The sequence below is a fragment of the Miniopterus schreibersii genome, assembly GCF_964146895.1.
Source record: "Miniopterus schreibersii genome assembly, chromosome: 2".
NCBI lineage: Eukaryota > Metazoa > Chordata > Mammalia > Chiroptera > Miniopteridae > Miniopterus > Miniopterus schreibersii.
In genome coordinates this window covers 74,974,275-75,046,363 of record NC_138102.1, presented here as the reverse complement: position 1 = coordinate 75,046,363, position 72,089 = coordinate 74,974,275, and the positions used below count along the sequence as shown (strand labels likewise).

Sequence of the window (72,089 nt, the reverse complement as noted above, 5' to 3'; positions counted from 1 at the left end):
GTTAACATTATTTTATTCTAATTCAGAAACCAGGTAAAGATACTACAAAGAAAGAGAAGTATAGGTCAATATCCCTGGTGAACATAGATGCTAAAATTCTCAACAAAATATTAGCAAAATGGCTTTAGCAATACATTAAAAAGATCATACACCATGATTAAGTGGGATTTATTTAATCAATACAAGGGTTGGTAACAATATCCACAAATCAATAAATGTAATATACCACTTAAACAAATTGAAGGAAAAAGTCACATGATCATGTCAATAGATGCTGAAAAAGCATTTGATAAAATTCAGCACCCATTTATGATAAAACTTTCAGCAAAGTGGGAATAGAGGGAGCATACCTCAATGTAATAAAGACCATATATGACAAACCTACAGCCAAGATCATATTCAATGGGCAAACACTACAAGCATTTCCCTTAATTTTGGGAACAAGACAGGGATGCTCGCTTTTGCTACTCTTATTCAACATAGTACTGGAAGTCTTAGCAATAGCTTTCAGACAAGAGGAAAAAATAAAAGGCATCAAAATTGGAAAAGAAGAAGTAAAAACTGTCATTATTTACAGGTGGCATAATACTGTATGTAGAGAACCCTAAATATTCCACCAAAAAACTACTAGAACTGATAAATGAATTCTGTAAAGTAGCAGAATACAAAATATATATCCAGAAATCAGTTGTAGTTTTATACACCAATAATGAACTATTAGAAAGGGGAACTAAGAAAACAATCCCAATCCCAACTGCTTAAGAAAAAATACCTAGCAATAAATTTAGCCAAGGATGTAAAAGACCTGTACTTGTAAAATTATAAGATACTGAAGAAAGAAATTGAAGAAGATACCAATAAGTAGAAGCATATACTGTGTTCATGGATAGGCAGAATTAACATCATTACAATATTCACACTACCTAAAGCTATTTATAGATTCAACACAATTCCAATCAAGATACTAATAGTGAATTTCACAGAACTAAAACAAATATTCCAAAAATTTATAAGAAATCACAAAAGACCCTGATAGCCACAGCAATCTTGAGAAAGAAGAACAAAGTTGGAGATATCACACTACCTGATATCAAACTATACTACAAGGCCATAGTAATCAAAACAGCATGGTACAGCCATATAAAAGGACATATAGATCAATGGAACAGAACAGAGAACCCAGAAATTGACCCATGCCATTATAGTCAATGAATATTTGACAAAGGAGGCAAGAGTATCCAATAGGGTAAAGACAGTCTCTTCAATAAGTGGTGTTAAGAAAATTGTACAAATACATGCAAAAAAATGAAACTAGACCACCTTCTTACACAATACACAAAAATAAATTCAAAATAGATTAAAGACTTAAATGTTAGACTCAAAACCATAAAAATCCTAGGAGAAAATATAGGCAGTAAAATCTCGGATATTTCTCATAGCTATATTTTTTTGGATGTATCTCCTGGGTAAGGGGGGAAAAATAAACAAATGAGACTATACCAAACTAAAAATCTTTGCACAGCAAAGGAAAACACTTACAAAATGAAAAGACAGCTCACGAAATTGGAGAACATATTTGTCAATGATATATCTGATAAGGGGTTAATTCCAAAAATATATAAAGAACTTATAAAACTCAACACTAAGACGACAAAAAATCCAATTAAAAAATGAGTGCATGGAACAGACTGTGAAATCTCAGAGGGAAGGCGGGGGTAGGGGAGTAGGTGGGGAGAGATTAATCAAAGAACTTATATGCATATATGCATAACCCTTGGATACAGACAATATTATGGGAAGGTCTTGGGGGTGGTGGATGTGGGGTGGAGGGGATCAATGGGGGAAAAAAGAGGGACATCTGTAATACTTTCTATATAAAGATAAATTTTTTAAAATGGGCAAAAGACTTGAATAGACCCTTTATCAAAAGGACATACAGATGGCCAATAGACACATGAAAAGATGCTTAATGTCACTAATCATAAGATAAATGCAAATTAAAACCCCAATGAAATATCACCTCACTGTCAGAATGGTATCATCAATCAACAAACAACATGTTGACAAGGATGTGGAGAAAAGGGAACCCTCATGTACTGTTGGTGGAAATGTAGATTGGTATGAAGTTACCTTAAAAAATTAAATATAGAACTGCCTTATGACGCAGCAATTCCACTTCTAGGAATTTATCTGAAGAAACCTGAAACACCAATTCGAAAGAATATATGCACCCTTATGTTCATTGCAGCATTATTTACAATAGCCAAGAGTTGGAAGTAGCCCAAGTGTTCATAAGTAGATGAATGGATAGAAATGGTGGTACATTTTCACAATAGAATATCACTTAGCCATAATAAAGAAGGAAATCTTACCATTTGTGACAGCATGGATGGACCTGAAGAGTATTATGCTAAGTGAAATAAGCCACTCAGCTATAGACAAGTACCATAGGATTTCACTCATATGTGGAATGTTATGAACAAAATTAACAAGTTAAATAAGAGACAGACTCACAGACAGAGAGCAAGCTTACAGCTGTCGGGGGTTGGGAGATGTGGAGGGACAGAGCAAAAACCAAAATGAAAAAGAGGAAAATCTTCCAAATCAACATATAAAATGAGATACTTTTTCAAAGAAAATGGGGAGCCATTGATATTTTTAAGCAGAAGAGTGACATCATTTAATTAATTTGTTCCACAGAAAATCAATCTGGCACCCATGTGGAGAATGAATTGGAACTTGGAGATAAACAGAAGACAGGATCCAAGCTAAAAAGCTGGCACAGTAGTCCAGGCAGTGGCATGGGGAGGAGAGAGGAGGAGACAAATCTATGGAAGGTGGGTATCTCTAAATCTCATAAGCATGAGGGAAGACTTAGTCACACCAACAATTCTCTTCTAATCATCTAGCTCCAAGCCTCACCGGCTCAAGCAGGATTTCCCTTTCTCTGTACAATCTCTCCAAAATATTTGTGGGAGTTTACAATGGATTTCTTACATGTGCTCACTGAACAACAACAAACACAAAAACTTCAGGGTGCCACTTGCCACCAGCATCTTCTGCTCTGAAATCGAGAAATTTGCTCATTTTTCCTGGCCACCAGTACACTCAGTCTCAAAGAGCAGCAGAAGTTCAGCAATCTCTTATTAAGTGTGAAGACATGTCTACTCTACAGCCCCGACCCTTCTGTATTTAAGTTCAGGATGTCCAAAGCAGGGTAGATAGAGCAATAGAGCTTACTTAGGTCTTCAGGACATCTGCCATCCATTTTTCTCCAGAGAGCACAAATGCTACCAGGATAGCTAGATGGGCATTAGTTCACCTACCAGTCATTACCTTGAACTTGGTACCGCTCTACACTCAGTTCCTGATGCTGAATTGAAATGCTAGATAGCTTCTCTGCTTCATTCTGCATGTACTTTCTCCCTGGCTGAAATCTAACTCTGCATTTGGTAGTCCTGTCTTCACTCAAGCGAACTTATGCCTTTATATCCATCAGTATTTTCAGCACTCATGGAAATTAGGTAATCAGAACAAATAAATCAAGAAGATAAGGGGAAAGGGGAGGACTACCCACCAGCCACTTTAGAAATCTAGTTCTAAACTAGCAGAAATTCCTGTTACATTCTAGCTAACACAGTAAGCAATTAAATGTAGAATATAAGGGAAAGAGAACAAGCAAGGATGACTCCAATTTCTCTAACTGACTTACTTATCTAGAAGTTTCCATTCACACGAAAAGGAAAATATAGGAGGAAAAGCAGATATTTATGCAAAGAGGATGGAGTCAGTTTGGAACACATTTCATGGGGGTAATAAAACTTAAGTAAAGGTGTCCTAAGGACCAGAGGTCTTCCAACAATGATGGATATCAAAATCACTTGGGAAACTTTATTTTTCACCAGGTAAATTGTATTTATTACTGATTATGTTGATTTTTTTAAATGTTTTAATTTTTCTTTAATGTTGAAAGTATTACAAATGGCCTTCTTTTCCCCCTATTGATCCCCTTCACCCTCCAGGCCTTCACCACACTATTGTCTATGTCCATGGGTTATGCATATATGCATATAAGTTCTTAGGTTAATCTCTCCCCACCCACCCACCCACACCTGCCTTCCCTCTGAGATTCGTCAGTCTTCCACATATGAGTAAGATCATGTGATACTTGTATTTCTCTGACTGGCTTATTTCACTTAACATAATACTCACTAGGTCCCACCATGCTGTCTCAAAGGATAAGAGATCCTTCTTTTTTATACCTGCATAGTATTCCATGGTGTAAATGTCCTAGAATATGCTTGATATGATTTCAATCTTCTTGAACTTGTAGAGACTTGTTTTGTGTCCTAACATATGGTCTATCTTTGAGAATGTCCCATGTGCACTTAAGGAGAATGTATATTCTGCAGCTTTGGGTTGAAATATTCTGTAAATGTCGATTAAATCCATCTGATCTAGTGTGTCATTTAGAGTCATTGTTTCCTTGTTGATTTTTTTGGTCTGGGAGATCTATCCAATAAAGTCAGCGGGGTGTTAAAAGTCCCCTGCTATGGCTGTATTGCTGCTGATCTCTTCCTAAAGTCCTCCAGAAGTTTTTTGTTTTGTTTTGTTTTCAGCCTGTGTGAGTCTTTTGTTCATGGGTGGGTCTCCTGTAGACAGCATATATTTGGGTTTCATTTTCTTTCTTTCCTTCTTATTATTTTTTTATCCTCACCAGAGGATATTTTTTTGATTGTTTTTCAGAGAGTGGAAGGGATAGAGAGAAACATCAATGTGAGAGAGAGACACCAATTGGTTGCCTCCCAAACAGGGCCTGCAACAGATGTGCATGCCCTTGGCCGGAATCAAATCTGAGACCCTCCAGTCCGTGGGCCTATGCTCTAACCACTGAGCCAAACTGGCTAGGGCTGGATCTTGTTTTCTTATCCATTCAGCTACTCTATGTCTTTTGATTAGAGCATTTAATCAATTTATATTTAAGGTTATTATTGATAGGTACTTACCTACTGCCGTTTTCATTCTTTAAGCCTATGTTTCTCATTTTATTTCAACTTCTTTTACATTTAACAGCAGTCCCTTTAACATTTCTTGCAATGCTGATTTGGTGGTGATAAACTCCTTTAGCCTTTTTTTGTCTGGGAAGCTATTTCACTATCTATTTTGAATGATAGCCTTGCTGGATAGAGTACTCTTGGCTTCAGATACTTGCCTTTCATTACCTTGACTACTTCATGCTATAGAGATTTGGCATGAAGAAATTCTGATGAGAAATCAGCTGACAGCTTTATGGGAGCTCCTTCGTAGGTAACAGGTTGCTTTTCTCTTGCTACCTTTAAGAGTCTCTCTTTGTCTTGAATTTTTGGCATTTTAATTATGATGTGTCTGGGTGTGGGCCTCTTTGGGTTTCTTGCTTGGGACTCTCTGTGCCTCCTGAACTTGTGTGGCATGTTCCTTGACCAGGTTAGGAAAGTTTTCTGCCATTATTTCAAACAGGTCTCTAATCCTTGCTTACTTTCTACATCTTCTTGTATTCTTCTGATGTAAATATTGTTATGTTTCATGTTGTCCCAGAGCTTCTTTAGACTGTCCCATTTTTTAATTTTTTTTTTTCTTTTTGGTTCTCTGATTGAGTAATTTTTTCTACCCTGTTTTCTAATTCACTGATCCTATCATCAGCTTCCCCTAATCTGCTGTTTATTCCTTCCTATGCATTCTTTATTTCTGCCATGTCATCCTTCATAGTTTCCATATCTTTTCTCATGTTGTTGAGCATCCTTATGATCAGTATTCTGAACTCTATATCTGATAGATTTCTTATCTCCATTTCATTTAGCTCTTTTTCTGGAGACTTCTTTCATTTGGGTCTTGTTTTTTATCTCCCCATTTTGGCTGTCTATTTGGGTTTATTTTTATGTATTAGGTAGATCTGCTAGGACTCCAAGTCTTTTGGGTGGTCTCTGGTGCAGGCCAGTGTCAGACACTGTTTGTGACTGGCCTTGAGTACCCTGTTTGAAACTTTCCACACTCCATAGCTTGTGGCTCCTTCTGCTGGGGCTGAGTGCATTTGGAAAGGATCAAGATGCCCACCAAGGTCTGCTTTTCCAAATCCTGAGACAAGAAGCAAATCAGGCAAAGACTCAAAGCATCCAGAGGCTGATTGTTATTCAGTCTCTTAATGAGTCTCAGGCTGTAGAAACTCCACAGGGTAGAGAGGGACGCTATCCAGTAGGGTGGGGCAATTACTCCCCCCCCCCAGGCAAAAGCTGCTTGGAAGGTAAATGTCTGCAAGAGAATGATGTCCTCTGTCATATGGGGGAATACTCAGCACAGGAGTCCAGATGCTGCTCTCTGAGCTCTAGCCCAAGAGCCAGCATCCCTGGATTTTCCTCACACAGCTCTAGTCCAGTCTGCCCTCCCTCCACCAGAGCCCAAGGTCAGTGACTACACACAAACTTTGTGGATTGGTCCTTTAAGAGGGTGCCTGCATTTCCAGCCATCTCTTCCTGGTAGACAGAAACCCCACTGTTTTTCATAACCAGATGTTAAGTGTGCACCTTTCTCAGTTCTTGAACTCTGGGCTGGGAAGCTCAGCTTAGGCCCCAGAGTTCTCAATGGGAACTCCTCACAGCTGAGGGATCCTTCTGGAACTTTAGCTACTGCCTATGGGAGCTCAGCCAGCCCTCTCACACCTCCACACTTCCTACCAGTCTCTATGCAGTCTCCACTTTAAGTCCTTGGTTATGAGGGTGCTCTCCAGCTAGTCTTCAGTTGATGGTTTTTCTCTATTTTAGTTGTAATTCCAGTTTGGTTCTGGGAAAGTGTCGGTGTAGTTTCCACTCAATCACCACCATCTTGGAATCCCTGGGAAACTTTTAAAAATAAATCTGGGGAATGTATTGAGGCCTGGATATCTATCTTTTTAACAAATTTCCTCAGATGATTAGGAAGCCTAGAAAAGGCCTGGAATAAATATCTGTTAGGTCATGAGACCTTGTAAAAAGTCATTTAATGTATAACATAAGACTGACTCTGTTTATGCCAAGCTGCTGGGTGACTTGGTGATGTAATTTGGGGTTTCCAGAAGAGTTCATTACCTGCAAATATCTATCTCTTCATTAATTGGATTTCAAGAAAAAAATATTCCATTAATTATTTTAAGGATATTAATATTTAAAAGCCCCTTATAATTCACCAAAATAACAACAGCAGTTGTCTCTGGGTAACGGTGCTTCAGTAAAGATTTGTAGTTGCAAGCACTAGAAAAACAATCATGGTTGTTTTAAACATACAACAGATTTATTTCAAACACCCAAGATAGTTTACAAAATCTTAAGGCAGGGCGGGGTGGGGGGTGGGGGTTGGCATTAAGGAATGAATAGGCTAGCTCAAGAAGCCAGAAGAAATGTTCAAAATCATCCCAAAATCATCCCTGCCGGGCGTGGCTCAACGGTTGAGCATCGACCTAGGATCCAGGCGATCGGGGTTTGATTCCCGGTCAGGGCACATGCCTGGTTGCGGGCTCGATCAATGACTCTCTCATCATTGATGTTTCTAGCTCTCTTTCTCCCTCTCCATTCCTCTCTGAAATCAATAAAGATATATTTTTAAAAAAAAACCAAAAACCCAAAATCATCCCAAAATCAGTTCGGTGAAGTCCCCACTGCCCAGGCTTTGTCTGGAAACTTTCTCAATGTGATGAAAGACATCAATATACAGATTCGATAAACTCAATAAATTCCACTAAAAAATTAAAAATGTAAGGGATTTGGGACAATGGGTGCAAGCCATAGCCCTGCAGTGCCACATGGTTAAAGAAGACAAACAGCCTGAAAGTTAATTGTGAGTAAAACAAACCAACTTATTGCTGGGTTCCTTTCAGTAAGAACCCTCTAGCTATTATTGAGAACCAAAGGGAGATGGGGACCAGAGAGACTGCCCCTAATTCTTTGCTACAAATGGGGACCTCTAGTCAACTACCCAAGGGCTCTGAGGAAATTCCTGGGGTGACATTCCAGATTCCCTGTAATAGCCTCAGTGATATCTATCACATCCCAGACTATTGCTTTGTCTTGGAATGCATCTGAGACCTGGAACCCAGTACTGGGATATCATAGAGTCTGCTCCTGCTTTTAAATATGAACCAGTTTTATGGCCAAAGGTGTTTCACTCTCTAACCTGAGAATAAGCAGGTATTTAAGAATTTATTCATCTGGTAAACATTCTGAATGGTGTCTCTTTTTGTGCCAGACACTGGGGTGGACTGAGCAGCTGAGGATAAAGAAGAGCAGGTCTGGGCCCTCCGGGAGCTCATAGTCCAGTGCAAAGGGGCAGCAAATGGGTAAATGCAGTCAGACAAGTGGTCCAGTTCTAGTTGCTGCAGAATTCCCTAGGAGCAGAGAAGACAGCACATGGAACACTGGTGGTGGAAATGAGGTGCTGCAGAGTAAACAAGGTCTGAGCTGATGACAAGTGGCCAAGAGGACATGTGCAAAGCCTGGGTATGTGAGAAAGCATAGTGAACTCAGGGCCCTGCCATTGAAAGAAGGCAGATGGAGAAGAGAGATTGCTAACCCTTTCAGGGCAAGTATTTTAACAATCACAACCTGAAGCCTGTTTGGGCTGAAGATTTCTAAATTTGGAGGCTTTCACTTTGGAATAGTGAATGCCTTGTTTTGTACCTAGCCACGGATAAATATCTGTTTGCTAAAGCTGTTTATCCATTGGTCCCTTCCCCCTTCACTGTAACCTCTTATGATACCTCAGTTCCTGGAATGTCCAGCCAGACCAGAAAGCTGCTCTTCTGCAGGCAAATTAGCTTACCCAGAGGTCTGGCTACACCTGAGAGAAAAGGAGAAATAACTGCAGAGCATTCAAGAGTCCTGCCAAGCACCTCAGACTTCCTGTACACTCTGGAATCAGGATGCTGATATTTGAATCATGTCTCTGATTCTGTGTGCCTTGCCGCAAATTATTTAAGCTTCTGAGTCTTAGTTTGCTTATTTGTCAAGTGGGAATATTAATAATTTCCACCATAAGTGATGGTTGTAAAGACTAAATGAGATAAAGCATGTAAGTAAGGCAGATAGCATTGTGCATATTATGGATTTAATAAGCATTAATTATCATTACTGTTGTTAATATTATGTCATGTTTCTGATATCTTTAAAGATCCATGCCCTTTCAATGCTTTTTTACTCTTTTGCATATAGCCACTGGCTAGATTTCATCAATCTTTACTTTCTTGCATTTGTATTATGAAAAGTGTATTGGATGTGCTTTCAAAACCCATGACTGCTCCCCTGAAAGTCCTGACACCAGTCTCCTGCCCCCAACTACTACCACTGGTTGAGAAATGGGTTCATGGAAGGCTTTAAAGCAGGGAGGGGAGGCACCTGACTTGCTGCTGTTGCTTGCAATATCACTTAATTATCTTGGAACCAAATTTATAACGTGTAACTAAAATAGTTTATAAGCTCTTATGTCTTCATTTGTCAACCACCTTAATTTTTTATTTCTGGGGAGATGACACTCAAGCTTACCATATCTATTGTACTACTCTGGGCCCAGAGATGTTATATTTTACACACTGTTCAAACAAGCCCTTGCTATTTTCTGAGCTAACACTCCCCAGATGAGTCAGATGTTTGCCTCTGAGCAGCATGGCCTCTGCAAGAGGCCCTGCTTTCAATGGTCAGGCTGCTCTCTGAAGGACACCAGCTTGGCTGCCACCTAATGGCAAGTTTTGTCAGAAAAAAAAAGGATCTTAAGAAACACTTCAAACTCACCCTTGGAAATGAGACACTCACTGTGAGTCATTCCGGATGAAAGCATGATAGATATTAACTCATCTTTGTGAGAGATGAGTAAGTGCTTCTGGCTGACTAGAGGCTGTCTTTGAAAAACAATTCCATTTTGTTCTTTACAAATATGAATTTCAGGATTTTCTAAACATATTAATGATTTTTCTTTTCAAAACCCACCTCAGCAGGGGGAAAACCAAGCCAGCATTGGGGAAAGGGAGGGTGTCTTGCTAATATTTGTCAAGCCTTTAGAAGGTGCCAAGCTCTGTTGTAAGTACTAAGAATATCTCACATAATCCTCATTTCAATCCTGAGGTAGGTTCGATAATAAAAACAAAACTAATAATGATTCTTTATTGTCATTGTTGTGGTTGTTATTTTATAAATGAGGAAATTAAGATTTAGGTAGGTCTAATATCACTTACTTAGTACATGGCAGGACTGGAATTCTAACCCAGGCTTGTCTGACATCGGTAACTGTGCTCTTGACCACTCCACTCTTGAATGCTGCTTTCACTTCTCTACACCTGCTGAGTTCCAACATCAACTCCTCCTGCAAATGTCTGTCAAGGTCCAGAATGTGCACTCTATAAGTCAGCCATGATCCAGACACAGACCCTTCCCTCATAGAGCTTATAGGCTAGTAGGAAAAAAATAAATAAGAAATTGCAATATAGCTTGATAAATGCTATAGTGAGGTGAGCATGGGGTGCTAGGGGCCACTGATGTGGCTTGGGGCAGTCAGGGTAGACATCCTAGAGGAAGCGACCAAGGTAATCCCTGTGGTATGACTGGGAATAGACAGATCCAAAGAAGGGGGTTAGAGAAGGACATTTCAGGCAGAATAGACAATAGGCACAAGGGACCAGAGGTCCCAGGTGAGTACTGAGTACTGGGGAAACACTCTCAAGATTGGAGAGTTTCAGGGAGGGACCAAGGAATGGGCTCATTTGAGTGCTTACTTTTGTGTTCTGTGTCCAGCAGGGTGCTGGCCACATCATTCCAAAAATAACATAGCTTTGCAAGGAGAGGCTTTAATAAAATTTTTCTTCCTCCTTGTGGCTTGAAATGGATGTATCAATGCTGTCTTTGGCTTCAGTGAGAAGCCCTGAGAAGCTTGGTGATCGTGCTGTTTCTGAGCTCTAAGGTCAGCTATGGTAGATCAGGTGGACTGGAAGATGTTGTGTGGTCAAGACATCACAACACCACATGCTACATCCTGGTGCAATTTCAAAGCCAAAATTTGGGAAGATAAACCTTGGTTTCCTGTTAAACATAACTGCAGAGGAGAAGGAACCACTGTAATGGAATGGGCCCAAGAGAAGGCTCCCTTTTGTGAGCTGCTGGTACCTCCACAGATGGTGTGAAGGAACTCCAGGCTCTTCTTAAAAGGGTGAGACCTTGGGAAGGCCACGTTCCCCTTTGTTTCTCCATGGTACTGCCCCACTAATGGTCTTCAGCACAACTCTCTTAGTACACAGATGCTTGTTGGGCAAAGCTATTTCACCAAATTATGAGGAAGTAATGAAGCAAGTAATTTAGAGATATGCAAAGTATTCGGTCAGCCGGATTTGGTTTCACACGTGATTAGGCTGTTGCCTCACATTTTTGTCCCTTCAGTTTACTACCTGCCTAATTGGTCACTTCACCTGGGCCCTTGGAGACACTTTGGAATTTCTTGTTAGACTTTGCAGACTTAGCCCTTTGGTTCAGGTTGGAATGGTTGTTCCATAGCCTCCTGAATCCCAGCCTCATGTTTCTTCATTATTTTTCTGTCTCTTACCCAGATTTCTCCACCTAGGCCCTTTCTTTCCTCATGTAGAAATTCTCCCTTGGTGATTGCATTCCTTTATTTAATTCTTTGTAGAAGCAGTGGGAATCTCCCGGTCTCAGTGGTAGTGACCAAGTCTAAAATGGAAAATTGCTATGGCACATGAGAGGACTTGGCACCAATTTTCTATTTCTGTCTCATAGTTAGTATTCTGTTAAGCTGCTTTCATAGTGTAGTGGTTAAGAACATGGGTTCAAGTTTTGCTACTAACTTATATAATCTTGGGCAGTTAAATGAACCTCTTTGTACCTTAATTTCTTTATCTGTAAACTAGCATCATAAGAGTACTTAGTTCGTGGGGTTGTCCTGAGGATAATGACCCACAACTGTACAGCCCTGAGAACAGTGCTTGGCTCAGAGTTAGCACTATTGGTGTTTGCTTTCTTCTGGCCAGCTACTATTCTCTTTTCTCTCTACTTCCTGTGGTCCTTACAACCATTACCAAATCACATTTATGTCTTGTTTAGATAACATCTGCCTTCAGAAACGAGTTGCCAAGGATTTCAGGAAGTTTATTTGGGAAGTGGTATTCCTTCACAGTGACCTTCCCAGGACTCAAGAAAGCCCATATGGCGGTAAGAAAGACCCTGTGCATATAGACTCCCAGCTTACCCCTCCTACTCAACAAAACCACACTCTAGCTTTCTCTAGAGCCCCCTTCCAAATGCCCAACTGTGGACTGTTCTAGTTGTGCCCATTTCCTCTTCTAGTATCAGTTCTGAACCCTCTCAAGTAATCTCAGGTAGTAGGTGTAACTAATTTATATTAAATAGCTTTCTATAAAATTTTGTAATTTATGCTCATGGATACAGGGTTCTATTACATGCTATTTTACACTTTTTGGTCTTAGAATCAGATCCCTTTATTTGTGGGTTTCTGAATGGAGTTTGGATAAATGCCTACTTCGGTGTTTTCAATATATCTCGTAAGTCTGAACAAAAGTCTGACACAGTACTGCACACTCATCATTTCCCCCTCTTCAGGAATTGCTCTATGGAATAATAAAATGCTATTCCTTCTTAGTGATTTGCTTGTGATAAAAGAGTTAAAAATGATATTCTGCTGAAGAAAGATCATACTTGCCTTTAAAAACAAAATTCTATTTCTTTCAGGTATAATATAATTTGACTTGTCGTTGCTTCATGGATATTGCATTTTCATCTTTTTTTTGAATTCTAATATTCTAGTTTTCTCTATTCTATTTATAACAAAGAAGGTGAGAATTTAAGGCAAAAACTCTCAATACTTGAGCCAGTTATACTATTATTTTTGCAGAGGTGTAAGAGATAAAATGACCATTCCTAAGTTAGCTCCTTTGCCCTGTGGAAAGGACCACAATAGACTTAACTGGAAGCCATATCCTAGTGTTTTTGCAGTTGGTAATTGGTGAGGATAAGTAATGGCATCTTTATTCACTGCCATGACTATTTGGCAACAAGGAAAAACACTCTGAGCTATTAAGAAGAGTAGATTAGCACAGTGGGTGTGACACCTAAGTAGGTTACTGTATGTGCACTTTCTAGAATTGGGTCTCCTAGTCAGTGGGTGATTCCAAATTTATATACATTACCTGTTTATAGTTGGGTGGGAAACTAGGAATTTCATACAGGGCCTCCTCTGTGAAAGGAGACACGTGTTTCTTGCTTATAAGAGCACAGACCTCCATGCCTCACCCTGAGCTGGTGGTGGCTTTGGGTGTTTCTTGACAGCACTATAGAATAAGTGGAGGCCACCTGGGGTACCTCTCCTCATTCCTTTCAGGGACCCTGCATTTCGCTCTGGGCTCTCTTCTCCTGTGGCATCTCTGGCTGCCTAGAGCCTTTGCTGTTGGGCCTCACCCTTGACAACTCTAACTTCTTTTCTTTCTTTATTGCTACTTTTGAGAGAAAAGATAAATACATAACATTTGCTTTTTACACCTAGTTCCATTTCAAAACCCTCAACCTCTGTACTTATCATCTATATAAATGACTTAAAAATTACTTATTGAATTTTCCAAAATAATAAAACATGTATAAGATATGTATGCTGAAAACTACAAAATACTGTTGAAAGAAATCAAGAAAGATCTAAATAAATGGAGATATACCATGTTCATGGTTTGGAAGATTCAACATAAAAAAGATGTCAGTTCTACCCAAACTGATTCATAGGTTTAATGCAATTTCTATGAAAATCCAAGCAAGATTTTTGGTAGATATAGACACATTTATTCTAAAATTTATATGGAAAAACAAAAGAATTAGAACAGCTAAAATAATTTTGAAAACAAATAAAGAGGATGAAGTCACTCTATCTGATTTTAAGACTTACTACCTACTACAGTAATCAAGATAATGTGGCATTGGCAGAAGGATAGAAACATAGGTCAATGGAACAAAATAAAAATCAAGAAAAAGACCCATACAAAAATGCTCAACTGGTTTGTTACAAAGATGCAAAAGGAATTCAATGGAGAAATGGTACTGCAGCAATTAGACATCCATAGTCAAAAACAAACAGCCCCCCACCCCAAACAAACAAACAAACCTTGAACTAAATCTCAAACATTAAATTAAAATGATCTCAAAATAGATCATAGATTTAAATATAAAAATATAAAACATTTAGGAGAAAACATAGAAGGAAATCTTCAGGACCTAGGGATGGATTAGAAGGTCTTAGATGTGATACCAAAAGCATGATTCATTAAAAAAAAATCAATAAGTTAGACTTTATCAAAGTGAAAAGCTTTTATTCTGCAAAAGATCCTATTAAAATGATGAAAAGGAAGTTCCAGGCTAGAAGGAAACATTTGCAAACTACATATCTGAGAAGAGATTTACATTTAAAATATATAAAGAACTCTCAAAACTCAAGAATTTAAAAGATACAAAAAGAAAAAACAATTTAAAAATGGGCAGAAGACATGAACAGACATTTCACTAAAGTGGGTATACAGATGTCAAATAAGAATGAAAATTTGTTCACCATAATTAACCATTAGGAAAATGCAAATTAAATATTACTACACAACTATTAGAACAGCTAAAAGAAAAAAAATAGTAATAATTTCAAATGTTAGCAAGAATGCTGAGTAATTGGATCACCTATACATTGCTGGTAGAAATGTAAATGGTATAGTCACTCTGGAAAACAGTTGGCAGTTTCTTAAAAAAACTAAATGTATACTTACCTTATAACCCAGCAATCACAATTCTGGGCATTTATCCAAGAGAAATAAAAATTATGCCTACAGACAAACATGTACACAAAGGTTCATAGACATTTTATTTGTAATATCCCCAAACTGGAAACAACCCATATGTTTTTCAATGGGTGAATGGTTAAACAAATGGTGGGTACATCCATCCCATGGACTACTACTCAGCAGTAAGAATAAATGAACTACTGATACATGCAACAACTTGAATGGATCTCAAGGAAATTATGTTGAATGAAAAAAAAGCAGTTACATACTGTATAATTTCATTTATATAACATTCTTGAAATGACAAAATTATAGAAATGGAAAACAAATTTCTTGTTGCCAGTATCAGGGAGTAGGGAGAAGAGAAGGAGAATGGGTGTAACCATAATGGGGCAGCATGAGTGATCTTTGTGGTGATGAAACCATTGTGTATCTTGGCTGTGGTGGTGGTTACACAAATCTACATATGTGATAAAATTGCATAGAACTATATACTTTTACACACACAAGTGCATATAAAATTAGTAAGATCTGAATTATGTCTATGGATTGTGCTATTGTATTATTATTATTATATAAGATGTTACTGTGAGGGGAAAGTGGATGAATGGAACACAGGATTCTCTGCACTATTTTTGCAACTTCTGGTGAATCGATAGTTATTTTCAAATAAAAAGTATAATAGGAAAAACACAGACTCATAGTAACCACTTATACAATATAGAAGTGTCTCTAAAAAATGTGGTAATTTCCTACTCCCTTTCAATTCCAGTCCTCTAAGAAGTAAAAGTCTAGTGTGTAGGATTCCTTATCTTTCATGTAACACAAACAAAACCGTATAGATTTCTGTTTCTTTTTTTTATTTTTTATTTTTGCTTTTCACGTGTTTACAAGTATATGTACCACATGTATTATTCTGAAACTTGTTTCTGGCCCTTAATAATATACCACAAGGATTGCTCCAATGTCAGGTCAATTCACACATGTAGATCTAGCCAATTATGTTTAACAGTGTTTTTGGCACAATGACTATGCCACAGTTTATTCAATGCTCCTTTATTCATAGGCTTTCAGGTCATCTTCAGTTTTTTAGTCAATATTGATAACAATGCATTTGCTTTTACTCTGGTAGGTCAGATCCCCCAACAGTGATTTTCAAACTTTATTCAAATTAAACCCTGTCACAAAAATCAGTAAGTAAAACACAAAGGCCTGCTCAGGTTGAATGGGGGTGGGGGACTAGGAGTCTCTCTGCCCCTTTAGCAGCCCCTGAGGCAACTCTGAACTATTATGATTTAGAGAACAACAAAAAAACAAAACCATAGTCCTACACCAGGGCTGTCACCTGCTCTTCTTCTGACCTGAATTGTGATCCTGCCCAATTCTTCTGGGGGTCCTGTTTTAGTTGGATAGACTCTATGAAGCCAAGATCCTTGAAGTCTAGCCTTCTGACTCTTGCTCCCACCCTACCTGCTGGGACACCTCCATATCAATGTCAGCCAGACCCAATCTTGCATTTGTCAGGACTCTTAGACCATCTTTTTTAGGAAGCCAGCCTTACAGCCAAAATAGTTCTGCAGCCTACCTTTCTTTTCCTGACTTACTGTCCCCTCTTTCCTCACCCCACCCCATCCATCCTGCTGCTAAGGGCCTAGTGTGCCTTGCTATGGAGCACTCCTTTCCAGTGTAAATGCCTTGGCATGCTCTCTTCATCCCACCCTTTCTGGCTTTTCATCCCTGCTCCTTTAATTGTCATTGATCTTGCTTAAGACTCTCAGTCTCAAGACTGCCTCAATTTCTGTACATCTATGAATAGACCTCCCTTAATTCTTCATTTCCACATAGCTTCCCAGAACTTGCACATGCATTGATTTATCTCTTCCTTGTCACACTGTAAACAGTGACCAGGTGTATTTTCTCCATTTCAACACATTTGGTCTGTGCCCAGTGCTCTATTATAGGTTCCTGAGAGCAGGGACCACACCATGCATATATATTCACCAACATATACCTAGCACAGTCCTCTGCATATAGCCTAGTTCAGAACATAGCTCAGGCTCACTTATGTGCCTAAATGATAGACATTATCTAAAAGCAAACTGTTCCATTTTTTCTTAACCTTGAGTCCAAAGTGATAAGGACTATAATGAAACCACAAGAAATTGGATATGAAGTGACTGAGACTCATGCCAATGAGCCTCCCAGGCATTATTTAAACACTGTTCTCAGGAAGTGTTACGGTTTTGTCAAATGGGGTCCACATCCATCTGACTGAGATGCGGCAACCAGTATTCACAGAGCATTTGAAGGGAAGCAAAGTCTCTTGAGAAATCAAGTTGATAAAGACGCAGGACTTAAAAACTATACTTTCAGCACCTGTGTAAACAAAGGCTAAGAAGTCAACATTTCAAGCTCTGAAGCAGGAAGTGGACATTTCAGAAGAGGCAATGAAGGAAAATAGGACACAGGAGGGCTCCGAGGATGTGGCAGACAAATATTATGGTGTGGGCCTCTAAATGGCCTCACCACATGAGGGCTATCCCCTGCCCTAAGTGAGGATAGACAGGAGTTTGATGCCAGAATTCAGCAGAGATCACCACCCAGCAGTGTCTGGATTACTGTTCTTGTGAATACAGTAGGTTCAACCATCTTTACCAAATCCCTTTAAAGTCAAATTGAAGAACACGACTGGGTGGAATATCTGATCATGGTGGACCCAGGGGAGCCTTCCAGAGTGGACAGAGCCTGGGAAGGAGCCCCCAGAGCCTTTCTTCATGCACTTTTGCCTTCATGTCTGCTACAAATGCATACTTCTGAAAGTCAGGACAAGAAGGGAGGGTGGAAGAGGAAACGGGAGAGCTAAGGTTTACTGAATGTCTGTCTACTGTCTCCCAGGCCCTTTGTTAAGCATTTTATTAACATGATCTGCAATCCTTACAAGTATCCTGAAAGATGGAAATTGTTAACTTCATTACACAAACAAGAACACAACATTAGAGGTGCAGCCACCTTAGCAGACGGCAGACATCACAGCTGGGAGACTCTGAAGCTGGGCTCCACCTGCCTCCTGAAGCTGGACTCCAGATAATCTGCAGCTGCAGGCAGGCTTCCTTCTCTGTGTCATCAGCCTGTAGAATAAGAGCTGTCCCTGTGATTAGCAAAGCCGCTTCTTAACACAAACAACCGCCTTGCCATGTAAGGTAGCTTCTTGGTGAAGAGGTTTGGCAGCTCCTGCAGGAATCGGTGTGTGTATCAATGCAGCACAAGCTGTTGAGAAGGCAGCATGTGTTACTCGGAGTTGTCGCTCAGAGAAGGGTGACGGGAACCTTGACTCACTAGAGGAGAACACGTAAGAATAGCTTCCCTTACCTGGCAGGGCGTGGCTCAGCGGTTGAGGGGCGACCTAGGATCCAGGTGATCAGGGTTCGATTCCCGGTCAGGGCACATGCCCGGGTTGTGGGCTCAATCAATGGCTCTCTCATCATTGATGTTTCTATCTCTCTTCCTCTCTCTGAAATCCATAAAAATATATTTAAAAAAAAAAGGAAAAAGAATAACTTCCCTTTTTTTGCCTTGCAGCCCCCACATATTACCTAATTTAATCCCTGTTTTCCTAGAAAGGAAACAGAGTCCTCGAGATGAGGAAGTTACCAAGGCCATACAACACCTAAAAAGCAGGGCCACTCGGACTCAGGAGTTCTGCCTCTGGAACTCAGGATTTCTCTGCTGTGCTCCAGATGCGACACCTCCCAGAAGAGCCTGTTCGTGCTCCCAGACAGTTGAAATTGTACCACCTGCAGCCTTGGGCTGGCCAGCTCTGTGGTGTGATTTTCAGAGATATTAAGGGGGGTTGCCCACTGACCTTAGACTCTCCCTCCCATCTATTTCCTACAGTGTGGTATTTTTTTTAAACAGGGAACAAGTCCTTTCATTCCATAACTAGAGATGTTGCAAAATGCAAATACTGATGCAAAGATAGCAGCATTGATTTAAAGTGAAAATAGGTAACATAGTGCAAAAGAAAGAGCATGGACTTTGTTGAGTCAGAACTGATTTCAAACTTGGCTCTGCCAGTTGTGAGCTGTGTGTCCTTGGGGTTGTTGGTTCACCTCTCTGAACTCAGATTCCTCATCTGTAGAGTGAGAGTTATGCTACTACCTCTAGGATGAGCAGAAAAATTAGGTGAGGAGCACGCAGAAGTGCCCAACACGCTGCCTGGCATACAGTATAGGCTGAATCAATGATAGTTATTCTTTTTATGACCATCACAACTTCTCAGTATTTTTGAGAATGTGTAATCATACAGAAAAAATAGCAACTGTTATTTGCTGAATTCAGCTCCACCATTTGGTAGCTCAGTAATCTCAGGCACATCATTTACCCTCTTAGCCTTAGATTCCTCACTTTAAAACCAGACCGCTGTGAGTATCAAGTGAAATAATGTATGTGAAAGGGCTAGTAACATGGGAGAGTCTATGTTAATATGCAGTTGTGGATATTTGAAAGTGGAGGGTTATACCGAAGTATTATTAGTTTAGGATTATAACATTGACCAGAGTACTAATTACAAGTTATCGAATGTCGATGGCAGAATCTTGCCGAACTTGTAAAGAAATTTAACCTTAATGCTGTATCTCGACTAGTGTGTATATCTGTAAATAGACACACACTTTATAGACATGTATAATAATATGCTATGATGCTTTAGTTTAATAGTATCATAAACTAATATGATGATATTAGTTTAATTATGCATCACATAAATTCAGCAAGAAGTCAGTCCTTTCGTTTTGAAGCACTTTCTGGCATTACCCTGAGGCCAATCTGGGAATAAATGCTGCTTGTACATGTTGACTCACAAAAATAAAACATGACACTGCTAGTTGGGTCCCCAAACACTCAGATGGAACCCTGAGGTCACAAGTGGGCAACATACCCCTGAAGACAGCATACCCCTAAACAGGAGATCTGAATTTTCCCGACCTGGTGTGAAAGCATTCACAGATGTGGGCTTCCCCTGAGGTGATCGGAAAACAAATATGAAAAAGCTATTCACAAGGTTTCTCAGGCAAATAAGGTCAGAATAGGCTCCGCAGAGTGGAAAGCACTTTGAAGCTGTCTGTGGGCAGCTGCTGGTGGCTACTGTATCTGCTCTGGATTCTGGCAGCCCAGCTCCTCCTGAGAGGTGCTGCCTACTTCACAGTATGCCTTCTGTCTTCCACCCTCCTCCATCAGCCAAAACAGTATTCTTAGTGTTCATCTGCTTGCCACAAATTCTTGGGCTGCATTTTCCTAGAAAATTCTCTTCCCTCCAGAGAATTTGTCAATATGGCCTGGCATACAGAGCAGTTTAGGACGCAAATAAATGCAAGAGGGAAAAACAAAGATTGTTTTATGAAGCTGTTGGCCAACTGGATATAGTTAGCAGCTATCAAGCCCTTAAAATATGGAAACTAATTAAATTCAACTTGATGAATGAGAATAATCACTTCAAACAGGATAATGTGATAAATAACCCCTTACATAAGAAAAACAATAATTTCAATGCTACAGGTGCTTTATTTTGAGGATTGCTGAAATGCAAAAAATAAAAATAAAAACAAATAAATCCAAGTTTCTGAAGTGAATGGTACAAATGATAATTAAGTGCTGCCCCGAAGGCCCCACCAGTGAGGCTCAGCTTCTCACACTGCAGCCAAATGGGAGTGCTGTGATCACCCCGAGGTACACCCTTCCTCCAAGTATTCATTTCCTATTGCTGCTGCAACAAATTACCACAAACCTAGTGGCTTCAAACAACTTTTTGTTCTCTTTTGGTTCTGAACTTCAGAAGTCTGATATGGGTCTCACTGGACTACAGTCAAAGTGTCGGCAGGACTGTGTTACTTTTGGAGACCTTAGGGGACAATCCACTTCCTTGCCTTTTCTAGCTTCTAGAAGCCACCTGCATTCCTGCCTCATGACCCCCCTCCTGCATCTTCAAAACCAGTGACGTAGCAGCTTTAAATCTCTCACTCTGACCCCTGCTTCCAGTTTGACATACATGCACTTAGAGTACACACATTTGTCCAAATCCATAGAATGTACGCCAACAGTGAACCCTCAGGTGAGCTGTGGACTTGGGGGGATAATGATGTTTCATTGTAGGTTCATCTGTTGATAGTGGGGGAGGCTGTGCATATCTGGAGGAAGGAAGTACATGGGAAATTCTCTGTACTTTGGCTCAATTTTGCTGTGAACCTAAAATGGCTTTTAAAAATAAAATCTCTTTAAAAAGTCTTCTTAAGAGAAGAATTATCTGAGAATGTTCTTGAAAAAGTTGGGAACCACTGCACTAACCTGTAGGCTTTTTGAGAGAGGAGACTCTAACTTATTTCAACTTTATATCCTGAGAGTCACACAAATGCCTGCCTACGGTGGGAACTAAATCCATGACCAAAGATCAGAAGGAGACCAGGGTGTGGTGAGGACTCATGCAGCTCATGGTCACCCTAAGTGACAGTGTCTCCTATTGCAATGTGATGGCTCCTCCTAGAGCCCTGAGCAGAAGTGGAAACAGAAAACTAGCACTGTTCACCTCCATGCCAAGTCCTTCTGTATTGTCCCACTGCACTCTCACAATAACTCTAAAAGGTAAATATTCACAATTCCATTTTTAAATGAGAAGAATGGGCTCTGCAAGGCTAACTACCTTACTGAGCTACAGGCTAAGGGACCTCAAATCAAATCTAAGTTTTTGTGAATCCAAAGCTCATGCCAAGCTTCCTTCTCAAGTTCTCAAGTGACAAGAGTAGAGGAAGGCAGTTCTTTGTGTGTGTTCTGAGCTCTGGGTGTGGAAAAAAATACAGAAAAATAAGCCTGCAAACTAGGAGAGATTCAAAGGGAGGATTCACTGTTGAAGGCAGCCTCATAAACAAGGTGGAACAAAAGTAGGTTTATAGTTGTTCATATGAAAAATAATACAATCATTAATAAGTAATAATTCAAGAATAAACTATGTTTTGCATACTCACAACTGTGAGTATTCATATAAAAGACTGGTTGCCCCAGAAGGAATTTTCACCCTTCATAAGATGCCAGTGGTCCCTGCTCACAAAGAGGAGCCATCTCTAAGGCCACCAGATTCAACCAAGAAGTGCTGGAGGAAAGAGAGGCCAGTAGAGGGTGCTGTGTGGACGTGTTGGTTGGGCCTTTCCAAAGCCCCTGCCCAACACAAAAGCAGGACACCCAGATTAGGTGCCTAGTGCTAAGCCAGGGGTGGAGAAATGTCTTTTTGAACTAAATTGTTTTCCTTACCTTGAGAAAAAGTAACCCAGATAATATTTTTCAGAAAACATTGGGGAGTGAAGTTTGCCTCTTGCAAAATCATTAATTGTTGAGGTTTCTGTCTCTTACATAAAACTTCCTTTTGCCACAGTAGGTGTCAGAAGGCAGTGCAGAAAGTGAGTATAACAGCAAAAGTAAGCATATGCGGTCCTAGATCTGTCTCTTAGGAGAGGTATGGGTTTTCTCTGAGCCTCCTTTTTGTCTTCTGTAAGCTGGAGATCAAAGGTTTTATCTTACTAGAGAATAAAGAGAATGTACTGAAAAGGTAAGTAAGTACTTAATCTCACACAGTTTGCAATTATTTTGGTCTTGCGACCCCTTTACACTCTTAAAAATTGTTGAAGACTCAAAGAGCTTTTGTTTATGTGGGTTTTCTATCAATTAATATTTTCCACATTAAAAACTAAAATTTATTTTTCAATTAAATTTCTTATTAAAATATTTATTTCGTGGGGGGAAAAACCAACTAAACCCATTACATGCTAATTTTAAAAACATGTTTTTATGAAAAATAACTATATTTTCAAGGTAAAAAATATTTAGTTAGAAGAATGACAGTGTTTTTCATTTTGCAAACCTATTCTGTGTTCAGGCTGTTGTGACTTCATATTTTACGTGTCCTGTAAAAACTCTGCTGTACATTAGTGAAAGAATGGAAGTGAAAATGCAAATAACATCTTAGTGTCCTATGAAAACTGTTTTGATCTAGGCACTCAGTAAACAATAGTGATTACACTGTTCCCTGAGCAAGTTTATCCCAAATTTCTGGGTAGCAACTCAAGCCTGTAAGAAAGGATACTCTAGGAGGTAACCTGGGTCTTTGGAGGGAGTGTCTGACAAGAGAGTTACGAAAAGTTTTACTCAGCATGCAAAGAACTTGATGAGAAATCAAGTAATTGGTGAAATGACTCAGATATGCACAGCTAGAACAAGCCTGAGCTGGTGGACCCTCTAATATATGCCAAAGTAATACCTATCTTGAACATAAAAAGTCAAGTCACTCAGGCAGCAATTGGTTAACCAAATATTTTATTAAAAAGTAACATAAAATCTACCTTTCAATGACTTCCAAAATGTTTCATTTCCTTCCTGCTTTGGATGATGAGATGCATTTACTGTATTTCCATCTCCTCCCCAGCAGGCATCCAAGCCTGATGAATCCTGTGTTAAGGAACTTCTGCCTCCTGCTGAGACCTGTGCCATTTCCCTGGGCCTGAACTGGATGGCGTCAGCCCAGGAGGACATGAAACCTTCCCCAGGCCTTCTGCAGAGGGACACCGCTGGCCGGCAGAACCAGCACAGGTGGCTGTGTCCCCAGATTCCTCTTCCTTCTCCCTTCTCCGTCCTTCCATGCTGCTCATTCCTGGCCATCCCTTTACAAAGCACCCTCTCCCTGATCCTTTAGATTCTCTCGGACTTCTTTGTAGCCCTCATTTTCCCCCTAGTTTCCTCTGTCAGCCCAGCCTGAATCTTACTCTCCACAGACTCACTGCTCTCCCTGTGCCCAGGCCCACCTCTCCAGTTAGGCCCTTCTCCCTCCTCTCTCCTCTGTGCCTTGCAGTAGAACACCCATCATGTGCAGGGAGCCAGAGCCCCAGTCGTGAGGGGCTTATGAGCCATGGTAAGCTGTTAGGATTTGAAGCCATGACTTCTGATTCCAGGTATAGTGCTCTTTACATTGAATCATGTAATCCCTCCAAGGAGTCATCATAAAAGATTATACAGTTTTAAAGATTAGCAAAAATGATGGTTTGGACTCTCTTGACATTTGCTTTCCTTCAGTTTACTCGCAAACCAGTCAACAATCAGAGTGAAGGTAATGCACAGGATTAAAAATACAAGGGACAACACTTCCTAACACTTCCCTTATTCTTCCCAGAGAACCCAAGTTCTGAGTACATATAACTCATGAGGAGAGAGGAATCTGCTGTCAAGAGGAGCCCAGAACCACTGGGCTGAGGAGGATCATGTTGCTCTAAGGGGCTCTGCCTCAAAGATATCATTACACTCTTAAGGACTAAATGATGTCCCCCACCAAATTCTTGTGTTGAAGCCTTAACCCCCAATGTGATCATATTTGGATATAGGACTTTCATGGAGATACTTAAGTCATAAGGATGGGGCCCTAATCTAATAGGGCTGGCATCCTTATAAGAAGAGAAACTAATACCAGAGCACTCTCTGGGGAGCTTGCCTCTCCACCCCAACTCCATGTATACAAAGAAAGGCCATGTGAGGATATGGTGAGAAGACAACCATCTACAAGCCAGGAGGAGAGGCCTCGCCACAAACCAACCCTGATGGTACCTTGATCTTGGACTTCGAGACTCCAAAACTGTGAGAAAATAAGTGTCTGTGGTTTAACCCATCCCCCTGTATTTTATGGCAGCCTGAACAGACTAATATACACTTCAATGAGTTATTTCTGTGTTATTTCTTACTGCATCATTGGACTTCTATGAGGACAGGCCATGGCCTGCCTTACTCACAAACTGGGGAGGAGGGTCCCCTCTGACTTCTAGGAAGGATAATTTTGTTTGCAGGAGAGTTGAGCAGAGGGTGGTTTGGGATCCAGGATGTCTTAAATTGTTTATGCCTTTGTTTCTTCATCTATAAAATTAGAACGTGGAATCTAACGAACTTAATAAACTGATGAACAGAATAGATTCAATGACATGGAAGCATAGATGAGACTGATGAATGTCAGAGGGATGGAGGAAGGTGGGTGGGTGGAGGAGGAGAGAGTTACCAAGGAATTTATATGCATATATACACAACCCAAGGACATGGACAATGGTGGGGAGAGGGACTGGGGAGGGGGAAGGAACAGGGTGGAGCGGGTCATTGGGGAGAAAAAGGGACATCTGTAATATTTTAAACAATAATAAAATTAAAAAAAAAAAAAGAAAGTAGGGGACAAGTGGCAACTGACTTGACGAACTGAAGAAAAAAAGCTAAGTTTATAGTTTTTAGGTAAGTTGATAGAAATCAGCATAGTGGTAGAGTGGTTACCCCTTTGCAGAGGTGACTGGTGAGCAAGGAGCAAGAGGGAATTTTGGGGGCATTGGATGCATTCCATAACCAGGGGCACTGGTTACATAGAAGTTTATTTTTTACAAAACTCATGGACTCCATAAGTAAATTTTGTGCATTTTCCTAAATATAAATTTTACCTCAATTAAAAAGAAAGTCTAAATATTGAAGAAAAAAAATTAGAATGATAATACCAGTGCTTTGGGGGAAGTTCTAAATATAAAATTCAATTGAATAAATAGTTGCTGACATTATTTATGTATAAGGTGTTATACTGAGAAGGATATAAAGGTAAATGTATATGTATCCCTTATAGGAAAATTTTCTCAATAATAATGTATGTGTGTAAAATAGTTGTGAAAGCATTTTAGGGATGTGACATGTAGAAATGAGGAGGTTTTTAAATTCCAATACTAACAATCTTATTACTTGTTTAATGTAAATGTACTGATTTTCTAAGTATTGTCTCTTTTTTTAACTTTAAGGAAATGTCATTTTATTGAAAATTTTAGGGCTAAAAAGTTTAAATTAAATTTTTTTTTTTTAATTTTTCAATTACAATTGACATTCAATATTATTTTATATTATTTTCAGGTATATAGCTTAGTGGTTAGACATTTATATAATTTACAAAGTGATCCCACCTGGCACCCTACATAGTTATTATAATATTATTGACTATTTTTCCTATGCTGTACTTTATTTCCCCATGGCTATTCTGTAACTACCAATTTGTACTTCCTAATTTCTTTACCATTTCACCTAGCCCTCCAACCCTGCCTCCCGTCTGGCAACCATCATTTTATAATGTGAGTTTGTTTCTGTTTTATTTGCTCTTTTATTTTGTTTTTTAGATCCCACATATAAATTAAATAATATGGTATTTGTCTTTCTCTGTCTGACTTATTTCACTTAGCATAATATTCCCTAGGTCCATCCATGTTGACACACATGGTAAGATTTCATTCTTTTTCATGGCTGAGTAATATTCCATTGTAGATATGTACCACCTCTTCTTATTCAATTGTGCAGTGATGGGTACTTAGGTTGCTTCCATATCTTGGTTATTATAAATAATGCTGGCATGTGCACTTGAAAAGAATGTCTATTCTGCTGTTTTTGGGGGGAAATGGTCTGAAAATATCAGTTAAATCTACCTGTTCTAATTGAATCTATAAGGCTGCTATTTCCTTACTGATTTTCTGTCCCGAAGATATATCCGTTGATAACAATGGGGTGTTAAAGGCCTCTACTATGACTGCTTTACTGTCAATTTCTCCTTTTATGTTCATAAATATTTGCTTTATAGAGTTAGATGTTCCTATGTTGGGTGCATAAATGTTTACAAGGATTATATCCTCTTGTTGGATTGATCCCTTTATCATTATGAAATGTCCTTTGTCTCTTAGTATAGCCTTTGCTTTGAAGTCTATCTTGTCTGATATAAATATTGCTACCGAAGCTTTTTTGGTTTGTTTGTTTCTACTTATATAAAATCTCTTTTTCCATCCCTTTACTTTCAGTCTGTGTGTCTTTCAGTCTAAAGTGGGTCTCTTGTAGACAGCATATGTGTTTTCTTATCCATTTAGCTACCTTATGTCTTTTGATTGGAGCATTTAATCATTTACATTTAAAGTGATTATTGATAAGTATTTAGTTATTGCCATTTTATTAGTCATATTTAGGTTCTTTTTTCCCCCCTTCTTTTTCTTAAAGTAGTCCCTTTAGCATTTCTTGTAATAATGGTCTGATGGTGATGAGCTCATTTAGCTTTTTCTTATATGGTAAGCTCTTGAACGCTCCTTCAATATTAAATGATAGTCTTAAAAAAATAAAAACAAACAAATTAAAAATTAGATAATAGCCTTGCTGGGCAGAGTAGTCTTGGTTGTAGGTCATTGTTTTTCATCACTTTGAATATTTCATGCCAATCCTTATGGCTTGCAAAATTTCTGTTGAGAAATCAGCTGACAGTCTTATAAAAGCTCACTTGTAGGTAACTAACTGCCTTTCTCCTGCTGCTTTTAAGATTCTCTCTTTGTCTTTAACTTTTGGCATTTTATTTATGACATGTGTTGGTGTGAGCCTATTTGGGTTCATTTTGTTTGGGACTCTCTGCACTTCATCAACTTGCATGTCTATTTTCTTCATCTGGTTAGGGAAGTTTTCAGTCATTATTTCTTCATATAGGTTCTCAACCTCTTGGTCTCTTTCTTCTCCTTCTGGTACCTCTGTGATGCAAACGTTGTTACACTTGATGTCCTAGAGCTTTCTTAAACTATCTTCATTTTTTGGATCCTTTTTTCTTTTTATGTTCCCATTGGGTGTTTTCTGTTACTTTGTCTACCAAATGCTGATTTGATCCTCTGCTTTATTAAATCTGCTGTTAATTTCTTCTAGTGTATTCTTTTTAGCAGTTATTGTGTTCTTCACTTGTCATTAGTTCTTTTTATGGCTCCTGTGCTGTTTTTTATGCTTACTATTTCTTTGTCGACATTCTCATTAAGCATTCTTACACCCACTGTACTGGATTCTGTATCTGGTAGATTGCTTGTCTCCATTTTGTTTAGTTCTTTTCTTTCTTTTTTTAATCCTTACCCGAAGACATGTTTTCTATTTATTTTTATTTATTTCTTTATTATTATTTTTCAATCCTTATCCAAGGATATTTTTTGCATTGCTTTTCAGAGAGTGGAAGGGAGAGAAAGAGAGAGAGAAACATCAGTGTGATAGAGTCACATTGATTGGTTGCCTCCTGCACACACCACGACCAAGGCCAGGGATCGAGCCTGCAATCAAGGTGTGTGTCTTTGGCTGGAATCAAACCCACTACCCTTTAGTCCAAAGGTTGATGCTCTAATCACTGAGCCAAATTGGCAAAGGTAGGATATGTTTTTTACTGACTTTAGAGAGAGGAAGAAAGAGAGAGAGAGGGGGAGAGAGAGAAAGAGAGAGGGAGAAAGAGAGAGGGAGAGAGAAACATCAATCAGTTGCTTCTTGTATGCACCCTGACTGGGGATCAAACCTGCAACCTATGTATGTGCCTTGGCGGGGAAACAAACACACAACCATTTTGGTGTATGAGACAATGCTCCAAGCAACTGCGCCACCCAGCCAGAGCTCGTTTAGTTCTTTTTCCGAAGGTTTCTCCTGTTCTTTCATTTGGGAGATATTTCCTTGACTCCACATTTGGCTGCCTTTCTGTGTTTGTTTCTGTGTATTAAGTATATCTGCTACATCTCCCCGTCTTATCAGGTTGACCTTACATAGGAGGTGTCTTGTGGGGCCCAAGACACCTTGGAGTCTTCCTGTTCACCTGAGCCAGGTGCTCTAGAAGTGTCCTTTATGTGGGTTGTGTGTGCCCTCCTGTTATAGTTGAGCCTTGATTGCTGTTGGCATGTCAGTGGGTGGGGTTGACCCTCAGGCTGATTGGTTGTAAGTATTGGCCATGACCATAGCACATGAGCTACTGTATGGGGGCTGACCCTTCAGAATGAGATTTGCCCCAGTGGACTCTGCTGAGACCTGCTGAGACCACCCTTTGGGTATGCTACTTGTGGAGCTAATGGGGTGGTGTTCTGTTGTGGTCTGAAACTGGCTATCACTTGTAGTGTCTCTTAGGCTGGGCTCTGGGGCAAGCCAAAGTCACCTACTGCTTGTGACCAGCTCGACACTGCCTGGTAGAAACTAGAAAGTGATCCATGGTTGGTATATGCCTATGCTGGGTCTGAAGGCACATGGGGGAGGCCACGCTGCAAAATGAGGCATGCCACCAGTACTGGGCCTGGCACAAGCAAAAGAGCACCCGGAGGCCTGCTACTCCCTGCTAGCTACCTGCAAGGTTCCACCACTGAAAGCCACTTGGGCAGTACCCAAGTTCAGTATGGCAGGGTTTCATGGAGTCACCAGGTTAATGCAGATTTAAATTTTGCCCTGTAGAGGAGGGGTCTCATTTCAGGAAAGATTGTGCCAGACTACAAGCCACGTGGGAATAGGGCTCAACACAAGGACAATGGCTACTGTTCTTCCAACTCTCACCTTGAAGTTTTTCCCTGTCTGTCTCTGGCATCTTCCAAGCCACTGTTCCTCCAATGGAGTCCAGGTGAGTACCTGTGAGTGAATGAATCTGTGTGCAGGCCCTTTAAGAAGATGCCTTGGTTTCCAGCAGCCTTTTGTTTCACCCAGTCAGACTGAATCCCTGCTGAGTTTCACAGCCAGGTATTGTGGGGACCCTTCTTCCCAACACTGGTTCTCTAGGCTGGGGAGCCTAGTGTGGGCTTGGGACTCCTCATTCCACAGGGGGAACCTCTGCATTTGAGATACCCCTTCCGATTCTTAACCGCCACACCTGGGTGTGGGATCAGCCCTTTTCATGTCTCCACCCCTCCTACCAGTTTTGATGTGGCTTCTTTATACCTTTAACTCAATTCTGACATTATCTACCTGGAGATGGCATCAGATTCTGCAGGTTAAGGGCTCAGTCCTACAATACCACCCCTGCTCCTCCATGTCAGATGCCAACCACCAAGTCCAGGTTGTTACCTTGTGCTTCTGACCTATACATTGGAGGTTCCCATGGCCTCCTCCTTGGGTTCAATTAATTTGCTAGAGTGGCTCACAGATCTCAGAGAAACACTTACATATGTTTACCAGTTTATTATAAAAGACATTATAAAATATGCAGATGAATCGTCAGATGAAGTACATAATGTGTAGTCTGGAGGGTTCAAGTACAGAATCTTCTCTCCCCATGGAATTGAACTGGGGTACACTGCCTGAGCATGTGGATATGTTCACCAACCCAGAAGCTTATCAACACTTGTTCAAGAGTTTTTATAAAGCTTCACCTGTAGCCCCTGCTCTTTCCCAAAGGACAGTGGATAGGACTAAAAGTTCCAACCTTCTAACCACTTGGTCTTTCTAGTGCCCAGCTCCATTCTGACATGATCTAAGGGTCCTCTGAGTAATATCTTTAACATAAACTCAGATGTGCTTAGAAGAGGCACCTTATAAGTAACAAAAAACACTCCAATCATTCAGGAAATACCAAGGGTTTTAGGGGTTTTGTGTTAGGACCTGGGAACAAAGACCAAATATGTTTCTTATTTTTCCACATCTATCTTTGTCAGTTTAATTTTCAGACCCAGCCAAGGACCCTAAGATAATCAAGGAAAGGCTTTTCCATCCTTACAGGTTCTCCTTCTAAATAAGCAGGCTTTATTGAGTGCCTATCCTGTACCCTATACTTTGCCAGTTGCTTTTACATATGTTATGTCATGTAATCTTCACAGCACTATGAGGCAAATTTTAATATTTTCAGTTCTACAGATTAGAAAAATTGAAGCTTCGAGAGATTGTTTTCTTTGCCTAAGAACTCTGGAGTCAGAGTTCAAATGCAGGTCTCCCAGACTGCGAGCCCATGGCCTCAGCGCTACCTTAAACTGCTTCTGAGAAACTTAGCCTTGAGCCTTCTATGCCACCATAGCCTAGTCCTCACCATTCTGCAGCTTTCTCTTGTAGCCTTGCGGCAAAGTGAAAACAAACCAACACAAAATAAAACTTTAACCTTTGGTTTAAGGTTATAGATATCAACCATCCCTAAGGACAGGGGGTCAAGACTGAGTTTGACCAGGTTTGGATTACTCTTTTTTTTTTTTTTTTTAATATATCTTTATTGATTTCAGAAAGAGGAAAGGAGAGGGAGAGAGAGAGAGATAGAAACATTAATGATGAGTCACTGCTCGGCTGCCTCCCACACGCCCCCTGCTGTGGATAGAGCCCAAAACCCGGGCATGTGCCCTGACAGGGAATCTCCTGGATCCTAGGTCGATGCTCAACCGCTAAGCCATGCCTTGCTGGGCTGATTACTCTTGATTTCTAGCACACAACTTTGATAGTCTAACAGTTCTCTTTTGAGATTATGGTTTTATTCCCATATTTTTGGTAGTTACTAAATATATTATGTAAGAAGCTGTTTATAGATGTCTGCATTTGAGAGAAGGTTAAGGAGACCCAGAGTTGCTTTGAGTCATCAAGAATTTGGCTTTCATGACAACACTTCTTACAAAGGAGCTAAAAAGCTTTAATTTCTGACATGGAGATAGGCATTCCCTCAAATTCTGACTTGATAAAAATGATATAATTTTAATTTTTAAGTGAACTGCAGAGTGCAGAATAAAATCCAGAGAGGTCAAGACAAAGTAAAAGTGTGAACTTTGAGAAACAGAAGAGTGTCAAGAATTACTTTCACCCTGAGAGTATTTTCTAAACCCCAGGGAACTTTGTTGGTGTTTTGATGACTTCATGGAATGGAGGAAATTGATGATGAAGCTTAGATGGAAGTCTAACAGATGACCCCTTGTTGTATTAAAAACAAAACAAACAAAAAAACCCCCCCAAGATTTAGTAACCTAAAATAACAATGTATTATTACATGCTATCGATTGACTAGGCTCAGCTGGGAAGTTCTCTCTTTGAGGGTCTTCTGGGTTGCAGCCAGAGAGAGGTTTTAGTCATCTGAAGGCTTAACTGTCAACCCAGGAGGACTCAGTCACATGGCTGGCTGTTGTTTGGTCCCTTTTCACATTATCTCTCCAGTTATCTTGGTCTTCTCACAGAATGACAGTTGAGTTCCAAGAGGAAGCACCTCCAGAGCAATATTCCAAGAGGTACAGTCAGAAGTCACAAGGCTTGTTATGACTTAATGTTGGAAGTTCCAGAATGTCATCTCTGCTGTATCCTATTGGCTAAACAAGTCATTAAGCCCAGCTAAGGTTCAGGAGGAGGGGAATTAAATTTCACTTTCTGATTTGATGAACAGCATGCACATACATGTAGAGAAGGAATTGAATTTGACCATTTTTTGAGAAGATCTGCTATACCCCCAAATAAAGCCAGGTGCTTATCTAAGCTCCACTCTGAGTCTAAGGGAATATGAGAAACAAATGTATTATACAGAATGAAATGAGAAAGGACCTTTCTCTTCTAGATTCCTCTCTCAGGTGAAGGTGGAAAAATATCTCTACTGAAAGTCTTGAATCACAGTTGATTCTTAAGGAAGTTATGGCCAGAATTTTCACTATCTATGTGGTATAAAAAAATAGAATAAAATAGTGAATCTAGTTTAATGTGGTCCCAGAATTGTAATACATCCAAGAACCTGGCAGAGAGTTGCAAAACCTCTCTGAAGGAAAGTTAACATAAGCCTCGAAAAACAAAACAAAAAAACTCCCACTGATAAAGTTCCAAAAAACAGGGTCCAATAATCAAAAAACACAAATATACCAAGCAATAATAGGTGAGAGGCAGCAGAAATAATAGCAGAATCAGACTTGCAAAGGCTTCATGCTGGAATTATTAATTGCAGAGTATAAAATAAATGTATTTCAAGAAATGAAGATGAGGCTTGAAGAGATTAAGAACAGCAAGAAACTATAAATTACAAACATGCCACTTTTTAAAAAATTTATTTCTAGAAATGAAAAGTAAAACCATTGAAATTAATAATGCAAAACATGGGTTTAACACTCGATTAGACACAGCTATATCCAAGTCAGAATTAAAAAGAAATCTCTACCTCAATACATCATAGCAATTTTTCAGAACAGGAAAGACAAAGAGAAGATCTTAAGACCCACCAGGAGGAAAGTGAGCTCTTTTCTGAAGCAGCCTCACATCATAGTGTAATGCAGTAGATAAGACTGTAAGGCATTACAGTGGCATGTGTGGTTGGTAAGAGCGTGACCTCTGGAACTACCTGACTGAGTTTCAATACTGATTCTACCACTTGCAATTACCTTTTGACAAGTTACTTTTCCTCTCTATGACTCAGTTTATTCATTTACAAAATATGATTAATAACATTTTCAGTTTCTTATATTGTGAAAAATGCACGCACATTTCCCAGAAGAGTGTATAGCATTAATAAATGCTATTATTATCAAAGGAATTGGAAAGGGAATTTATCAGCAGCAATAACAAAAAAACAAAAGGTAGTCAACTTAGCTATCAACCTAGAATTTTTTATTTACTCATATATTTATCTGTATCTTTGTTCACTATTACTTCTTGCATTTCAGACTGTCCATCTGTTATCCTATTTCTTTTACCAAATGTACAACCTTTATAATTTCTTTTTGTGAAAAGTTATTGGTAGTTAACTCCCTCAGTTTAATATTTGAAAGTCACATGAAATATGAAAAACACAGTGAAAAGTCACTTGAAACCCAACAGGGTTTAACAGGTTAAAAGTCTGACCATCTCAAATGCTTTCAGGAGAATGAATTGGTAAAACCAGTATGGAAGAGAGTTGGGTATTACCTAGGAATGTTGATCATAAACACATTCCAAAGTATATAATCTGGAGAAGTTTTTACATGTGTACACGAAAAGTGTGTCTGAGAATATTCATAGGAGCACTGTTTCTAACAGCCAAAATCTGACAATCATCTAAGTCTTCACAGACTTATGGAAGTATGGATAATTAAATTTTGTTACACTCATACCGGTAGCAATATCATGACTGAATCTCAAAAGATAAAGCTGAATAGAAAAAAATAGTTACTACATTATTCAATTTGTAGAAAGGGAAAAAACATGGAAAAACTAAATAATATTTTGCTTGGGGATACATTGATATGCTAAAAGAATAATTAACACAAAATTAAGAGTAATGCCCCCCCCCCAGGATCAGGGGTACATAAAGGAGTGTGGAGGTACTAGTAATATTCTATTTCTCAGGCTAGTGAGTAAGAAGAGAGATAACACTTTTATTTTTCTTCTTTATTGCCCGCATTTTTGTTTGTGTGAAGGTCTCGTGAATACAAAAAACATCATGTAGACCTGGCCAGTGTGGTTTAGTTAGCTGGGTGTCGTCCTGTGCACTGAAAGGTTCCTGGTTCGATCCTCAGCCAGGGCACATGCTGGATTGCAGGCTAGATCTGTGTTTCTCTCTCACATCTATGTTTCTTTCTCTCTCCCTCTCCCTTCTGCTCTCTCTAAAAATCAATTAAAAAATCTAAATAAAAATTTAAAAAACATCATGTTTAATTTTAAGAAAATTAATTTACATTAGATTTAAAGTACACATTGCACAAGGCTAATGGGAAAATCAGCCTTGGTCATTGCAAGGGTTCTCCAATTTGAGTTATAAAACTTCCTCCCTAATTTGAGGTTTATGCAAAGGTCCTGAGGTCCTACATGAGCCAGCACATCAAGGAGGCCCCTCTGGTCATCAGCCATTGTCCACAATGATCCACTGACCAAAGCCTGCAGCTTTCTTTTTTTAAAAAATTTATCTTTATTGTTGAAAGTATTACCCATCAGGACCAGTTATTTCCACCCCACACATAGAATGCAGGGATCTTTGGGGACAAGGAACGGGGGAGAAGCTGGAGGTCCTCAGGCTTAGAATTCAATTTCCTCAGCACATCACACAGCTGACCCTTCTGAGACCTTCCCAGCTCCCCATGTAATTTAGCCTCTGTTTTCAAGCTGTGTTTCTTTGATCTCTCTGTGGATTTTTATGCCAGTGCCATACTTTTTATTTATGAGAGCTTCGAAATACACATTAACTTTTTAACAAGTCCTCCCTTGTTATATTTCTCCGTTTGGTTTTTATTAGTCTTAAGTAGTTGCCTCTGTCTACTTGGGGATGAAATGTCCTCAGAGGAAGAATCTCCAATCACCATATTCCCTGGATTACCCCCTTTTCACGCCCATTCTTCCCTGATATGACCTTGACTTTCAAGCTCTTTCTAAGAAGAAAGACGAGTTCTCTATAGAAAGTCATCACCTTGCCTACTTCCCCCTCTTTACCTGTTTTTGGCCAGTTTGACATCATTTCTACTTCAGAATAAATTGCAAATCAGCTTAATTAAATTTAAAATAGAGAACTGATCATTTAGAGCATAGTTCCAGTATCACAATTATACTAAAGTTTACACAACAAAAATCCTTTCTCCCAATTGAACAATTTATGTACTTGCTTGAGGGGATACCTACTCTCTCAAACAAAAAACCTCTATCTGAAACCCTGGATGCCCTTGGCTTTCACATTGGTAAATAAAAAGTTCCATTTTGTTTTCTTCCTCAATGACAGCATTCTTCTCCAAATGAAAAAATGAGATGCTTCACCCTGGCTGAAAAAAGTCTTGAAAAAAGAAATAGTAAGTCATTAAGCTCTTCCCCCACTCCATAGACTTAAAGACACTAATAAATCACAACCCCTGCATTTCTGCTCATTCCAAGGGACTTGGTTGCTCTGTTATTCCCAGCTTTATCTGGAGTATCTTATCCTTGGAGAGTTGTTGAGATTTCTAGTTGTCATTTGAAAATCCCTATGCCCTTTTCCTCGAGTACAACATCCTTCTACTCTCAGTGTGGGGCTTGCTGCTTAGGGACAAGCCATGCCTGGCAGAGATGCCTGGCTGGCTGGCAGTTCTCTTTCCACCTCATTGCAGTGCAGTACATGTGGCTTCTGCAAGCCCCATTTTACTTTTTTCCCAGTGAGTGTTCAATGATTTAATCCCAACCTCAACTCCAGTTGTAGACTCAGATCATCTTCACTCAAAGCAATCCTTTCTTTCCTGATTTAGTTTAGGAGCTGAGTGTGTGATCTGAGTAGGTCTTATTAAAAGAAAGCTCATGCCCTAGCCGGTTTTCCAAGTCGTTAGAGCATAGGGCCTGTGGCCTAAAGGGTTACGGGTTTGATTCCAGTCAAGGGCACATACCTCAGTTGCAGGCTTGATCACTGGCAGTGGAGGGAACCAGTCAATTCTCACATTGATGTTTCTGTCTCTCTGTCTCTCCCCCTCCTTTCCACTCCCTCTCTCAAAAAAGAAAAAAGAAAAAAAAAGAAAAGTAGCTCATGACTTTTGTTAGCTGATTTGGGCAAGAGATATCCTGTTTCTTCTCCTGGATACAAAGAAGTATGTAGCCTTGCCCAGCCAGCCAGCTTGGCTCAGAGGTTGAGCATCGACTTATGATCCAGGAGATCGAGGTTCAGTTTCCAGTCAGGGTCTGTGACTAGGTTTCGGGCTCAATCCCCAGTAGGGGGCGTGCAGGAGGCAACTGATCAATCAATAATTCTCTCATCATTGATGTTTCTATCTCTCTCTCCCCCTCTCCCTTCCTCTCTCTGAAATCAATGAAGACATATTGACAAACAAACAAACAAAAAGTATGTATGCTCAAGCTGTTTCAGTCACCTTTTCCTTAAACAGTATTTGGCCTTGGAACCAAGACAATACCTGGAGAGGGAGGCTCACAGAACCCTGGTTGAATAGAGCCTGAAGTCTAACTTCCTTTTGTTATGTTTCATTTATGTGAGATAATGATTATTTAAGCCACTTGGAGTTGGGTTTTCTGTAACTTGCAACTAAAAACTATTCAGACATATCAAATCACCTCTGATCCGAGGAAGTCACACCTCTCACCCCAAGAGTGGACTCCCTCCCATGGCAGAGGTGGGCGAGCATTCCTCAGGGTTCCAAACCCAAGCCTAGTCCCTGTCTGCTTTTCTTGCTCCGGTCAGCATTCAGTTTCCATTTCTGGTAGGCTTTCTTTTTTTCTTCCTCATGTTTTTTTAAAAAACAAAGAATTGATTTGAATATTAACATTTAATTTTAACTTAATTTTTATTTTATTTCAGCAATACACATTTGCAAGTTAAACAGTTAAATAATTCTTAAGAGGAAAAGAGACATTCCCACCCTATCCTCTCACCTGCATCTTCTCTCCAGAGGTAATCTCTGGCAATTCTTTCCACTGTTTCTTCTGGGCTTTAGCTCCTATTGCTAAATAATATTTTTATACAGTTAGTCATCAGTCTCTAGCTTTAGTTACTATGTATTCTCTGTGATGGGAGATAAGGACTTATATTTCTAACACCTCTTCTCACCCACATACAAATCCTCTCCCTTCATTTCTTGAAAAAAGGTTGTATCATAATATTTTGCTATTTACATTATTCTGTATGTAAACATTACTCACAGCTAAACCCTGTAGTATACTATTTCCTTTCTTTAAAAAAGTTTTTTTCCCTAGTATTTAATAATTGCATTGTTTTTTCACTTGCTATTTTTCTATGTATTTTCACTAGTTCATCCTAAGCTCTATAAGAAAAACATAAATCCCTCCAATGTGTGCAAACCAATTTATTTCTTGTTTTTCTGCTTCATACCAACATCCTGGGAATTCTTTGCATCTTTCCCCTGTGTTGGATTCCTTGTTTCCTACATTCCATGTTTTCCTCTATCTTGGTTTAATCTGCTATTTTGGAAGAGCACATCCTCCAGTAGGTTTCTGATCAAAAGTGCAAGGGTGATAAAAATTTTGAAACCTCTCATACTAAAAATATCTCTACCTACCCTCTCATTTATTTGTTGGTGTTTTCCACGCCTGGGCCTTTTTCGCCAACCTGTAGTAGTCATTGTTCATAATTAAGAGTGAGGCTTTAACATGTTAATAGATACTCTAGACAGTAGGGCAGGCCCTGACTTCTGTGTTGGGAAATCCCCAACAGTTTTTATATGTTGGTCTTTTTTCCTGAGGTGAGAAGTTTTTCCATAGGAAGATCCTCCAGGCTCCCATCTTGACAGGATATGAGTTTGTCATCATTCTGGCAGCTGAGTAAGGGAAGGGCTCTGGTGCTCTTGTTTACCGTAAAGGCTTTCACTTAGTCCCTCCCAAGCTGCAGAACACCACCGCCTTCCCACCCTCAATTCTGCTTGGAGGTCATAAATCAGAAAAGAAAACCTCCATCTTCAGTCTTCTTGTGAAAGTGAGGAGGGGTAGGTGCCTGATTAGAGAAGAGAACTGTTATTCTGACTTTCAATTAATCTTCCTAGAGGTTTTCAGGGGGAACAGTGCAGAAAGTATCCAGCCAATCATTCACAGAGGTTTTTAACTCTTATGAGCTATGTGAACTTGAACAAGTTTCTTGATTTCTCTGAACTTTAGTTTTTTCATCTGTAAAATGGAAACACAGGGCTTTGGTGTGAGTGTTAAATGGGATCAATGAATGTAAGTGCCTGTCACAGTCTGTCCAGCATAAAAAAGGCACTCAATTGTTGGACATACAGTGGCAGTGATGGTAGTAATTGCAATCTCTTTAGCCTTTCTACACTTTCAAAAGGAAAGCCATCCTACTTATGCTCTGCCAAAATTTTAATAGAATTTCAGGGATATCACACCTTTGTAACTTGTCCTCCACTCCATCCTGTTTCTGAGTACCCAACCAAATCCTCAGAGCCACCTCCTCCATTCTGGCTCCCATCCCAAAGGGTTAACATGCAAGACTGAGAACTGCCGTGAAGTCAGTCTGAACCCAAATCTCAAGAGTAAAGCTGATCACTCTTCTCCCTTATTCTACATAGTGCCCTCGGTCTTTCTCCTGGCAAAAGGAAACTTCTTGCCTTCAGTGGGCTAGATCGCTCTCCTACTGCCACGTGAAGTTCCTCCTGCCCACTCCTTCTCGCCAGCTCTCTCATGCCTTAGTTCTTCTTCCCCATTTTTCTCTCACTGTTCTTGTTTGGGACCCTAACTTTGCTTTGTTAGAGGACAGCTTGTCTCTTCACAGTCAAGGCCTTTTCCCTGAATCTTTAGGCTACTTATCTGCTCTGGGGTCTCCAGCAGCTTTGTTAATTGGCTATATTTCAGGGGTATTGAAGAAGGAAGAGGAATTGAAGCAGCTGGGGAAATTAAGGTTATCTTAAAGTTAAGAATTTAGACTGTTTGATGGGCCACCTGGCACAGAATCTGATGAAAGGTAACACCTACTGTGCTTGGAATTTTTTCTTTGTCTGACACTTTAGATTGCAACACTCTAGTAAAGAATGTTCCTGCTAGTTTCCTCATTTAGACTCAATCAGTGAAAACACACCTAATGAAAATTTCGAAGTAGCCCTTATTAACAAGTCATGGTGATGTCAATGTTGGGGATCGACCTTTGTTGGGAATGGTGTAAATACATGGTCATTGGAGACTATGTTGGAACAAAAGTGGACAGATGAATATGAGAACAGGCCTCACCTAATAATCTCTTACATTTTCGTTCCCTTTTTCAACCACACGCAACAGGAAAGCTGCACTTTGTTGTCTGTGAATGACTTTTTCTGAATGCAGACCTTAGTCTGTCCTTAAAATTCTCCCCAGCAAAATAATAAAGCACAGGGTTGAGGCAGCTGTTAGCAGCCGCCAAGGCCAGTGTGACGATCACAGCTTTATGCAGCCTGTCTGTGCACGTACCCACTTCCCACACAATCAGGTGGAAGGTTCTCAGTATGTGGTAGGGCAGGAAACACAGCAGGAAGATGATCAAGGCGATGATGATGGTGGTCAGCGCCTTCCTGTGAGAGGCCCGCAGCCCCGATTCTGGGACCTCCACCTTTAACAGGGCTCGGATAATCAGCAAGTAACAGATGCTGAGCGTGCAGAACGGCAGCAGGAAGCCCACCACTAAGGCGACGTAGTTCAGGGTCTGCAGTTTAACAATTTTATTGAAATTCAGCTCTAAGCATGTTGTGACATTACCCATCTGCTCAGAGCCATTCTTCAGAAGTGTTGCTGACGTAGCCATGATGAGGATCCATATGATCCCACACAGAACCCAGGCACTTCTGATGCTGGTGACGTGGAGCAGCCGGAAGGGGTGAACAGTCGCCAGGTAGCGCATAACGCTCAGCACAGTCAGGAAATAAATGCTGCTGTACATGTTGACATACATGGAATAAGACGCAATCCTGCAGGCCAGGTCCCCAAATATCCAATGGGAGCCTCTGAGGTAATAGTCAACCCTGAAGGGCAGTGTGGTTATGAACAAGAGATCGGAAATGGCGAGATTTAGCATGAAAATATTCACAGACGTGGACTTCTTATAAGGCTGCAGAAAAACATATATGGAAAAGCCATTTCCCAAGGCTCCCCAGACAAATATTATCAGGTACACAACAGGATAAAAATCCCTCTTGAAGCTTTCAGTTGTGCAGCTCCTGTGGCTGTTGTTATTGCCAAAGGTGCCATTGGGTTCCATTTCTGATATGGTGGTGGGTACAGGCAAGGACATAAGTTTCCTCTCCATGCTGGATTTAAAAAGACACAAAAAGTTACTTCCTGTTCACTGCTTACATTTTCCCAGGTTTTAATGAAATGGGGAGAAATACTAGCTTTTCTTTGAAAAGTGAATCAAAAAAATATTAGCTAATTATTTACTATATGCTCCATTATATTTCATGATAAAATTATAAGATGCAGAATATACATTAATTTATTTGATTGAAGCTGAAGCCTCAAACTTGGGAGACTTTTGGCCTAGTGTCCATGTTAACATGAATGCCCTGCAACACTGCAGTCTAAATCTACTGGACAGAAGATTTCTGATCAGAATCTATGGAAGACAGAAGGAAGTGGCACAACACTTTTTAAGTGCTGAAGGAAAGGATCTACCAACCCAGAATTTTATATCCAGCAAAATTATCCTTTAAGTCTGAAGGTGAAATCAAGAGATGGATAACTAAGAGGATTTGTTGCCAGTAGACCTACTTTAAAGAATGAAGGAAAAAAGTTCTCTAAACAGAAAGGAATCAATAAATGAAGGAGTCATGGAATATCATAAAAGAAGAAAGAATACAATAAGCAAAAACATGGGTAAATACAATAGGTTTTTCTTTTCTTTTTGAGTCTAAGTTATGTTCGATGATTGAAAGAAAATCCGTAACACTGTCTGATGTAGTTCTAAATCGGGTGGGGAACCTGATTTTTTTCTGCTAAGGGCCATTTGTATATTTATAACATCATTTGTCATACAAAACTATCAACTTAAAAAATGGGTGGGGGGAAGAGGGATATCTGTAATACTTTCAACAATAAAGATAAATATATAAAACAATTAGCCTGCTATATTTGGTCAAACATTTAATTAACTCACTCCTAATGTGATGGCTGGAACTGCTTGTCTTTGGTGAGGCCTTGGCAGGGCCAGACCAAATGGCTTCGAGGGCCATATATGTTCCATAGGCCAGACCTTCCCCACCCCTGTAAATGGATGTAGAGGAATTTTTAAAGATAATTATATTATAAACAGAGGAGGATGAAGGGACATAGAGGAGGTAAGGTTTACATACTTCGCTTAAACTGGTAAAATGATGATGCCAATAGACTGTGACAATGAAGTATAATGTAATACCTAAAGCAGTTGCTAAAAAGCTATACAAAAAGATACACTCAAAAACACTACAGATAGCCCTGGCTGGTGTTCTCAGTGGTTAGAGCATCCTGCCATATACTAAAGAGTTGTAGGTTCGATTCCCAGTTAGGGCACATACCTGGGTTGCACATACTTGATTGGGGAACATACAGGAGGCAACCAGTCAATGTTTGTCTCTCACATTGATGTTTCCCTCTTTCTCTCCCCCTCTCCCTTCTTCTCTCTCTAGAATCAATGAAAAAACCCATATCCTGTGTGAAGATTAAAAACAACAACACACAAGATAAATTAAAATAGAATTCTAAAAAATGTTCAGATAACCAAGAGAAAGGCACAGAAAAGTAGATAATAGGAAAATAAAAATAAAATAAAATGGCAGACTTATCCCTAACAAATCAATAATTACATTAAATACAGACAGTCTAAATATACCAATTAAAAGACAGTTTGGCAGACTGAAATATAAAAAACATATATGACCCAGTTATATGTTGTTTATAAGAAACTCACTTCAAATGATAGCATTGACAGTTTGAAAGTAAAAGGGTGAAAAACATATATGTCATGCAAACTTTATCAAAAAAATCAGGGGTGCCTGGCAGGGATGGCTCAGCGGTTGAGCTTCGACCTGGGATCCAGGCAACCGGGGTTCGATTCCGTCAGGGCACATGCCCAGGTTGTGGGCTTGATCAATGACTCTCTCATCATTGATGTTTCTATCTATCTCTCCCTCTCCTTTCCTCTCTCTGAAATCAATAAGGATATATTTAAAAAAAAAAAAAAATCAGGGGTGGCTACTAATATCAGATAAAGTAAACTTCAGAACAAAGAAAATTTCCAGGGACAGAGTTTATCCATCAAGAAGACATACCAATGTTTAAATGTATATGCACCAAATAATAGAGTTGCAAAATATATGAAGCAAGAACTGATATAATTAAAAGGAGAAATAGACAAACCCATTATAGTCGGTAACTTCAACGATTGATAAAGCAAATAGACAAACACTCAGCAAGGATATAGTAGAACTCAAAACATCATCAAGTAACAGGACCCAACAGACATTTATAGAACACATGATTCTATAACAGCAGAAGACACATTCTTTTCAAGTATCCACAGAACATATACCCAAATAAACCACATCCTGGGCCATAAAACAAACCTCAAGAGATTTAAAAGAAATGAAATCACACAGAGTGTGTTCTGTAACTATAAATCAACAGCAGAATCAAACTACAAATCAACAGCAGAGATATAACAAGAAAATTTGCAAACACTTGGAAACTAAAATCACACTTCTAAATAATCTGTAGCTCAAAGATGAAGTCTCAAAGGAAACCAAATAATATATTTAACTGAATGAAGATGAAAATACAACAAATAAAAATTTGTGGGAAATAGCAGAAGCAGTAGTGAGAGGGAACCGTATAACACTAAATGTATACATTACAAAAGAAAAAGTATTAAATCAGTCATCTAACCTCCCATCTCAGAAGCTAAAGAAAAATAGTGAAATAAACTCAAAGTAAGCAAAAGGAAGAAAATAATAAAGATAAGAGCAGAAATCAAGGAAATTAAAAAGAGAAAAAAATTTTAAAAATCAAGGAACTGGTTCTTTGAAAAGATCAATATAATTGACAAATCTATAGCAAGATGGACGAAAGAAAAATAGAGTAAACACAAGTTACTGGTATCAGGAATAAAACAGGGGACATCATTAGAAACACTGCAGACATCAAAAGGATAATAAGGGGATACTATGAACACCTCCCAAACATAACCTTGACAACTTCAGTGGAATGGACTAATTCTTAAAAAAATACAAACTATCCCAATTCACCCAATATGAAATAGATAATTTGACTATTAACAAAATTAAATTCTTAATTTAAAATTTTCAATAAAGAAATCAGCAGGTCCAGATAGTTTCACTGGAGAACTCTACCAAATATTTAAATAAGAATTAACACCAATTCTATACAATATTGTCCAGAAAATAAAAGAGGAAGATGCACATTCCAATTTATTTTGTGAAGTTAGTATTACCTTGATATCAAAGCCGGACAAAGGCAAACAAAAAACCCACAAAAGACTACAGACCAATATTCCTTATGAAAATATATGCAAAATCTCTTAGCAAATAGAATATAGTAATATACAAAAAAAGAAATTCAAACCATGACTAAGTAGGGTGTACTCCATGGGTTCAAGTTTGGTTCAATATTTAAAAAATAGTCAATGTAATTCATGTAAACAAGCTAAAGAAGAAAAATCACCTGGTCATATCAATCAATGTAGACAAAGCATTTGGCAAAATCCAATAGCTGTTCATAATCAAAACTCTCAGAAATAAAGGAATAAAGGGGAGTTCTCCAATTTTATAAAGATCATCTCAAAAAATCTTCAGCTAACCTACTTAATGGTGAAAGACTGAATGGCTTCGCCCTAAAATTGAGAACAATGCACGATGTCCACTCTCATTGCTATTATTCAATATATTGCTGTAAGTTCTAGAAAATAAGACGAAAAAGAAAATAAACATAATACAGATCAGAAAAGAAGAAATAAAATACTTCCCATTTGCAGTGACATGATTGCTTACATAGAAAATCACAAGGAATCTACACACAAAAAATGTCCTAGAAGTAGCAAGTAAATTCAGCAATGTGGTAAGATACAAGATAAACATTCAAAAATCAATTGTATTTCTATATACTAGCAATGAATATATGGACATATTGAAATTAAAAACACAATTTCATTTGAAATCATTCAAAAATAAAATGAGACTTAAGTGTAAATCTAACAAGACATTACAAGGTTTGTATGCTAAAAACTACGAAATGCTGATGAAATAAATCGAAGTTCTAAATAAATGGAGATAGGTTCCATGTTCATGGAATGGAAGGTGAACAGAATAAAGAGGTCAGTTTTCCTCAAATTGATATACAGGATCAATGTAATTCCTACCAAAATTTTTGTAAGATGTTTTTGTAGGTATAGACAAGATTATTCTAAAATTTATGTAGAAAGGAAAAGGAAGTAGAATATTTTTAAAAAGAATAAAGTGAAAGAACCAATCTACTCAATTTCAAGACTTATAGCTAAATTTATCAAGACTGTGTGTCATTGAAGGGATAGACACATAAATCAATGGAACAAAATAGAGAACCAAGAAACAGACTCACACAATATGCCCAACTAATTTTTGACAATCATTTTTGGCAAAAGTGATTCAACAGTGGAAAGACTGTTTTTCCTGAGGTGCTGGACCAATTAGATATCCATAGACAAAAGAATAGAACTGAATCTGAATTTCACACTTTATAGGTGTGAGATTAACTAAAATGGATCATGGACTAAATGAAAACGATAAAACTGTAAAACTTTTAGAAAAAAGCATAGGAGAAAATCTTTGGGATCTAGAGCTAGGGAGAGAATTCTTAGACTTGACATCAAAAACATGATCCATAGAAGGAAAAATTGATAAGTTGGACTTCATCAAGATGAAAAACTTCTGCTCTGCAAAATGCCCTGTTAATTAGGATGAAAAGGCAAGCTACAGACTGGTAGAAAATATTTACAAACCACATATCCCACAAAAAACAAATGTTCTAGAATATATAAAGAACTCTCAAAACTCAACAGTTAAAAAGCAACAACAAAAAAACAATCCAATTTGAAAATGGCAAAAGACATAAACAGAAATTTCTGACATTATATAAGTAACAAATAAGCACATGAAAAGTTGTTCAACAGCACTAGCCATTAGGGAAGTGCAAATTATAACTTCAATGAGATACAACTACATACTTATTAGAATGACTAAAATAAAAAAATAGTGACAACACCAAATACAGAGAAACTGGATCACTTGTATATTGCTAATGAGAATGCAAATGATACAGTCTTTCTGTAAAACAATCTGGCAGTTTCTTAAAAAACTAAACATGCAACTACCTCATAACCCAGTAATTTCACTCCTGGAAACTTATCCCATGGAAGTGAAAAATGTATGTTCACACAAAAACTTGTATATAAATGTTTACAGCAGCTTTATTTGTAATAGACAAAAAATGGAAGCAAGCCAGATGTCCTTCATTGATTAAATAACCTGTAATATATACATACCATGGAATACTATTCAGCAACGAAAAGGAGAGAACTATTGAAACATTCAATAACTTGGATAAATCTCCAGGGAATTATGCTATGAAAAAAAAGCCAATCTCAAAAGATTATATATAAAATATAATTTCATTTATATAAAATCTTTGAAATGACAAAAATATAGAAATGGAGAACATAGGTTAGTAGTTACCAGGGATTAAGGAAGTGATGGGAATAGGAGAGAAGTGGATGTGACTATCGAGAAGGGAAGCCTCAGGAATCCTTGTGATAGAAATGTTCTGTATCATAACTATATCAATGTCAATATGCTGGTTATGGTATTATCCTATAGTTTTGCAAAATGTTACCATTGGGAAAAAGATACAAACAAGTGATATCTCTATTATTTCTTACAACTGTGTGAGAAGCTGTAATTATCTAAAAATAAAAAGTTTAATTAAAAAGAGAAAGGTTAGGTGTAGTTTAAGCAGGATACCCCAGATGATTGTAAAATTCCATCTGGAAAGAACTGCTTGATGGTTTTGTATTTAGGGCCTTTTTAAAATTATTATGAAACATCCCTTTCCCCACACACAGCATCCCTCTCCATACCTGTGCACATTGTCCACCGGGAGAGGTCATCCTAAGGAAGATGGGAGAAGCCTTCCAAGCCCAACAAGTAATAAAGCCAACTTGTTCAATAACAGGTGTGTTTGTGGTGGTCTTTGGCTGGAGGACATTGACAAATTGGAGTTTCACTGAGATTCCTGCAAAGTTTTTCCTAACTTAAACAAGTACGTCAACTCAGTAATAGTTCACAAATCTGAGACCCTTACTCCTGGTTGGAGATAAGTTCATACTGCATTGAGTGCTGACATCGTTGAGAACCTTCAGCAGTGTGTATTTTGTTTTCCTATGAATAGGTCCTCTGAGATATTTTAGTCACTGATCAGATTTGTAAATCTGGTAAATTGTGACAATTGTTTTCTAGCTTTCTAACATCCATTCTATAGTCTGTCTATTGTCTTGAGTGTTGTTTGTCTGTCAGGGGAAAAGTGTGTAAGGACAGAACATGATCATTCCCCCTAAGCCTATCTTACAGCTGCCGCAGGGGCTGAGTTCAGAAGGACGCATTCCTTAAACAAACTTTCTCCTTTGGATAAATTGTGTCAGGCCATCATTTCAGAACTTAGAGGAACTTGCTCTAGCTTATCTTTGTGTCCCTGAAAACCATTTTTTCCAGCCCTAATTGGAAACAATTGACCTTGTTCACATTCCAAGACAAAAATTCATACAGGCACCACCCTTCCACCACTGCAGCTCTCATGGGGCTCCCTCAACCTAAAACTGTGCCTCTTCCAAGCCCAAGACCTGTTTCCTTCAGCTTTTCTCACTGTAACACAAACGTGTGTGCTTATCTCTACAACTGGCACAGTTTCACCTGGGACAGTTTGAAATTGTAATAGCCACTGTGGGGAACTTTTGACAAGACTGTTTACTTGAGAGGCACTTTAGAACAATAAGAAAGGTTCTTTTGTTTAATGTTGGCAATAACCTCCTCCTTTGCTTCCATACTTTGGGAATTAATAAGTGCTGGCTTTTTAATCAGCTACTGATAAAATTGTCAAGGACTTAAACCAATTTTAATGTAACTGTTTTATGGGCGTATATTTCCAAATCTGTTTTTCTATGTATAAACTTCATTTCCTCTCTTTTCAGAGGGGACATGATTATCCTTTTTCAGTGTTAATGTCATATTCATATGAAGCAGCCTCCTTTTCATTTTTTAAAATTCCTCTGCCTCTCTTTTCCCCTCTCTTAAGAAATTAATGATTACCTGATAGAAGAGTCATTCACTTTTTCTATGCATATTATAGGATGCTTTAGTCCAGACAAGCAGTCAAAATATCTGAAATAAAAAAAGAACAAATTATTAAGATGTGTTGTACTTTATGAACACTAAAAGTATATTTTCATAATGGGTTCTATTATTACTGTTGTGAGAAAAGGCGTTGTCTTCAAATTAAAAGAAGATAACATTTTTTGGCATGATCCACAGTCTTTAAAAATTTAGTTTAAAAAAATTAGTTTAATGTATAAACTAGCATCAACACAATATTTTGGTTTGTACAAGGCCAGGGTTAAGTTTTTTTGACTAAATTGAATTTTCTACATTGGTTTATGAGTCAAGCAACATTCCATTTCTTTAATAACTTGTTTAAAAATTTAAAATATACATATAAAATAGCATTCAACTAAAATAAGTGATAAAAATGAATGGCATCGTATTCAACTAAAATGAGTGATAGTGAATGCTTTTTTAAAGTTAAGATTTAAATTTATGAAATTCTTACATTGTTATACATCATAAAGATTTAATGTGGTGGTAACTAAAATTATAATTTCCTGATCTTTAACTAACTTAGACAAATGGTTAATTAATAAGTCTTTGGATGTCTAACAATTTCTAAATAAACAACAGATACAAGACAGTGGTCACTAAATATAATCTTTACCTTATTTGTTAGAATGGAAATAGGTAAACAAAATATGCAAATGCTTTTGGGTTATAGGTTTATACATCAAAATTGTTTAAATTGAATGACATAAATACTAATAGACCAAAAACTTCTAAATAATTTCTTATCTCCTATAACTTTTTTATGCCTGAAGAAAAGGAAGGTTGATTACTTTGGTTAAAGATGATAATTAATATAAATGGTTAATACAGAAAAATGCAAATATGTACATAAGACAATGAATATGATTTTCTACTTGTTTATTAGGAAAACTGAAAAGTTTATTCAGAAGGTAAATTTAATATGATATACCCTTTATTTTATTTAATAGATTTCATTTTAAAGCTATAGTTAAGCATTTTAAACTTATTTATTTTAAATATACCTTTATTGATTTCAGAGAGAGGAAGGGAGAGGGAGAGAGAGAGATAGAAACATCAATGATGAGTCATTGATCGTGCCCACAACCCGGGCATGTGCCCTGACCGGGAATCGAACCCCGATAGCCTGAATCCTAGGTCGACGCTCAACAGCTGAGCCATGCCCGGCCGGGCTCAGCACTTTAAACTTATTATTTATGTGTGTATTTACATTTGTGAATACTTAAATGCATACATATAAGTGCATATTAATAAACCATTTACTGCAGATTGTCACATAAATAATGTACAAAATAGAGTAATATTAGAATTTGGGTCTTGTTACTATAAAATAATTACGTTATTTTATGCTCATATTAGTAAAGATTTATTTCTGTCAACAAAACATTCACTTTACTCTCAGTGCTTCTGACATAGTTGTAAATCATTTTTAAAGAGATTCCTTCCTTTAAAAATAGTTAAGTGCCTAATAACTATTGTTAATTTCTGGGAATTCTTACAATGTTGTCTATAATTATTTCTTGACCCTAGATACCTCAAACAACTATTCTTGGTTCTTCCTTTCCCATGTTCAAAATGAAGCTATTGATATGTATTTTGTGCCTAAACTACCTTTGGGTTTATTAAAATAGCCAATAGATTTGTTCTTTCACCCTGTGAAAGGAAGGACAATGGAAATAATTAGATTTCTAACAAATTTTTGAATTTTAATTAATTTAAAACTATTATGAGAGAGCCTTTGTTTATCAAACTTAGTAATAAAAACTGATAAATTACAAGGAAAGTTGATTTTGTTAATTATATTGAAGTAAAATGTACTATAATCGCTCAGCCAGCATGGCTTCCGTGGTTGAGCATCCACCCATGAACCAGGAGGTCCTGGTTTGATGCCCGATCAGGGCACATGCCCTGGTTGCAGGCTCGATCCCCAGTAGGGGGTGCAAAAGAGGCAGCCGATCATTGATGTTTCTGTCTCTCCCTCTCCCTTCCTCTCTCTGAAATCAATAAAAACATTTAAAAATAAATAAATGAATAAATTATACCATGATATAAATATCTTTCAAGAATTACATACTTTTTAAGTTAAAGAAAACATGCTCATGTTTAAATACAAAGAATTTTTAAAAATATATATCTTTATTGATTTCAGAGAGAGGAGGGGAAAGGGGGAGAGAGAGAGATAGAAACATCAATGATGAGAGAGTCATCATTGATTGGCTGCCCCCTGCACACCCCCACTGGGGATTGAGGCTGCAACCCAGGCATATTCCCTGACTAGGAATCGAACCGGGATCTCCTAGATCCTAGGTCGATGCTCAACCACTGAGCCATGCCCAGCCAGTCCAAAGAATGTTATTATAAATATCAAAAGACTTTCTTCCTGGATTCTAGATTTACAAGTCCTTTTTCCTTTTCTGTCATGACAAGTCTGAACAAGCTCTCGGGGTTCTGACTCAATTACATGGGAACTATCAGAGACCAGTTGCTGATTTCAGTTGTGGATCCAGAAGCCACAGGTAACTATTTTGCAGCAAGGCTTGTAGAAGCCTTCAGTCAACTTAGCCAATTTAGTTCTAGGGTCTTCACTAAACAAAAGTTTCTCTACTGTGCAAATGCTCTTTAATGATAGAAATAACTCAGGACTTTTCAGCTAATCACCTAATCTCCTCCTGTGCAATTTGGTTGGTTTCCCTTCAACATCACCATTCATTGCTATAACACTCTAAACCCAGCTACCCTCCTCTCTACTCTGTAGAAAAAGACACCTGTGATTGGTTACCTGTTAGGGAGGTATCCATACCTTGCATGGACTTTCTAGATTCACCCTTGGATATTCCTGACTTAATTTTGTTGGTTGGTTGGTTCATACTTAAAAAGAAAAACTAGAAATTGTCAAGCAGGTTGTGCTATCGCTGACTTGAATTTACCCTGAAACAAAGTAAGTTCAAATGGCTAAGTTAATTGTCTTTACACAAACTTGCCAGCTTCCAGAAAGATAAAAGAATAACTATACTGATACATGTTATATAATTTTGGATTTATCCATGAATTCAAAATGCTTTAGAAGTAGAGATTTCCTGACTCTACAAGAACCCTTATGAAATAGATAATGAATTAAAGAACCTTAGGATGCTTTGCTGTTACTTAAAGAGAGAGCCATAATACAAGTAAAGTTTAGCAAGGCTGCTTCATATTACCTACAGAAGCAGAGATAAGCTGGCAATGATATTAAATCAACATTGGTGGGGTAATTTTAGGTTATTGCTAAGGATGTTCCAATGCATGCCCTACCTGCCATCAACACAATCAGTGAGATTGTGAAGATAGCGAACATGGGAAAACCATACCTCAAAGCTCCTTTGAACATCCCCAAGGGTCTATGGGTGTGCTTTGGTTATTGTGTATTCTCAGAGTATGTTAAAACTTTTCTTTGCTGAAGAGCTCTGTTGTAATAGAAAAAAATGCTTAATTTTGTAATTCCAACTTTTCTTTCCATTAAAAAAGACACACATTTCACTGATATGGTCATTAAAGAACTGTAAAGCTTTACCTTTTACTTAGAAACATCACTGTCCTTGTCAACAAATAGAGAAAGTAATAAGAACTAATAGAATTCTATACTTTAAATGGCCCAAGTATTTCCACTGACCTTGATGGCAGGTAGTAAGAGCACTCTCCTCTAGGACCCACAAATTATCTTCTTCCAAGTTAACAACAGGCTGCTTTATGCATGGGAATTACTTCCAATTTTTTATCCTAGTTCTATTGCAATCTAATGTGATGAGTGCAGTAAAAATGCATTTCCAAAATATCTTCCAAAGTAGCCTTTGTGTGATCTGAAACCTAGATATTTGGTCTTTTGGAAAGGACATCAGAGAAAGACTTTTCTTGAATCTTGATGGAAAGGATCTTATTGGTACCTTTAACAACTGGCATAGCATTAAGGCTCCAATATTTTAATGTTTAAATTCATGGTTACCAACTAAAAAGACATAAATAACTTTCCCTCAACTAGTAACTGGAAGTTTGTTCCTTTGAAAGACCCCAAACTGAAGATTTTAAAAAATTCTCCAGAAGCTGTTGATTTACAGAAGTGGACAGCTCTCTATTAATAACTAATATGACCTCCCTGCTCTTCATCTTATAATCCATTATATCTTCTGCAACTTAAAAAAAAAATTGACATCTATGAAACAATGCCACCATGCACCAGCCAAATGTGAAATTTGACCATAATCGTAAAGCCTGACCTAATACCAATGGAGCATTCATTAGTTACCTAAAGCTCAATGAACTCAGAATATTGAAAAAGTTCCGGTAAAGTTGACAGAATAGGTAAACTCTGTGTTCACCTTCTCCCATAACCACATCAAAATTACAACTACAGCCCAGCCACACATGGCTCAGTGGTTGAGCATTGACCTCAGATCCAGGAGACTGTGGTTTGATTCCCAGTCAGGGCACATGCCTGGGTTGTGGGCTCGATCCCCAGTCAGGGGCGTGCAAGAGGCAGCAGATCAGTGATGACTCTCTCATCATTTATGTTTCTATCTCTCTCTCTCCCTTTCCCTTCCTCTTTCTGAAATCAATAAAGATGTTTTTGTTTTTTTTTTAAATTACAACTACATTATAGAACAACCAATCTGGAAAGGCTGAAGACTAGCTGAACAGAAGTCCTATAACTAAGGATATAAAGAAGGCACATCGAGACTTGTAGGAGGGGCAGAGACATGGAACGAGCTTCTCCCACACTCACATGTGACAATTGAGCATCAAGAGAAATATCTCAGCTGTAGAGGTCCCCCCTGAAAAGAAAGGGGTACCAGCCCACACCAAGATCCTCAGCCTAGAGTACCAGTGCCAGAAAGAGGAGTGAAACATCTGGCCGTGAAAATCAGTGGGGATTCTGTCTGTCCAGTAGAGACAGAAGGTTGCTTGAGACCTGGGCATCCTCTTCAAGGGCCCATACACACACTCACTCGCTTGTCCCTAGGCTCTGGCTGAGGGGCAGTGGCTTGGAGAGTGCCAGGGACATACTGGAGGGACTGAGTTGTATGCCTTCAGGGCAAGGTAGAGGTTCAGCTGCCACTGTCCCTGTGTTGAGCCCTCCTCCTACACATCTGACAGGCAGGCTCCATCTTTCTTGTGTTGAGCCCTCCCTTCACATGGCCAAATCTGAACCTTTTAAAAATTGTGCACTGACCCCACATCAACACAATGCTTCTGCTGAGGTTTTACTACCTTATTAGCAAAACCCAACCCTTTAGGAGTGGGAACAAAGACTGGGCTTATCCTGAATAAAAACAGTTCCTTTATTTTCTTCAGAGACATCTGGCCTGCTTTGCCAGACATGTTTGATGTTACTAAAGGAATTTATCCACTTCAAGTGATGCCCTCACCCCCAATCCCTATGGACAAAGAAAAAGGCTCATTTCTATTGTCATAAATAATTCCTAAACTCCTAATACCAACATAGTATTTGCCTCACTAGGATACTTCTTATGTGGATACCTGGTTTTCATCCACCTGCCACACACTAATTTATCCTGTGTGTGCAAGACAATTGTTAGAGAATTTCAGAATCTTGAACTATCACTCCTCCAGTGAATCATGTTTCTCTAGAAAGAATACACAGAAACCTCTAGAAAAGGCAAGCACAGCTAACTGAAAGAACTCAGGACTAATAACTGACTCCCAGGTATGCAGACTGTGCAAACAACTAAATTACCAGCAGTGTTGAGACAAGGCAATTGTAAAGGATCATCCAAAACTTGTCTCTGACCCCGGAAAAAGTCATAAATTATATAACTTCTCTAGAAGCTGACAAAAGTTCTTAATCAAACTCTAGCCAGGCTCTTCTGAGCCCTCTTCTCAACTAGATTTCCACCTTGGCCTATAATGACTTGAATAAAATACTAACATAGCTCAAGCCCACATCTGTAGGATAATCCTAACCCCCCCCCCCCTTCTTACATATCCTGAGAAAACTCAAGGCTGTCAAAAGAATCCACTGTTTGTTCCAGCCAACAGCTGAAGATAGGGCCCCTGCCTCCCAGCCTCTATGGGAAGGTAGGAGCCTAACCTCTGTAAACACCAGTTAGCAAACCTAGATACATTTGCCATGTGGGCCAACATTCCCTTCCAACTTATTGTAATTTTTCAATTCTCTGACTCATGGAGCACCCTCCCTGTTTAATCATTCTCCTTTGAAAACGTTCAGTTACCTCTATAAAAATCAAAGCTGAGCTCAGTTCTTGTTGGAATTTTTTCTCTATTGAAATAGTATATTACTGATTAAAATCCGTCTCACTTTATCTAGTGCCCCCTTTATCTGTGACAAAGCCTAGGTTTAAATGTAAATTTATTAGTCAGAGTTGTCATGGATAATGACATAGTTTTTAATTTCTTAGCCAGCCAAAGAGAAATTTATGTGAGAGCAAATACTTCTTATTACAACTGCATAAATACTACAGAACAGCCCACAACTGGGATGGGGGTTGTGGGGAAGCTTCCTGGATGTCTAGAAAAGAACAGGTAGATTTTGGGGGACATCTTTTCATTGTCTGGGTCTGTTTTTCAGGGTCTGTTATAGGAACTAATAACCATTTTTGTTTCTGGAATGTCTTGCTTCCTTGAATCTTACCCCCAAATTACTTAACACAAGCATAAATCCTATAATAATTCCTCACATCTTTCTGAGACATCCCAGTTTCCCAAGGTGTGCATTCTCTTTTGATACAATAAATCCAACTTTGTTCAACTACAGGCATGTTCCTAATGCCCTTGGACAAGAAGACACTGACTGTGAGAATCCATTTAATAATCTAAAGAATAAAAGAGGTATGGCAAAACATTAAATTAACCTACCAAAAGGTAGTCTGTAAGTATATTTCTGATGCAGTATTGATGCTTTTCAATTATCCTTCAGAGATCTATGTGAAGATATGACTCAGAAAACATAGTTTGCATGTAAATGATGTCAAAAAAATAATAAAAGCTGTTTTTTCTTTGATTTGACAATTCTCAAAGTCTCTTAGAAGGAACATGAGTTCCATGAGATGCTCTGTGATACGACTTCCATGTTCAAATCAGCTTGAGAAACGCAGCAAGCTCTAGAATTCCTCCCTTGGAGATTCATAATTCATGTTAAAGATTCTATAGGGGTCCTGCAGGGGGGTAAAAGTCTGATTTATACAGAGTACCCCTCCCTTTTTTTTTTTTACTTTGAAAATTTTTTTGCACATTAACACATATTATCCTACAAAAATAATGTTCTACACAGTCTTACTTGGGAAATGCTGATATTATATAATCTATCTGGAAGATAATTTTGATAGACGAGAAAGAGACCCCCCCCCCCCCCGCACACACACCTAATGGGCCAAATCAACAAGCAAGTGTTCAAGTGTTTGGAGTCAGGGAACTCTAAGCATTTATCTTGGACTACATTAGCATTTTTGGGCATCCATTACTTCATTTATAAAATGGAGATTGTATTAATTTCCTAGGGCTGCCTTACCAAAGTACCACAAATTGAGTGGATTAAAACAACAGACATTTATTCTCTCACAGTTCTGGAGGCTAGAAGGTCTGAAATCACGGAGTTAGCAGGGTCATGCTTCCTGTGAGGTCTCAAGGGAAGAATCCTGTTTTGCTTTTTCTAGCTTCTGGTGGTTACCAGCAATCCTTGTCATTCCTGGGCTTGCAGATTCATCACTTTAATCTCTTGATTCTGTCACATTGTGTTTTTCTCATGTCCTCCTATTATCTTCTCATTATGTAATCTGTGTCTTATCCTCTTCTTAAAAGAATACCACTCATTGAGGTAGGGCTCATCTTAGTTTAGTATGACCTCATCTTAACTAGTTAAATCTGCCAAGATCCTATTTCCAAATAAGGTTATATTCACAGTTACCTGGGTTTAGGACTTGGACTTATCTTTTGGGGGGATGTAATTCAACCCACAACAGGGATATAAAACATCTATTTCATAGAGTTATAAGGATTAAATAAGAAAGAGAGAGGGAGTGCTTCCAGAACACTGGTAAGTGTTCCTGAGCTGCTTCACTCTCTTGAATGAATAATAAATGATCTAGCTTCAATATCTGTCATCCCACTAACCATGAGAATGAGTTGATGACCTCAATTCTCACATTCATAGAAGTGTAAAATGTAGATTTTTCTTGGTGTTTGCTAGAAAAGCATATTTTACAGAAATACCGATTACTCTCAGATTATTCTGACATGTTTATGATGAAAATCTCTCAAACATCACTCCATTCCTTTACTCCAAGTCTATGCCTACCAGGAATCTTTTGAAAACCCATCTTCTTATATCTCTCTTGAAGTATGGACTGTGAACTGGAAGATTCCAATAAAGGAGAAGTAGAATCCCCCATTATAAATATACAAATCAGAATTCTGGGTTAAAAATTTGTCCCGTCTGAGTTTGGTTTGTGCATATTGATTTCTTGAGACTTAGGAGTAGATATGGCAAGATGAAATTTCTCATGTGCAGAGCTAGGGCCACATCCTATTTCTGAGATGACCCCAGGGCCTTAATGCTGATTGCATTGATAATGACTCTGTCCTTTTGATCTGTTTCAACAGCAAATCTGAGGTTTCTATTTGGGTTATAAGAAGGATAGTGAGGCCATTAGCTGGATGAGGAGCACATATTCTAGGACTTAGAAAACAGGTCAAGGCTGCAGATAGAGTTCAGGAAGATAGTCATGAAGAGATGGGAAGTCTGTAAGCCTGACTTGGGAAAGGGAAAACAGCAAGGTAAGAAACTTGGAGATAGAGTTTTAACCAATTTTGTAGAGAACTAAAGTTCTTATTGATCAGAGGGGCCAAGACAGAAGGATCAAACCCCAAATCAGGAAGTACAATGTTGAAATGCTAGAGGTCATACAGGCAGCATGCACAAACCAAATCCATGAGGCAAACATGGAGTTGGATTAGATGTCAAAATTATGTGTCAGCTCTGAATGGGCATAGCACTAGAATCAGGGTTAACATACAGAGCCTAGGGGACAGGAGAGGAGACAACACAAGGAAACTAAGACTGGTGTGTGACCAGCTAGATAAATTTTCATGGAAGTGTTTCATTACAAATGGGCTCTTTTGAAAAGGATAGAAACATGTTCCTATGGCCATATAGAACCTCTTTAGTCTTAAAAAGCCTGATTTTAGAGCCAGAATTGTGATAGAACCCTAAAGAAAACTACATCTAAGAGGCCAAGGAAAAGTCTGAATTAGTTCAAATAGACTTGAAGCCAGTCAAATCCTTAAATATTTTGACCATGAAGACCAACACCTCTCCCATCTCAAGACCAGCAAAACTTGTGAATTATAATGAGAAGGGCAGCCTGGGATGCGGCAAACCTTTAGGGACACTGTCAGCTACAGATGCTGTGGGAAGGTCTCTTACATAGTTAGAGCATGGAAATGAGCAGGTATAACCACAGACAAGAGGCCATAAAAAAAGATGGTAACAGGTGATCCACCAGGGAGTTGATGAGTGTGGGGGACCAAAAACAGACCTTAGGGACTCCTTGAGCAACTGAGGAGGAAGGAAGAACTCACGGGGAGGTCAGTGTGCAAGCAGCCAGGCCCTTTACTGCCAAGCCACCATACAAGGAGAGGACTTTAGACCCGAGAGGAAGACTTCCCCACAGCATCTGTAGCTGACAGTGTCCCTAAAGGTTTGCTACACCCCAGGCTGCCCTTCTCATTAGACCGGGCCAGTGCAGGCAGGTCCTGGGTCTTGGAGAGCCCAAATGGTTGACAAAGCCTTGGACACAGAGAGTCAGACTGCAGATGCTAAGACAGTTGTCCATTTTCCCTAATGAGGTGGGGACCAAACCTCAGGAACAAGAGAGATGCTTAATTTTAGAATCAAGGCACAAGATCAAGATCAGATCATCTCCAAGGGTAACACTGACTCTCACAGTTGTTTCAGTTCCTCTGCCTTAGATTAGGATTTGTTCTTGGCCTCCTAAGGAGATGCAGGGAAGTGGAAGTGGTTGATGACTGCCAACCAGCCCGGGCTGTAGGGAGAAGATAACTACAGAGTCAGGGGCTTTGATTCCAAGAGCATCTTAACTCCTGTAAAGCTATAAATAAATAAATAAATAAATACATAAATAAATACATAAATAAATAAATACAAACACTCTTCCTAGAAGCCTTATTTAACTAACAACTACAGGCTAAAGGCAGGGCCAGCTCAGAACCAAAATTCCATTTAGTTCAACACTTTCTCTTGAGAAACCTTTAAAACATTTTCATTGCTCCTTCCTGCCAATACAAAATACATTTGACTACACCACACTGCAACCTTTCACTAGACTGTAAAAAAGAAAGAAAAAGAAAAGGAAAAAAATTGTCTGCTAGATGTGGCTGTAAAAACCAGCCAGACCAATTAAGTATGTGACAGGAAGCTGAGAAATATATGAACAGGGAAATTCAAGGGAAATTTGGAAATAAATTGAAAGTATAATTTCCACTGCTTTAGAGGGAGAGGAGAGAGTGTGCATGGCTTTCTGTACTGCAAGTGGACTTGGAACAAAGAGAGAATTAAGGGTTTGTCTCCTGCAGTTTTACTGATAATGAAGAAACAGTGAGAATCAGCAGCATGTGGTGATGTCATTCTTCAGCTACGGAGAAATCCAAACATGCTGCCTGGCCACTTGAAATCTGAGGAGGGTGAATAGCTTACATTGATGCTTAGCCTGTTTTCGTGGTCATAGTAAAGCTGCAACCCTCCCAAACCTCACAAAAGTTATTTTCTTTTTACTTAGAAAAATATATTTTTTGATGCATTCACAGGAGATCATTAGACCTTGTCACAGAATCCTCCCCACCTGTCAGCACTGACTGGGACTCTGAGCCCACAGATATGCTCACCTTTAGTTCTTAGATCTGGACCTGTGACCTGCGCTCAGAACCTCAAGACTGAGGCACTCAGACACACTGACATGGACATACCTAGAAGGGCAGCGAGCAATGTGCAATTAGACAACCAACTTCTGTGACATTGTGGTAAACTGCTAAAAAACAGATAATGTTCTGGAAAGTCAAGGTTGGTGCAGTGTGCATAATCTTTACAAGGCATTAGTGATGGCATTTTGTGCAGAGCAGTCCCGAGGGAAAGGGCAGGAGCGTGGAACCTGTCAGCACCTTGTCAGAAGAGCTGGTAGACCTGCCATGCCAGCAGCCTCCCTGAATGCGACAGGTAACGTTCTGAGTCCTCTGTTTGGTCACTGTTTCTGGGTCTTCTAACTCCCACACTGAAAATTCTTCTAGTAAATTGACATCAGGGTCCTTGTCTGTCTGATCTCATTAGCCACCCTCACTATCCCTCACTGCAAGTTCCCCAGCTTTGGACAAACCAGTCTAGGGGTTCAGGGAAAGTATATTTCTTCTATCAGATCACCTCTATCTCCACCTCCACCTCAAGCCACAAATGCTTGTTCTTTCAAGAGGGAGCAATAAGAAACCTGTACTGCATTCCCTCTGTGGTGGGCACTCTGCAGAGCTCCTTTGTGTATTAACTCAATTAATCCTCAAATAGCCCTAGGTACTCTGAATCGGTCATTTTATAGATGAGAAAACCCGAAGTGCAGAGACATGGAATAGTGTGTGTGTCCAAGTTCACTTGTCAGCTAGTGGTCGGATAGGCCTGAACCCAGTTGACAGCTATCAATCACAATGCTGTCCTGCCTCTCTGAGCAGAATACACAGCTGACCCTTGAACAATGTGGGGGCTGAGGGTGCCGACTTCTGACTCTCCCAAAACATAACTACTAATAGCCTGCTGACAGGAAGCTTTAACAATAACAAACAGTCAACACATATTTTGTGTTATAAGTATATACTCTTGTTACAATAAAGTAAGCTAGAGAAAAGAAAATGTTATTAAGAAAATCATAGGGCAGAGAAAATACATTTACAGTACTGTATGTATTTCTTGAAAAAAATCCACGTATAAGTGGGCCCATCCGGTTCAAAATCATGTTGTTCAAGGGTCAACTGTGAGGTCTTGTGTATGTGAAGACGAAGACACAATCACAGCTTCCAGAGTGGTGAATAGACAAGGGAAAAGGTAAGAGACAAAGCAAGGTAAGAAGGGCTATCAGAATGAAATTTAATGAGTGCCATGGGAACTTGTGCGGGTGGTCCCAGACAGTCTTGGGAACAAGACGGGAAAGGTTGGCTATGGAGAGGTGATCAGGGGTTCAGGACAGAGTCATAAGATGCATGAAGAGCCCTGCTGGGTGTGGCACAGCGGTTGAGCATCGACCTATGATCCAGGAGATCATGGTTCAATTCCCAGCCAGGGCACATGCCTGGGTGCCGGCTCGATTCCCAGTGGGGGGCGCGCAGGAGGCAGCCGATTGATGTTTCTATCTCTCTCTCCGTCTCCCTTCCTCTCTCTGAAATGAATAAAAATAAATTTATTTAAAAAATTAAAAAGATGCATAAAGAACAATTGCTGATAGCACATGGCAAGTTTGGGAAACTGCAAGTAATATAGTCTAGGTGAAACATGAAAGGGAAGTCAAGATGGGCTGAGTGGTTTGAGAGTGACCTACATGCACACTAAGGAGTTTGGGTTTTATCCTGAGAGCAATGAGTGCCCTGGAGTTGTGGAAAGCAGCTTTTGTATTTTAGAGGGGTGATTTTGGCAGCAGATAGAGAACACTTTGGAAAGAAGCAAGCCTAAGTTCAGAGAAACTGGTAGGGATGCTCTTATGATTTTCCAGAGCAGAAAAGGTGGACATATCTGGGTGAGATTGAGAGATACAAAGAAATGAGAGTTACAGTTTAGGAGAAAACTTGGGGCATTTTGATTTTGAGGCATTTATGAAACATGCAAATAGAACTGTCCCTTTGCCGTCTAGAGCTGGGGAGGAAGAGCTGGGGGAGCCTGATGAATGGCCTTGGCTAACACATGACTTAGCTTCTTGGGGAAGCTTATCTGTAAAATGAGGATAACAATATCCCTCAACCCAATATCTGAGGAGGTTTCTGAGAGGAACAAATGTAGTAACAGATATAAAACACTGTGAAAACTGTGTAGGTAGCATTATTGTTATTATTTCACTGCTCCTCAAAACCAGGCAGCCCAGACCTGGATGTGCACTTGCTCATGCATGTTCCTGTGCCTTTCCCTCTGCTCTCTTCTGTCTCTCGCTTTTCCCTTCTCCCATTCTGCAAAGTGCCTAACTCTTGACAAGCCAAATCCTCTTCTTCTTAATCCACACTGCCTTCTGTGTGTCACTTCATCAAACCGATGCTTCCCAAGGACCTCTACCTTTTTTATCATTCCGACATCACTTGTGAATTAACCACTGCAGTTTAAGATTGGTTCTTCATGTGCTTTGATGGATAGATTTCAGGCAGACACATCACATTGATGAGATTTGCAGGAGAAAGGGACACTCCTATATTGATTTTGCATCCTTATTATGCCAAGCACCTATTAGGAGAACTTGGTAAACTCTTAATCACTAGACAAATGAAGGTTGCCATTGCAGGCTCATAAATTGTGTGTTAGACACAGAATCACAGGATTTGATGGTCCCAGTGAAAGCACAGCCCCATTAGGCCACTCCTTCCTTCCTTATGTCTCTGTCGACCTACCATGTCCTTGGGGATTTGCAATTCTCCATAGTAAAAGGCTTCTGCTTTAATAACCCACCCTGCAATTCACAACCTCCCCCAATAATACTCTTTATTTTATCTAACATCTTTAGAGCATAACTGGGATTTTAGCTCCCAGAGCTACTGTATATTATAAATGGCAAATAGGACATTCTCTTTAAAGGTTCTTAGAAATGATCACAGGAGGGAGTGGGTGTAAGGTCATGAGCCAAATCTGTCATTTACAAGTTTGGGGATCTTGGGTAAATAACATCTTCTCTCAGACTTAAGTTTCCTGATCTGTAAATGGCATAATGGATGTATGTAACTTACACAGGTGATCACTCAGCAATATGAATTGTTATGATTAAACCCCAAAGTTGGGTTTAGAGAAATGATTAAAGAGGTGAAAAGGATCTCAGGGCATTAGTAAAAATATTTAAAAAATGGCTCAGGAATGATTTCATGATTTTAAAAATGGCAAAAGGCATGACAGTGAAGCAGAGAAACAGCAGGGCAGCAGGTAGGAGCAAAAATTCTGGATCTGAGTCCTGGTTCCTGCACTCACTAGCTCTATTACCTTGGACAGCTGACTTTAGCTCATCAGTAAAATGGGCATGATGATTATAATAGTCCTTACATTATAGGTTGTTGTGAGGATTGAGTGAGATGACACAGGCATGGCACTGAGGCAAGGCCGGACCAGAGAAAGCACCACGTATCAGCTGCTATTATTGCAAAGGCTCATAGACTTAGCTCTCCTAGGTTGTGCAGACAGAATATAACTCTCTGGATTGGAAGATTCTACATGTTTGTCCCTCAAAATCTGAGAGGCCCCAGATTGCTGAACTAATATCCCCCCTCCAAATAGGAAAGCATCATTGAGTGCCTAGTTCTTGAAATCCAAGCTGCTAGCTCAGCCCTTGGTTGAAATAGGCCCCAAAAGTCATGGTGGAAACATAAAGCTTTGTTGACCTTTCTAGTCTCCTGGGAACAATCTCACACTTTCAGAATTGTTTCAAAAGGATAAAGTGAATTTAGTTCTTGGAGATAAAAACAGAAATATAGTTGAAAAGAAGTGAGATTACATCATCTTTTGAATGAGGAACTGAGCTAGTGTCCAGGCTTCCAGAATAAAAGGGGGCAGGGGAGTGAATCACGCAGTTCTCCATCTCCATGGAGTCAGCACTTCGATCATTCTACGGCTCCAACTGTCTTCTACCTTATCTCTCCCAAAGTTCCTCAAAATGCCCCAAAGTGCACCACCAAGCTAACACCCCTTTGCCTTCCAAATATCCTTTATTTCCCCGTGCCTCAAAACTGTAAAATCAGCACACCGGGCCCATTGGTATAAGGGATGCTTGGAGAATGGCTGAAAACCAGTAGGTGTTAAATAGCATTTATGGCTCTGGAAGTTTCTTGAGAAGGGAATTCTTTAATCCACTTTGTCTGTCCTGCAGAGCTTCTCTTCAACAACTCTGGGGCCCAGAGGGACTTCTTAGCCACACTCCTCAGGCCTGATTATTCACCCTGCAAGATGACTGAAGTTTCCCATCTTGGGTCTATGCAGAGTTTTATTGTTTCATTTTTGTCCTCTGGTTAGGACTCCACATTTGGAAGTTGTAAAGCTCATAAAGCTGTTACCTCCCAGATCTCAACCAAATGGTGCTTGACTCGCCCTGGAGCTTAACAGACAGAAAATTCTGTGTTGCTCATGGCGTTACCATGGCATCCTGGGGTAAATTGAAGCCCCTGAGGAACAGTCTTTGGAATTTGTTTTCCATCAGGAAAGGACCTGTGTGAGATCTTGCAGCAAGGGCAGGAAGGCTTTCACAAGCAATTGTCACGACAGGCAGAGAATCCCTGTGGGAGACCAAGTGCACTGAGCAGTTTCTCCCTGTAATGCCCTAATCTGGTTGGCTTCTTTTATAAGCAAACTTTCCAGTCTCCCTTCACCATCTCGCCTCAGATTTCTCAGGAATCCACCAGGATGGATCTAGTAGGAAGGGAGATATTGGTGACTGGTTGCTTTCTCAGACCCACCTCCTGACTAAATTTCAGAATGCTCAGTGCAAGTTCAAGAATCCCCCAAATAACTTCTGAATTTCATGAACTTGATTTCCTATTTTAGTTCTAAAGACATGACTTATGATAGTTTTATAATTAGAACATTTTCTTGGAGTCATTGTAGTTGTCAGCTTTTCAATTATTTCTCCCAGCTGCCCATCCATGCCTGCCCTTTAGCTTGCATCTGCCTCCCTTTCCTTCTAGCACTTTCCCTGACTCCTGAGAACCCAAGGAGCCACCTGAGCCTCCTCACCTGGACTCTGCCAAAGGCTGCTGGGCTTTCTTGAAATATTGCCCAGTCTGAGGGTAGGGCTGGACATGCAGCACACATCAGCTATGGCTTTCTTCCACTAAAAGGAGAACTTTGCTTAGACCACAGAATGTGTGGTGAAACAACAGCCACCACCAGCAAGCATACATGGACAGATGGAAGGAGAAGCACCATCAGAAGATGTGCATCGCCAGAGCTGCCATTTGGGCAAAGAGCTGCGCAGGTAAAAAGTAACAATTTGGAAAATTCTGGTGTGGCTAAAATGTCAGATCGTTTAAGTATCAGTGTTGGGCTGCTAGCTTAGCAATCTTTTTTTTTCTGTCCTTCTCTGACAGATGTCCCCTCTGTTTGCTTGACTGGTTAGTCTGCACATTCCCCTCTGAAGTTCCTTTCTTGAGAATTTCACTGTGTGAAAAGGTGCCGACAGATTATGGACACAGTTGGGGATAACTATCTCTTAAAATTGGAGTTGCTTCACAATTTGATTCTTTCTATGTTATTTTGAAGGGACAAATGCTCCCAAAGAACAACTTATCCCCAGGACGCAGCAGGAGCTGAAGGTTGGCATCTGAGCACATGAGGGTGCCTCTCTCTGCCTCCATGAGGGGGATGCATTATCCCTGACATCCCTTCCCACCTCCGTCTTTGCTAAATCCCCTCATTTCATTCTCTTAACATTTTCCAAAAGCTAGCTTTCTTCCACGTTCATCCAACACTCAACCACCACAATAAACAAACAAACGCATATTCAACACAGAGAAAACTTTTACCATGTAAGGAGAACTCCTTGAAGATATGACTTCATTTTTTTAAGCATTATTTTGATTAAGTACTGTCTTTTCTCTGGCTTTCATAACTTTCTTCAGCTCTTCCTTTTTAAAAGGACATATGAGCCCATGATACTGATTATGAATTTAATGTTATAAAACTATTTCAACAAATTGTTGCCATTTTCGTGGTATATTTCATTAGTGTATTAAGGAAGATTGGAGGCATCTATCACTAACCCACTTTCTGATCTAAGCAATGCCTCGGAATCATTCGCATTTGAGTCTTGATTCCCAGGTCTTATGATTTCAAACACAGAAGAAGAAAGTAAATCAGCAAGTGTTTTCTCAGAGGCCACTGCCCTACTCCTTCCAATAATTTCCTATGGATTGTGTCAGCAAAAGGACTCTCTCCATCCACAATCAAAGTGACTAAATGATATAACTCGGGGGCTCCCCCAAAGCCCACTTATTCAAATGAAAACTCCCTCTCTTCCTCTTCCCTCCTATCTAGGCATCACATTTATTTATTTGAGCAAAGGAATTATTTACAAAGGTAGGTTGTTAAACATCCTATGTTTCCTAGAACGACACAGGGATATTGTGATATCATGAAAACCCTTGGCAAGTAAATCTCAACAGAATCCAAATCCTGGCTCTACCCCTTGCCAACTGTGTGAGCATTAGCAAGTACTCACCCTCGGGGTGTTACTGAGAGGGCCAGGGCAGGCAACACGGGTGAAAGCTTCCCACACAGCTGCACTGAGCCTGGCACATCGTACGCATCCAGTGCATTGCCATTCCTGTTGCATTTCTGTTGTCCAGGAAAGGAATGCCTAAGAGCTTTTCAGAATACTTAGTATAAAATACGTGAAAGATAGTAAGAACCAAACAGATAAGGAGAGAACGTTTCCATATGTCTGGAAATTTTGAAAACCAGGGAATTGTCCAGGCAAAGCCCTAGGCAACGGCCAGTAGCCTGGGGGCAGTGGGCATCTGAACCTAAATAGGAGAGAGCAAGGAATAAAGCAAACTGCCAGCTCCTCCTGTCCCCCCCCCCCCCCCCGACCATCCTGCTGCCCAGTGTCTCCCCTGAGGCAGACCTGGCCTCATTACCCACCTGTCTCCACTCCTCCCTCTGTCACAGGACAGCTCAGGGCTTTCTTAGCAGAGGTGTTGTCTCTCACCTGGACGGCAGAGAACACAGTCTCTTGAGTGGCTCCCAGCTTCTACTCTTGCTGTTCTCAATCCATTTTCTACGTGGTCGCCAAAGTGACCTTTCCAAAACGAGTACTCTTCTGCTTAAAACCCATCATCCCATCATCACGTTGGAATAAAGTTCAACACCAGGTTTCTCACAATTTGGATCTTGTCATCTAGTATCTTCTCTCCCCAGAGCTCCCCTCAGTAAAATCTACTTCCTCCTTGTTCTCCCTCAGATTTGCTTTCCCTCTTCTTTGAAACCTCTTCTTGAAACCCTGAAGATGCAAAAAGCTTCCAAGCCTGGCCCTGGCTTTTCCTAAAGACCCTTCCAACTTTGGGATTCTTCGACTCAAAGTGCTCAGGCCCCCGTTACTTTTTTTGTCAAAAGGATGAACCCATAACTGCCACCAACTCATCAATCCAACAGAAGAAGTTTTCCTTAAAATATGGTACCATTTTTTCCATGGGTCAATTAATATAAAGAGCTTAATAGGTTCAAAAGGGATAAACATAAGCTGTTAACTAGTGTCCACATTCATTGATGAATTTACTTATTTACACCTTCACATTTATACTTAATGGAGCCCATGTACTGGCTTTTCTGTGAGGACTCCATGCTCAAGCATTCTGTGTCCAGTAAAAGGATGAGACCCTTACATAAGTAACTGCAATACAAAGAAGGCAGTGGGTAACATCCCGAGAAAAGCATAGAGAGTGCTGTGGGTTTCACAGGATCTGACAAGGCTCTGTTGCAAAGCTGAGCAACCCAGGCAAAGGCTTTCTTTTCTCTACATTACCCGGCTTGGATGCTGCGTTAACCAGAGCTCACTGGCTAATTACACAAGCCCAGCCCTTGTTAGACTTTCATCTTCCAGGCCTAGCCTTGGGGACTAGCACACCTCAGATGTCTGGTGTGCAAGACAAACTAGAAAAGCAAGAGGAATCCCTGAGCCTGGAATGAATACACAGCATTTTTTTAAATGCCCGAGGTGATCCTCACACACACAGATAAGTTACATTGCAAAAGTGTAGCAGCTTACTTCTAGAACAGGTGTTGCTTAGATGATGAAACCTTAGGACCCCAGGTGGGTAGGGAGGCAGAATACTAACAGATGCTGGGCTAAATTTTGATACATCTAGAACATTCAATGTCTTTAACTTTTAACCACCAATACACTGGAAATAAGTACATTTTTAAAAATCATTAGTAAACTGAAACTCTCAAGAAGATTCTCATCTCAACAGTTTATGTCATTGAGATGGATGATAGAAATTTCTAGAAGTCTTATTTTTCCCACAAATTACTCTTGCATTGTTAATACAGTGTTAAAAGGGAGATTTAGGTGGCTTTCTTGGAATTGTACCTCTCTTTCCCTTGATATGTATTACTCTCAGGTATGTGTTAGAGACAAGAAAATATGTATTAGAAAACAACTTAGGTCAGTTGTTATTATGTTGGCCATTAGAACCACCTGGGAAATTTTTGGAAAAAAGAAAGGTAAGAAACTACTACAGATGACTGGTTTATCTTCAAAAGTTAAGTCTCACCTTTTCTAGGGGTAATTTTCTAATCTCCTCAGTATCAGGTTGAATGTGCAGTTAGAGTAGAGAACCACTGATTGAGATTCCAAAGGGGTAATAAACAGATACAAACACATCCTCTCACACACTCTTTCCCTCTCATTGTGTCTCTGAATAATACCAGTGAAATCTACATTCTCAAATATGAGACCCCACAAAATGAGACCCTGAATGGAAAAATACATCTTACATAATAAAATGATCCATCTATGAAAAATAGGAAAGATGCTATACAGTCAAAAATTAAGGTATAGTAAAGTGTAGTAAATCTCTTTGATGCAATATTGTCCAGCAATTTTAAATTGTGACTATCAAGAATTTATGGACATGTGGAAAAAATAAATATAAATATATCCATACCATATGAACACAACTATCAAAATCAAACTAAAGCTAGACACAGAAACACACACACACAAAAATGTAAACAAAACACCCCCCCACACACACACTCAAACATCAATAGAGGCTATCTCATCTGTGGCTTTTGCTTCCTTCTACTTTTTTGTACTTTACTAATATTTTCTAAACTACTATGTATATGGTAGAAAAAAATTTTATAGTCAAGCAAAAATAACTTTTCAAAAATTCTTCTTCTGACTATGTATGAAGTGATAAGCAAGGCATAATTCTCAACAGTGAATTAACAAAAGCAAAGATAAAAATGCTCACCGGAGGTTTCTTTCTTTCAGCTGCCTTGGCTTCCGTCTTCTGTCTCGCCGGCCTTCCTCCTCCCAGTAATTCAGCTTGCTCATTTAAAAAAAAAAAAAAGTGAAAGAGCAAACTGTACTTTATAAACAGTGTCAGCCAATAGCAAGAGAATAAGGAACTTTTTGGTCAGTGGGCCATCTGCGCTTTATAGAAACTGGGTGTGGGTGTTGGTGCTGGCTTCCTTTTCAGAAAAAGGAAAGATTTCCAGTTAGGAACTGTATCTAAAAGGAAGAAACCTAGATTTGCTCTAACTCTCTAATGACTGTTTATATCACCATCTTTTACTGTCAATCAAGGGGATGTAATGGGCTGGAGTCAGCAGTTTTAAATGGCTTTTAGTTCTCCTAACTGGTTTTTGTTTCCATGACAACAGTAACATCAACACTTTAGCCTTAAGTGAATAGCACTTGAGGTCTGTTTAGAGCACTTCCCATCACCCATTTGCTTTTTCAGCTTACTTGCCCTCAGGTGGAGAGGAGACCTTACCCATTCTGCTGAAATTGCTCTGTGGAAGACTACCAATGACTGCTTCATTGCTCGTATAAAAGGTTCTGCCTTCATCTTCACCCTCTCTCCCCAAGTGGTTATACAAATAACCAATGCCACTTTCTTGAAACTTTTTCTCCTTGTTTCTCTGATCCTCCTGGTTCTTTTTCTGCCCCATGAGTTGCTTCCTCTTTGCCTTCCTTTCTGATGCCTCTTCTTCCACCTCTTTTCTAAATGTGAGCTTTCCCCAAAAGTCTGTCTTCTGACTGTATTCTCTTATCTATGTCTACATTATCCATATCCATGGCCAAATTTAATATGTCCAAAACAGAGCTTTTCTCTTCCCCTCCCAAGCATACCTTCCTTATCATACCACCCAATCAAATGGCACCACAATGATTGACCCGTTAATCTGTCCATAAACCAAGAAGTCATCTTTAACTTCTCTCATTCTTCTACCACCAGCATCCAAGCCAACAAGTTCCATTTGTTCTACCTGCAAAATATGTCTCAAGTCCAACTGTTTCTTCCCTCCTGTAACCCCATGAAAATCCTCATCATTTCTAGAATAGAATGCAGAAACATTAGGCAAGAAATAAAAGGCACCCAAATTGGAAAGAAAGAAGTAAAATACATCTTTTTGCAGATGACATACTCTTATATGTAGAAAACCCTAAAGATTCCATATACAAAAAAATAAAACCTTGTTAGAACTAATAAATGCATTTTCTTTTCTGAGCAATGGACCCATCCAAGCCCCAATGTGTCTCTCATCTTTTTCCAGCTCTGCTTTTCTTCTTGCCACACATCCTCCAGTTTTCCAGGGTCTGTAGGAAAACTTCTTATCCATATTAGTAAGATGAATAATCATTAAACAGCTATGATCCTATTCCTATTAGGTGCCCTTCCCCCTTTCACAATCATGGTTAACAGAGTATGATCAACATCTCTGCCCATAACATTTGAGAATATACAAAGGACAGGATGTGCTGGATAGAAAATAGCAAATGCTTCCTTGAAAATAAACAAGGAAGACTTTGTTTAGCTGTTTATATAGTTTGTTTGCTGAAAGTCACAGACCTTAAAAGTCTTATGAACAAATGGAACAAAACTACCGTAATCAAAATAGTGTAGTCTTGTTGTAAAGAAAATTATATGGCCTATAAAGAGCTACAACTGTTTAGAAGAAAATAGGGAGAAAGCTTGACAGTGATTTTTTAAATATGATGCCAAAGGCACAAGTTTTAAAAGAAAAAATAGACAGATTAGACTTCATCAAAACTAAAAACTTTTGGGCATCAAAAGATACTACCAACATAGTAAAAAGGCAGTTCACAAAATGGGAGAAAATATGTGTAAATCACATATCTGATAAGGGATTAATATCCAGAACACAAATAAAAGTCCTACAACTCAACAAGAACAAACAACCCAATATAAAAATGGCCAAAGGACTTGAATAGACATTCTTCCAAAGAAAATATACAAATGGCCAATAAGCACATGAAGAGATACTTAGTATCATTAATCAGTAAGGAAGAGCAAATCAAAACCACAATGAGACACCACTTCATACCCATTAGGATGGCTATTACAAAAACAAAAACAAAAAACAACAGACAATAACAAGTGTTGTCAAGGATGTGGGGAAATTTACATTCCTTACACTGCTGTTAGGAATGTAAAATGTTATAGCCACTATGAAAAACAGTATGATGGTTTCTCAAAAAATCAAAAATAGGATTATCATGTGATCTATCAATTCCACTTCTGACTATATACTCCAAAGAATTGAAAGCAGGTCCTTGAAGAGATATTTGTACACCCATGTTTACAGTAGCATTATTCACAGTAGTCAAAAGGTGGAAGCAACCCAAGTGTCCATTGACTGTTGAATGATAAACAAAATGTGGAATATACATACCACGGAATATTATTTAGCATAAAAGGGAAGGAAATTCTGATATATTCTACAACATGGATGATCCTTAAAGACATTTTAAGAGAAATAAGCCAATCACACAAAGACAAATATTGTATGATTGCCTTTAAGATGAGATATCTAGAGTAGTCAAATTTACAGAGACAGAAAGTATAGGGTGTTTACCAGGGGCTGAAGGGAAGGGGAAATCAAGAATTATTGTTTAATTGGTACAGGGTTTCAGTCTTGTGAGATGAAACGTTCTGGAGGTGGTGATGGCTGCACAACAATGGGAATGTACTTAATACCACTGAGCTGTACACTTAAAATGGTTAAAATGGTTAATTTTATATTATGTGATTCTACCACAATTTTAAAAACTAAAATAATTTTAAAAAATAAATTGGAAAAAGTAAAATGAAAATAGCTGTAGTAACATTCTACCTAATTGTCTTCCTGTTTCCACCTACAGTCAAGCTTAGAAGAAATAAATCAGATGATATTATTCCCCTGCTTGGCACTCTGCAATGACTTCCCAACATTCTTAGAATAAAAATCCTTATCCTGGTCTAGAAAAGCCTGACCTGATCAGCTTCTCCTACATATCTGTACAACTTAATCTCTAGCCAACAGGACTTCCCTGTTGTTATTCCAAGCACCTGTGCTGGAATGGCCTGTCATCTCACTCCCTTGCTTCATTCAGGTCTCTACTTAAATCTTTGGAAAGATTATAAGTTTGTACAGACTTTTCAGACTCCTTGGGGTTCTGGTTGGAATGTGGCCACCTCAGAATTCTGCAGCTGCCTTTGTTCCACCCTTAGCTCTCTCACAAACATCAAGCCCCACCCTTGGCTCCTGTGTCCTGTGGACACTCCAACCTTCATGTCCATATCCCCACTCCTACAAACAACTGTCTTGGTCACCCCTAAGACAGAGCTACACAAATAGTGTGTTCTAAGACATCTGGGGAAGAGTCCACATAGCCTTTGAGGATGCTTGGTTGGGCAATGCTCAAGTATCCTGAGCACACTACAGACAGCAATGTGTGGGGGGGGTTGTGGGGAAGTGTCCTCCTAACCATGGTAGCCAGGACAGTGGCTCCTCATGCTCAAGTCTACAACTGGCCTGCCTTCATGATCCCACTCCAGCCTCCCTTTCAGGTCACATTTTCTGTTAGTGACTTTCTTGTTCCCTTTCCATATTCCAGTCAAATGGAATAATTTTTTGATTTCCAAAAATAAAAACCACTATTTTAGGGCCTGAGAATAGCATGCATTGGTAAGGAATTTAGTTGTGCTGGATGGAAAATAGTAAATGCTTCCTTGGAACTAAACAAGGAAGACTTTGTTTAGCTGTTTATATAGTTTGTTTGCTGAAAGTCACAGACCTTAAAAGTCATCATGATACTTATGAATAAATGGAAACTTAGGCCTGCTGAGCAGCTTAATCTCTCCACACAGCTAGTTAATGTCACACCAGGCCTAGAACCCAGGGCAGCACCCTGAAAAGCTGCTAACAGTCCACAATGCCTGCCCATCCTACCCAACTCCACTAGCGTCCTCTGTTGGCCCAAAGGCCATAGGAAAGACATCCTGGCTCTGGACACATCTTCACCTTAAGTCTCTTTCAACCCTGGAAATCACTGATTCTAGTGCTTTACTTCAACCCTTCCCAGCCCTGACCCTGGCCTGGTGCCAAGGGCTGAAACTGTGAATGCTTCCTCATCCCATCTGTAGCTCCCACAAATAACAAAAATCTTGAAACTTGAGAGAAATGAAAATTATGTCTCCCTTGACAACTCTAGGCTGCTGAAAATGAAGAGGAAGGAGGTTCTTGGAACCATCATATGAATGTATGAATGTCCCATAGCTCTCTGGCAATGACTGTGGCTAGAACAGTGCAGTGATCTGACTTTCATACCACAGTACCAAGGGTGACAGCAGGTGGCAATCTGTGCTTCTTTTTTTTTTTTTTTTTGATTCTATTACAGATATCCCCTTTTCCCCACCTCCACCCAGCCCTCACTCTCCCT

At 39.3% G+C, this 72,089-nt stretch overlaps 1 protein-coding gene across 2 annotated transcripts; it reads right to left on the bottom strand.

The window, feature by feature from the left end:
* Positions 1–36,769: 36,769 nt before the first annotated feature.
* On the bottom strand, positions 36,770–67,690 carry CYSLTR2 (cysteinyl leukotriene receptor 2). 2 transcript variants are annotated; one of them, XM_081128910.1, is made up of 4 exons: positions 67,612–67,673; positions 47,338–47,409; positions 46,113–46,229; positions 36,831–40,263 (listed from the first exon to the last, which is right to left on the bottom strand). In XM_081128910.1, the coding sequence occupies exon 4, from the start codon at positions 40,260–40,262 to the stop codon at positions 39,246–39,248; it is 1,017 nt and encodes a 338-aa protein (XP_080985036.1). In that variant the 5' UTR covers position 40,263; positions 46,113–46,229; positions 47,338–47,409; positions 67,612–67,673; the 3' UTR covers positions 36,831–39,245. The 2 variants fall into 2 exon arrangements, with proteins under 2 accessions (XP_080985037.1, XP_080985036.1); XM_081128911.1 differs by lacking the exon at positions 46,113–46,229 and having other exon boundaries at positions 36,770–40,263; positions 67,612–67,690.
* Between the last annotated feature and the right edge of the window lie 4,399 nt (positions 67,691–72,089).

What these genes read in the sequence shown, in the direction of transcription:
- CYSLTR2 (XM_081128911.1), bottom strand. Translation starts at nt 40,262, where the DNA reads ATGGAGAGGAAACTTATGTCCTTGCCTGTACCCACCACCATATCAGAA.